General features: G+C 42.0%; 3 protein-coding genes across 3 annotated transcripts; 2 read left to right on the forward strand and 1 right to left on the reverse strand.

Moving 5' to 3' along the window:
* The first annotated feature begins 14,613 nt into the window (after positions 1-14,613).
* Positions 14,614-27,761, forward strand: smu1a (SMU1 DNA replication regulator and spliceosomal factor a). The gene is made up of 12 exons (XM_085366815.1): positions 14,614-14,712; positions 20,419-20,629; positions 21,048-21,200; positions 21,408-21,518; positions 22,644-22,772; positions 22,903-23,022; positions 23,123-23,239; positions 23,484-23,611; positions 25,304-25,430; positions 25,524-25,691; positions 25,780-25,932; positions 26,268-27,761. The coding sequence occupies exons 1-12, from the start codon at positions 14,687-14,689 to the stop codon at positions 26,364-26,366; spliced, it is 1,542 nt and encodes a 513-aa protein (XP_085222941.1). The 5' UTR covers positions 14,614-14,686; the 3' UTR covers positions 26,367-27,761.
* Positions 27,762-28,138: 377 nt separating this feature from the next.
* Positions 28,139-42,449, forward strand: cpxm1b (carboxypeptidase X (M14 family), member 1b). Its single transcript, XM_085366822.1, has 14 exons — positions 28,139-28,444; positions 32,462-32,571; positions 32,669-32,808; positions 33,098-33,182; positions 34,019-34,178; positions 34,269-34,360; positions 34,967-35,090; positions 38,170-38,366; positions 38,469-38,648; positions 39,571-39,768; positions 39,855-39,951; positions 41,523-41,662; positions 41,743-41,845; positions 42,126-42,449. Exons 1-14 carry the CDS (start codon positions 28,144-28,146, stop codon positions 42,431-42,433), a joined length of 2,235 nt encoding a protein of 744 aa, XP_085222948.1. The 5' UTR covers positions 28,139-28,143; the 3' UTR covers positions 42,434-42,449.
* Positions 42,450-42,682: 233 nt separating this feature from the next.
* Positions 42,683-59,822, reverse strand: elp1 (elongator acetyltransferase complex subunit 1). Its single transcript, XM_085360355.1, has 36 exons — positions 59,749-59,822; positions 58,512-58,698; positions 58,110-58,262; positions 57,886-57,967; positions 57,579-57,659; positions 57,390-57,475; positions 57,118-57,308; positions 56,910-57,033; positions 56,720-56,813; positions 56,322-56,552; positions 56,069-56,239; positions 55,668-55,746; positions 55,424-55,579; positions 55,218-55,324; positions 54,936-55,039; positions 54,782-54,835; positions 54,588-54,693; positions 50,204-50,328; positions 49,895-49,968; positions 49,273-49,351; positions 48,932-49,011; positions 48,159-48,296; positions 47,906-47,991; positions 47,668-47,816; positions 47,148-47,271; positions 46,943-47,040; positions 45,352-45,553; positions 45,178-45,239; positions 44,985-45,047; positions 44,828-44,888; positions 44,612-44,725; positions 44,431-44,530; positions 44,203-44,330; positions 43,759-43,910; positions 42,935-43,013; positions 42,683-42,806 (listed from the first exon to the last, which is right to left on the reverse strand). The coding sequence occupies exons 2-36, from the start codon at positions 58,659-58,661 to the stop codon at positions 42,739-42,741; spliced, it is 3,951 nt and encodes a 1,316-aa protein (XP_085216481.1). The 5' UTR covers positions 58,662-58,698; positions 59,749-59,822; the 3' UTR covers positions 42,683-42,738.
* Between the last annotated feature and the right edge of the window lie 1,126 nt (positions 59,823-60,948).

Here is a 60,948-nt window from a genome sequence, read left to right on the forward strand (position 1 = left end):
TTTCTGTGGTCGACCCGCCTTAAAGAACCGACAAGTGATTTTCAGCCCGATCCAATATTTGAAAAGGAACCGTGCACACCCTTCCCATTTCTAAAGATGACAGCTGACATGAGGCACAGTGCTATTCCTTGGCCCATTATTTCAGCTTGAAACCAGCTTCATGCTGAGATATGCTACAGTGAAGCAGCGAGAATAACTACAATCACTGAAAAATGAAATGTCGGAGACTTTCTTTCAGAACCAGTTGGGTGTCAAAAGTCAAGTGGACAGCTGACATGTATGCTAACATGTTGCAAAAAAAGTCTATGGCCTACTCTAAGAGCAGACCTAGGAAACTGAGGTACAATTTTAAGTGGAAAACACTAATTGCATATCTCAGTATTTCTGTACTTTGGACGTCTAAGATGGCCAGAATCCAAAATGATATTCTTTATACATTAGCTTGGGTGTTTCTATCTCATGAAATGCACTTGTGCCTTTTTTGAGTGTTTATATCCCATCAACTAGCTTTGTTCCACTCCAGCAGCACCCGTTAATTAAGCCACCACGGATGAATATATTCTATTATTGGATTCTTTCTGCCAGCGAGTATCCCAAATGTGTCCGAGTCCCCCTGCTCTTCATGAATTGGCAAGATGTAGGGGCTGTAAAGTACATAACAATATGATGGTAATCCTTAACAAAATACAAGAAAATTGGGCCTGAATGTGTTGCCTCCCTCCACTTAGGACTGCACTTCCTTCAGCAGGGACTCACAGGAGATGGATTTATTTATTATGGTGTCTCAATGTGAATAAGCAAGACGTGGAATCAATAGCTCTGTGGGAAAAGTGTGAGGGCCATAGAAATAAAGGGTCAGGCAAAGTTACAAGTAAGGCAATTCCTCCAGTAAAAGTAAGCACAAAAGAAAAGCAGCTCCTTCCATACTGCTGTATAAATTATTAGACAGTTACTAAGAAATTACCACATTAATTAACTGCAAATAGCCTCCTTTTGTCTTCTGTGTTTTGCATAATAAGCTCATTTCAACCTGCCTACTGTGAGCTCTGTTCACTGGGTTTCTGAACACAATTAGGCTTTAATTGTAGGCCTCAATTTTTTTTTTTTTTTTTTTTTTTTTTTTTTTTGGCCTGTCCCGTTTGGCTCTTTTGCCATCAGAATTGTTGTCTAAAGGCAAAGAAAGATGCCCAACGGATTTACTTTACCAAACTGACCATCCCAGCCTTGCCGTAATGGTCCATTTGATTCACCTTTTATTGTTTATTTTATTTTCACTTACTGAATACGGGACAGACTTGACTGGGGGAAAGAAGGGGAGAAAGAAAGAGGGAAAGAGAAACAGCTGAGAAGAGGGACGGGGGAGAAGGGCAAAAGACAAAAACCAACAGAACGGGCAGAGAAAAAAAAATGCATATATCAATCACCTGGATCACCTGCTGAGAAAGAAAAAAGAAAGCAAGCAGAAGAGAACAAGAGTAATAGAATAAACAACATCACAATGATATATGGGAATATGACAGTAAATACTAAATGTTAAACATTATTGTGCAGCACATAAGATCAACAGAACACAGTGTGCTTTGAGGTAGGAGCCAAAAAGGGTGTAGTTTGTGGGTGTGATCACCCGTGTGTACACCTGTGAGCATGGACGCGCTTGTTTTTTGTTTTTTTAAAAGGTTCCTTCATGTAATAATCTGCTAGAGGGTGTGGGGGGGCCACAGCCCCGTCCTCCAGGGCGTGAAGCAGGTGTGGAGGAGATCAAAACTCCAGACATCCAGAGGCCCCCAGAACACAAGAGACCAAGGAAGACCAACAGAGGGGCAGCTGCGCCACTGTCCCGGAAAGAGCTGAGGAGAGTCCCAGATGAGGGCTCACTCAGCAGCCGCGGAGCAGAAGCCAGGGGGAGTTGCAGTGACGCTCCCGTGAGCTCCGCCGGCAGCCAGCTGCGCCTGAGTGACCGAGCCCCAGGCCGAGAGGCCGGGGGCACCCCACCTCCGAAGTGGCCCGAGCGAGCCCCAGGCTCCAGGCCCCGATAAGCGGCCGCCAAGGAGTGAGCCGGTGTGTACCTGGACGCCCATCCCCGGACACAAAGAACCACCAACGCACCGATGTCTGAGGGGGTCCGCCACTGGCAGGGGAAGTGGTGGTAGGGGGAGATAGGCCTCCAAACCTTGGAGGGCCTGAGATGTCCCCAGAGAGGTGGCGCCTGACACCCAACCTGACATATAGACACAGACATACAGGCACACACAGATACAAACATCCATTCCCACCCTCATGCTCTCATATGCACTTACTCCACACTCAACCAACGTGGAGACAGACCTAAAGAGACGTTGTACACACGATCACACTCCCCAAGCGTACTCTACAAACCGGGTCTAGGTGCCCCCGCCCCTGGAGGGGGGAACTGCACCCAGACCCAGGTGGTGTTTCCCTTTTCCCTGCGGTGGGGGGAGGCAGACCGCCCCGACTCCGCAGCAGCAGGAAGGCTCCACACTCCAGACCGCAGTCGGACGGCCAACTCCTCCTCCTAGTCCTAGCCCCCCTGCTCCAGCAGGTCGCAGAGAACGGGGGTGAGAGAAGACTCCGAACCTCTCTCCACCCGCTCATTGTAATGTTGATGCATGTGTGTTCTAAGGTGCATTTAAAACCCAGGAGGGCTTGGAGCTACCTGCCAGAGAGCAGCAGGTAAGCGCATGGTCCCTCCTGCTAGCCCTCAATGTCTACGTGTATTTAAAATTGAGAGGTGGGCAACGATGCCAGGGGTGGGGTGTACACCCTGATGGTACTTTGGACTCCGTGTATCGTGCCCACCCCCAAGATCCTATATGTATGTGTAATGAGAGTGTGAGTAATGTGAATGTCTAAGTTGTGGGATAAAATTGAGGCAGAGGCAGCCAGAAGGGGACAGAGGGGGGGGGGTAGCCTCCTCTGCACCCTGGTGACATACCCCTACTCCAAGGCCCTGCATGTGTGGGTGGTTGTGGTGGAGCGGGAAGAGGGAGGCAGCTGGAGATGGGGAGGGAAGGAAGGGAGGGGCAAGTGACCCCTCCCTGGGGCCAGCTCCCCCGCTGACCCCAGTAGGCACCCCCATACTCCGCGACCCGCCAGGGAAAGGGGGCCCAGGCCCATCCAGACCGGGCCCAGTGCAGCAGCGCCGCCCGGCCCCACAGAGCCCGGGACAGTCCACCCAACCCCACCACAGAGAAAACTGCACCCACCCCACCATCCACTCATCTTCCAGACTACATAAGACAATAAACACCCAGGCTGAGATCTTCCTCCACCTCTCCTGTATCTCCCCCTCCTGCAGAGGCAGCTCCTGAGGAGAGGAAAGCTCCTGCAAGATGTGACAATCTCCCCCACCAGTTGAAGAGCCCCCCAGGTGGCTCGACGCACCGGCGGCACCCTGCTCCAGGGCTGGGCCCCCATGCACCCACCCGCCCACAACCCCGGCAACACACCAACCAGGACCCAAGCCCCCGAGGCCCGGTCCGGGTCCCAGCCCAGAGACGGAGCGCCCCCAGAACCTCACGCCCATCCCGGACCCACCCAGGGGCAGCCAGGCTACCAGGTCAGTAACCCACGTCCGTCAGCACAGACCCTCCCCTAGCCCCGCTGCACGCAGCCGCGAGGAAACAGTCACCGGAGAGCCAACAGAGCCCCTAACCGGACAGCACCCGTTAATTAAGCCACCACGGATGAATATATTCTATTATTGGATTCTTTCTGCCAGCGAGTATCCCAAATGTGTCCGAGTCCCCCTGCTCTTCATGAATTGGCAAGATGTAGGGGCTGTAAAGTACATAACAATATGATGGTAATCCTTAACAAAATACAAGAAAATTGGGCCTGAATGTGTTGCCTCCCTCCACTTAGGACTGCACTTCCTTCAGCAGGGACTCACAGGAGATGGATTTATTTATTATGGTGTCTCAATGTGAATAAGCAAGACGTGGAATCAATAGCTCTGTGGGAAAAGTGTGAGGGCCATAGAAATAAAGGGTCAGGCAAAGTTACAAGTAAGGCAATTCCTCCAGTAAAAGTAAGCACAAAAGAAAAGCAGCTCCTTCCATACTGCTGTATAAATTATTAGACAGTTACTAAGAAATTACCACATTAATTAACTGCAAATAGCCTCCTTTTGTCTTCTGTGTTTTGCATAATAAGCTCATTTCAACCTGCCTACTGTGAGCTCTGTTCACTGGGTTTCTGAACACAATTAGGCTTTAATTGTAGGCCTCAATTGAATGAACAGAGGCTTTTGTGGTTCTGCACCTTGGAGGATTTTATAGTATCATAGACAGAACATGATTCTTCAAGGGTTAGAGAGTGTCCTTAGTTTGAATCTTGAGACTAGGGTAAAAGAGGCAATTCCTCAGTTTCCACCACCAGCAACAGAAGAGATCAGGTGAAAAGTGAAATATTGTAGATTTATAAGGAGAGCTGGGAAGGTCTAATGTAAGCTTTCACTGTTCTGACTTGTTGTAAGAAAATCTCAATTGTTCTTATCTCAAACGCATCAGAACTAAAGTCCAAGTGGAAGAAAACAGATGCAGAAGTTTCTGCACCTGCAGCTCCAAAATCAAGTCAGTCCCCAGTGACTTCAGTGTAAAATGTTCAGTTTTACAGTATTACAAAGCTTGTCTATGGACTGCTACAAAGCATTGTTTTAGTGTCGATCCAATGTTTCCCCATTCATACCAACTCTACAGTCAGTGATTTTTATTTTTATGTAAATCGGTGATTTTAGAGATGAGACTTTTTCAGGCTTAAAGTTAGGGGCATGATTGCTTTGACTGACAGCTTTGTTGACACGGGAACTGGGTTGTGTTTAGTTAGATTTTTAATGGAATTATCAGATAAAATACGGCTGTTCAATAAGTCTGTGCTTCCAGTACTTCATTTGTTTTTTGCTCAGCACTAATTTACAGGTTTCTGTGCCTTTTGCATGGCTCCCATGAACTTTATTGATGCAGCTTGGTAGCCTTAGCTGATAAGTTGGTACTCCACCTCCTGATTCAAATATGCCTTTAAAGGAAAAAGTACATACTAGTGGTTAGCTAAGTGTCCTTGGGCAAGACACTTCACCCGTTGCCTACTGGTGGTGGTCAGAGGGCCCAGTGGCGCCAGTGTCCGGCAGCCTCGCCTCTGTCAGTGCGCCCAAGGGCAGCTGTGGCTACAATGTAGCTTGCCATCGCCTGTGTGTGTGTGAATGAGCGCTATACAAATACAGGCCATTTACCATTTGTTTTTGGGGCTCGACATCCTGAAGTGGCAATTTGACAATTTTTGGCTGCTGCGGAGATTGTGCTTCAGTAGACCAAAAATATAAAGACCATTTTGCTTGTTACATAGCAGCTAACTAGAAGTCTTCTAGTTTGATAATGAACAGTGTTGGGAAGGTTACTTTTAAAATGTATTCCACTACAGATTACAGAATACATACCCCAAAATGTATTTTGTAACATATACTCAATGAGAGTAACGTATTCTGAATACTTTGGATTACTTGATATATTATCATGCTATTTACAACTACATGAATGTACTATTGCTGTGTGATTTATTACTATTACTGAAGGTTACTCGCCATACCAATACCAACTAGATTTTTAAATCTTAATATAAAATGAGTAACAGTAGGGTGGACATTAGGTAAGGCTGCACCTCATGCGTATATAAAACGGGACCTCTGACTAATACGTCTGGTTCCGTTTTGGGCTCTTAGCCAAAAACTAGCTTTACTTTGTTGTCTGGGTCAACTTTGCTAACGAGAGACAGAAAGAAGCGTTGAAAGGCTGCTATAGTTTGCCTTCATATTAAATAATTTTTTGAATAATAATTTTTTAAAATATTTCTTAACGTCATTATGCGGGCCACTGCAAGTAGGGGTGACATGGGCCTCGAGGTTGAGACACAGGCATTAGAGGCTCTTGATGCATGTTTTGTTTTGGTCTCCACCAGTGTGGAATTACCAAAAATAGACATGGCATAGCCTGTCATGTCAAACAAAAGATGGCTGTGTAATCCATTTATTTTAACAAACTAACTGTATTCTGAATACTACCTTTTTAAATACAGTTACTCGTTTTTGTATTTTAAACCTATGTATTCCGTTACTCCCCAACACTGATAATGAAGTCATTATTTTCCCCTTTCTGACTCTTTTCCTCCCAAATATTTTTCCAGGTGGAAACAGAGGACCTAAACTAAAATAAAGACTAAAAACTGAAACAGTGCCTTGGTGGAATACCCTTATTTTGTATGTAGAGGTCACATTATTCCCAAAGCCACTCCTGACATCACAGTAATAGCTGACATATACGACCTGGTGGGAAGGGTGTTGCCAGGGTTTCTCTTTAACACACGCATTTACTTCACATTTTGTCTGTACATTCAAGCACATCACAGTAAATGTTTTCAAGGAGAGGCTTTCATGAAGTGCGCTATTATTCCCATTTGTATTATTTATCTAGAAGGACTAGAAGGACAGACTTCTTGTCATCACAGACAGGATGCTGTAGTAAGAGCTTTTCCCTCCACCACTGAGAGGAGTCCTTTGCAACAGATATAAAGACTTTTGCCTTCATGCATAAATACAGTCAAATAACACATGGCCTAGTTTGTTTGAAGCATGCCGAGGCCTTTAGAATATCATCAAAGTAGTGATGGGATTTTTTTTTTTTTTTTACAGCTTCCAAACTCAAAGCCTCAAAAGGCATCACGAACCTTTGAAGATTTTTCTTCTATCTTTTAAGTCCCGATGTTACTTTTTCTTCAAATTAACATTGTTTGCAATATACAAGCTTTTATTGTTCCCTCACCATTTTTTAAAAAACTTTAAATTCATCATACACATTGCAATCTTCCAAACAGAATCCATTATATCCTCATTTCAGCTGCTCCTGCTTTTGGTCAATGTCCACAAACGCCTCCAGTGAATTCCCAAAGAACCTAAAAAAGGAAAATCAGTTGCAGACAAACATGAGTTTAGACACTGGAACAAGCAGAACCAGTAAGTGAAAAGAGAACTCTTACCACACTCAAAACCATTCACTTGTGTCAGCACTTTGTGGGTCTTTTTCCATTTTTCTTTTCTTTTTTTTTAATACAACACAGCCCCTGAAGCCTTTCAGCTGAGGAGAGGCAGCGGCACTCACCCGGTAAGTGGATAGCCTCTATTTACATTGTCACGGGTAGAAGGGTACCCAGCAGCATATCTCTCTTGTACAGACTGCTCGGGGGCTAATGTATATCAGTTCACGTTTGTGCTGCCTGGTCCGCTGCCTTACAGGCACAATCCCATTTCCAGCTCAATGCTTTATCACCTTGATGACCTGTTATTTATCGCGTTCCATTGCAAGCTGCCACGGCATGAGCAAACCCGATTCTGAATCTTTGTGTTTCCCAATCTCCTCTCCAAAAATGTGAATGCTGTCCTGCAGCTGTGGCATTGGTTCTGAGTCCTGTTTGTGTGCATCAAGAAGACTGAAACCATCAAAGGTTTTTCACTTTGGCTCTTTCTAATGCATGCATTGAAAATAATGGCTATGCCAATATGACTGCAGCTCAGACCCATGTTACAGCACAGGAGGTGAATCAAGAATTACTGCCTGGACACCCCCACTCTGTCATCACTACCCTATCACCAATACCTCTCTTCACAAACACACTCCTTCCACCCACTACCACTGATGAAAGACATGAGAGAGTGGTGGAAAAATCAGCCATTAGCAAGGAGCTGTAAGTAGCTTCTCAGCAGCAAATTAATGGACTCTTGTTGACTGTGTTTGGCAGCCAGGTACACTCAAGGGTGAAGCTCTCAAAGAGACATAAACAAAATCAAACAGATCAATAAGGCTTTGTCATCTGATGTGATTGTTTTCTTCCAGAGTCAAACCATTCAGGTTTTTGTGAGGTTCTCCTCATCAGCTGTTTCCTGAAAATGTTGTGAAATGAGCATTGAAGGACCACTCAAATAACATTTGGATGATCTGAAGATGCAAATTCACATTAAAGAAACACTGAAAGGGACTATAAATACAATATGATGAAGAAGAGGGCATGTTTGCGTCCTGGTTCCACTAAATCTAGACCGGTGGTGTGTACAAGGTTCTAACCCCAAGTAGCTCAGATGCATCTATCTGAGTGTAAATGTGTGTTAGAAAGAAAACACTTATATAGAAAAATAATATTTATATTTTTAAATGTTATGCCAGAGCAAATACACTCTATGTTTAAGATGGGTTTGAGTGAGCTGAGTGTGTTATCATTCCAAGAGCATCATTGAGGGGATGCCTTGTGTTTTTAAGGCATCTTTAAAATACATGTAATCCATTACTGATGCTCTTTGTGCACTCCAGTGTATTATTTAGAATACTGTCATGCAAAGCGACACTTTGAGTTGCACTTTTTCAGAATCTTGGCAAGACGAGACAGTTTTGTCTGCGAGGATAGCTACTGACCTTTTGGGATGCTTAGTTAGGTAATATCAGGATGAAAAGGCCTGCCAAGAACATGTAATGATGAGCATATGATTTCTGGGAAATTCCTCATGGAACATTTGGTCAAAGCAACCAGACTGAGTCCCACCAGCTGTGGGGGTGTTTGCTTGATGTCTGTTGTCATTTATGTCTTCTTGATGCGTTGTTGCTTCTCTGTAATAAAAATCTTTTGCAAAAAAAGATCACAAAAAAGGCAGGGGGAGTAAGACAGGGCTAAATTGTTGAGGCACAAAAAGGGCCAAATGTTGGCACCAGAGGTTAGAATTTGAATCCCTTACCAGCAGTTTTCAATTGAAGATTCAATCCCAGTAAACCATCAGGTAAAAAGAAGATCTTGTGGATGCAGCATTTAATTATAATTGACTTGATTTGGGGCACCTTTTTTCAGCCGTTGGGTGATCCTTTCTTCACACGTTGGAAAGACTTGAAGGCATTTTCCATTTCATATTCATTTCACGTTAACCACCTGCTACCTGAAACCAGTAAGGAAAGTCGACTGCAGATTTAAATCCTCCACTCAATAGAAAAACACACAGTAGATGTAAAGTGAGGTTCCTAATGTGTTGGATAAAACATACGTTCTGATGTAGTTTTGCTGTACACATCATAGTAGATGTTAAATCAAGATGTGATTGGAGTGCACATTTTCAGCTTTAATTCAAGTGTTTGACAAAAACATTTCATTAAATTTTAAGGAATTACAAAAAATTTTATAAGTAGTTCCTCATCTTCAGAGCATCAAAATTAATTGGACAAATGACTGCAGTTTAATGGCTACAGGAGCCTTGTTCCCTTGACAAAATGAAGCTTTCAAAGCTTTTTACTGTAATTGCATATAAAAACAAAATAAACCTGCTGGAGAGACATCAGGAGTGGCCAAATCAAGAGTGTTGTCCATTCTTAAAAATGATGACTATTCTGACCTACTCAGGAACACCGAAATGCCTGAACGATGTCAGAAAACAAGGAAAGTGCATGATGACAGAATTATTTCCAAGGTTAAGAAACACAACAACATAGAGCCAAGTCAAGGTCACTCCCAAAGAGGTGGGTTAACTCTACAATCAACAGATGCCTTCATGAATGGAAATACAAAGGATTTGAAAATTAGATTTTGCCATAAAACACTGCTTTGTAAACTTCTGGAAACCTTTTGGACAGATGATACAAGATGAACCAAATAGGCAGATAAAAGTATGGAGAAGGGAAGGAACGGCTCATGATCTGAAGCATATACGACATCTGTCAAACATGGTGAAGGCAGTGTTATGATGGCAGGATGTATGGTTGCCAATGGACCTGGGGTCACTGGTGCAGGGCTATATTCGCTGCACAGAATCAGACAAATGCTCCAAAATTAGTTTAACAGGGACGCACGATGCAAAAAGGATCATAACTCAAAGCAAAATGCAAAACCAACATAAGAGTTTCTCAAAGATATAGCACAGATATGTGATATGGAAAATTCAATGGCCAAGGCAATAACCTGATGCCAACCCAACAGAACAGCATTTCATTTATTAAATACAAAACTGAATGTAAACAGAGCCACAAAAAAGAAACTGCTGAAGTTGGCTGCAGTAAAGGTCTAGCAGAGCAACTCGAGAGAGGAAACAGCATTTGGTGATGTCTGTGGATTCTAGGCTTCAGGCAGTCACCGACTGCAAGGAATTTCATGCAAGTATTAAAAACGTTCTTTATATTAAACATAATATTAGTTTATCCAATTAGTTTTGAGACTCTGAAATTGTGGAGTGATGTTTAAAAAAGGCTGTAATTGATAAATAATTACTGCAGGTGTTTTGTAAAATCCTTGGAATTGAAGTTGAATTAAAGTTTGTATTTCACTCACATCTTGACAGTGCTGTTGTGGTGTAGAGAGGCAAAAGTACAAAAATAGTGTCTTTGTCCAACAAATCACTGATCTATCTGTATTTGCTTACCCAAACTCCCTGCCTTTTTGAAGCCGTATTGAAGAAATAACCTGTCACTCTGTTCACAGTCTGATAATCCATCACATTGCATCAGCGTGATGTTCTTTATATTCTAGTGTCTAATCAGCATAAACAAAAAAAAAACCCAATCCCATTAGGTTGTTTTTTTTTCTTGTCTGATGTGAATGATGAATCTATTCCATAATGTCCAATTTCACACAGAAGATGAGATTGGATGTTTATTTTTCTTCTGTAGCTGCTTCTCGGTTTTGTGAATGTGCAGAGTTCAACTGAACAGCAGAAAGCATGCAAAGAGAGCCCGGTGCATCCTACTCCAACCACACATCTGTTCCCATCATTTGCTGACAATTCATTGCAAGGATTTACTGCTTCATGTAGCTTAATCGTATCTGGGTTTATTCCAACTAAAAGCAACATCACTGAGTCTCAGCTATTACATGCAGAGAAGTTTGTGTGGGTTTTCATAGTAATTGGCCGACTGCTGGTGCCCCTGTGTCTCAAAACACTGAACACAAATACATACAACCAAGATAGCATACAGAATACCTGACAATTATTATCATTTCTTCTTGCAGCACCTGCAGTGGCTTCATTTGTATATATTCTCGATCAAAGCAACACAAGCTGTTATGGAAGAACTGCCAATAGTTCCACACGACACGACGGGGTAAAAATATAGAAAGTAGGGCAGCTGTCTGATGTCTCGTTAACAGCACTCTGTAATATCGACACCATAGTGATACATGCAGACATGCATTGTTACCTGGGTGCTCTTCTTTCTCCACTCCTTCCTCAAACTAATCATTATGTCTTTTTCTGCTGTGCTGTTGTCACAGTCACAGGGTTTTGATTATCTCTGAGTTTGGGTTCAATTATCCCGGCATTTGAAATGTTGGGTTCCTGTTTTCATTTTGTTATTATTCTAAAGTGAATTTTCTTGTGAGGTGTCCTGTGTTACAGTTCATGCTTCAAATGTGTATTCTAGTATATTAAGCTTTCATGTTTTTGCAGAATGCAGACTAGATTCTGGTTTCTGTTCTAGGATTATTCCTAAGAAGTTCCTGCTTTGAGTTTGTTGTTTGTGTTTAGTTCCCTAAATATTAGTTTAGTTCCCTGTCTGTTCATTCCTGATTTGATTTCCTATGTGGATGCATCTGAGTGCTCAAAAGTTCATTTCTCTCTGTCTTCATGTATATTGAGACTTCTCGTCTCTGGGATCTGAATCGGGCTTCCTTCTTCCTTTGTGTTTGTTTTACATCCCACTTTGTTATTGTGCTGTTTGTTTTCACCTGTGACCTGTGTCTCATTCCTCTGCTGTTTCCTACTCACAATCAGCCCTCAGTGTATTTACAGTCCAGTCCTTTCTTAGTGTTTGTGAATGTTTCTGCTTTGGGTCCATTACTGTTCAGTTCTGAGCATTACACCCTTCATGATCATCTGCTCTCTATCTTTCACTGTTTTTTTTTCTTTGCACTTTGCTAAACACTGCTCAGAATAACGAGTAGTCCACTGTAGGTTAATTTTTAAGGCTCTGGCAGCACTCCTGCTGCCCCCCATGCAAAAAAAAAAAAAAGCAGATATGGGCCTGCTGCTGGGTTATTGCCCTTTCTACAGTCCTGCCCAGCTCACCTCATGTCTTCTCCACACTCTTAAGACTCTTAAGACTGTGTTGGGAAATGCAGCAAACCTTGCAATGTCTTGTACGGATGTGCCATCCTGGAGAAGCTTGACCTGCAGTGACAAAAAACAGAGGAAAATGAGTTAGGGGAGGCATAAGGAGAAGGCAGCAGTCTGCTTCCTTTTTTGAGAGTTGTCTTGTTGTTGCCTCTCGAGTTTACCTATTCTCACTTATATCTGCACTAAAGAATGGACTCAGCAATGGTTTCCATGAGAACAATAGACAGTGAAGATTTGTGAAGATTTTCCTAGATATGTAGAACTGTTTGTAGTGGCTGTGAACGGTAGATAAATGCTATTTGAATGAATGTCACCATTTGGTTGTTGTGTCCTTGTGTTCCTTTTTGGCATGACAAAAAAAGAAGAAGAAGATAAGTGTAGTTACACCAGCAGTGACATTCTTTCAAAACTCAGTTACAGATCAGGTAAAAACATGTTTTTTCACTCAGTTTTTCCTCCCCGACAGCACAAAAGACAGGTTATGTTTCTTTGTGGTGGTAATGCGTTCTAATTATGTTGGAAAGAGGTAACAATTTTTCACACCAAGAATGGCACCTCGCATAAATAGAAACGAAATTTCTTTTGTTTTTACCAGAGAAGACGGAGTGATTGCATTACAGCCTTTTGTGCTGCTGTCACTCTTCCAGTATGGTGGCGTCTATCTCATCGGCAAGCAGTCTCCAAACAGCAGCCTGTGCTTTGTCCTGCCAGAAGATGGCAAAATTGAATTGACATCTTTCTTGTGCTTTTATGGTAATATATTTGGGATGACTGAGGTCTTATGGTATTGTGTGGAAACACCACTCCTCCCCTCCCCATCACGTCTGCTTCCCCTCATCGTTTCCCAATATATTTCTCCATCTGCAAAGGCAAATGAAACCGACCAGGATCTGCCGTGTTCTCAATGCCAATTTCATTTGCCATGTGGATGGGGCTCACAGTGGGATTATGTCATGATTGGCCAAAACAATCAAACCCAGGCCTGCAGTCTGAAGTGCTGCTGCACTGTGCACTATTATCATTATAACCTTGAAAGACCTTCATGGGCAGAGAGAGGGAAGTCAAGAGGGCCTCGATGCCATTACTGTGCAAATAGCACCCCCTGTTGATCAGCAAAAAAGGGGAATTGGCTGTGCACACGCTACACGCTTATGAGGAAAAGATCCCTTAATGCTGGGAATGGTGCTTTGATGCCATGTAAGGACGCAAGAGGAAATCCACACTCAAACAACCTTAATTAATTAAATAGCCATCTTAATTTATTTGATCTTTTCTAGCAGAAAAATAATTCTGCTGTCCTTTGGGGCTACCCCAAGGATTTATGGCTTTCCTGTAGTTTAAAAATAACTGATCTCAGAATTAGAACATCTACAACAAATGTGAATATTGCAGCGGAATCATGAATCAGTGGGTGAATTTGAATTATGTTCTACTCAACCAAAGTAACATGGATATTTGGAGGGAACATTGAAAAAAATTACAGGTGCCTTAAATGAGACGAAATAAAAGACTAATTTAATAACTTTACCAGTTTTAAAGAAAAATAATTGTGAAAATTTCAAACTAAGGAAGTTTTAAGTGCACTGAACAACACTGGATTAGATACCTGTTTTTATTTTATCTGGGTCGTTCTATAACATATCAGTTGACCAAGTTCCCAGCCTGACCATATGTGTGAATGTGTGTGTGAATGGGTGGATGACTGAATGTAGTGTGAAGCGCTTTGGGGTCCTTAGGGACTAGAAAAGCGCTATACAAATGCAGGCCATTTACCATATGTGATTTCCCTGAAAAAAAAAATCCTGGCAGATGGAAAAGTTCTTAAAACTTTCCAATTTTAGTTTTGTAATGTTATTAATGAAATAAATAAAACACTCTAGAGTTTTGTGATGAGGTTAGGGGCATTTTAAGCTTGAGCAGTATTTTTTATACTTATCATCTGTGTTACAAATTTCAACACCCATCTTTGAAATTATTATTTCGATAAACCTTCAAATATGGTAGTTCAGGCCTTGTTGTCAATTTTTTAACCAAACTCAAGCTCTCAGAAATGTATGTTGAACTTCAGCTTCATCGCAAAAATACTTCTTACCTTTTTCTGACCAAACTAATAACAGCGGAGAGCTAAAATTAAGCATTTTTGTTTGTTTGTTTGTTTGTTTGTTTGTTTGTTTGTTTGTTTGTGTATGGTATAATATGAGGTGGCCTGCCAGGAAACAGGTGGTCAGTTGACATAGAACAGGTTTTTTTTGTAATACAGTAATGCGAACTAGTGCAGTTATTTGGTATCTTTATTTGTTTTTGTTTTAAGAGTTTGAATATTATGAAGACGTCGAAACGTGAACATTTTTGTCATCCAAAAACAAAAACGGCAGCAAAAAATAACTCCATGTTTTTTGAGCGTCAAATGAATCTTTTATTTTGGAGAAAAAAAAAACGCCTCCTGATCCTGTTTCTTCCGGTGCCGTAGCCGTGTGTTCCTGGCGTTTGTTTCTGCTGTGGACTCAGGAGTGCATCTTGGAGGCTGTTTTCACATAAATAATCATGTCTCTGGAGGTGGAATCTGCAGAGTAAGTACTCCGCTTAACTATTGTTAAAGGAGTGTTATTATTAAAGTAAACTGGGTTTTAAAAGCTCCATATTTGATCACATTTTTGGGCAGTGAGGCCTCCTTCATCCTGCAGTAAACTGCAGTAGCGGTAGTTAGCGTTTTTGTGCTAAGCTAACGAGCTAACTTCCAGCCATACGCTGAAGTGTATGTAGTGTATGACTGGAAAGTGGAGTTAGTGCCAGTTGAAAGAGTACCTATGTGATATGAAATATTTGTTTATTGATCATTTATATTTTAATCGCTTCTGTGTACTGCACAAAACTGAAAGAGGTGAGTAAATTAGCATTAGCTTAAGATGTGCGCTTCCCAGTCGCCGTAGATTCTGACATGAGCTGGAAATGTTACTGATTCAAACAAACCCAACCTGGACAACTCACTAAAGTAGCCAGATTGCTTGACATATTAAGTCTGCTTCATTTAGTGTCAGTAACTCCACTTTTTGTCAGAAACTCGCGGTCTATTCAAAACTAGATTCACACTAGATTCAAAACGGTGCTCATAATTTGCTAATATTCAAAATCTCGCAGGAATCCATAATTGAATTATCTAAACTGAGGCTTTTTGCAAGAAAAAATACTAGTGAAAACATTAGTAGTAAGCATAGTGTTTAGAAATGACCACACATCTGTCTGCAGATTCTTACTCCTTAAAATGAAAATTGATGGCAAACACAGTAACAATAAAAAAAATAGGGAAAGTTATTGATCACGACTGAAGGATTTGCTCCAAAGCAAGTTTAACATACAGGGATGCCTCAGGATTTTTTTTCATAGGGGTGGCCATTTGAGGGCAATAATAATATAGGTGGGGTGGCTGTAGCTCAGGTGGCAGAGCAGGTCAGCCACTAATCAGAAGGTCGGTGGTTCGATCCAGGGCTGCCTCCTGGCTGCATGCCAAATATCCTCGGGCAAGATACTAACCCCATGTTTGCCTACTGGTGGTGGTCAGAGGGCCCGGTGGCGCCAGTGTCCGGCAGCCTCGCCTCTGTCAGTGCGCCCCAGGGCAGCTGTGGCTACAATGTAGCTTGCAGAGCGCATGCAAGCAGGGAACATGTGTAGCAACTGTCACAGGTAGGATTCGAACCTCTGCCACCGGGTCTCACGGCAGCTGCCCTACCCTCTGAGCCAAATGAGTTCTGGTCAATGTAGCTTGCCATTGCCAGTGTGTGAATGTGTGTGTGAATGGGTGAATGACTGAATGTAGTGTAGGGCTGCCACGATTTGTCGACTAGTCACGATTACGTCGACTATCAAAATCGTCGACGACTGATTTAATAGTCGACGTGTCGTTTGAAGCTTTGTAAGATCGCAAAAGACGCAGGAATAATAGCAGGATTTAAGAGTGTAATAACGGACTGAAACAGAAGATGGCAGCACAGCATGTACAAGGATTCCAGCTGCCGTTAAACCCCGAAGAAGAAGAAGCAGCTGTGTCCCAGAATTCATAGCGCGGCCCAGCCTAGTTTCCAACAATGGCGGTAGCTAGTTAGTTTTAATATTACTCTTATTATTCTTTCCGGGTCACAAAATAAACGTTTAACATATTTTCAGGCGAGAATGTAGCTGTGTAAACCTCAAATATCTGCTCAGTTTATCAGGACACCACATATTTTCAAAAGCGCTCCGACGTTTTCGGAGACGTCTGTTACCCACTAGCTCGATAGCTAGCCGGGGGCTAGGTCACTAGCGCCGTGAGAACACCGGACTCCCGGCAAATTGTTTTCAAACCCACCGCCGTCTTTCGCGACTCAGGTTAAATATATATGAGTCACTTAGATAAATTAAAAATGTTATTGTTTGGCTTTTTTTAGTATTTTATTTGTTCCTGAGTAAATCGGTTTGGCTGAGATTAAAGTTATAGTTTTTACACAGCTGAATAAACGTCAAGCAGACAGCTGATTATCAGAAGTGTGAGATGCTGGAGAATATACTCCGGTGTCCTGTTATATTTTAGATAGCAAGGAGTTTATTAAACTTTACCGAAACAATCTGCAAATTTCATTAAAATTGAATAAACTATCATCTTGTCTTTATTTTTAGTTAGCACCTTAAAAGCTTAAAGCTGTAAGCTAATGATAGTTATATAAGAGCAGATGCTGCTGGTGCAATAAGCTGTAGTTTTACGTCCAGTGGATGATGATCTGATTAGTCGACTAATCGCATAAATAATCGGTGACTAGTCGACTATCAAAATAATCGTTTGTGGCAGCCCTAATGTAGTGTAAAGCGCTTTGGGGTCCTTAGGGACTGAGTAAAGCGCTATACAAATACCATATAGGGGTGGCACACCAAAAACAGAATTTCCAGTTTTATTATGTTGTTGTCATATATATATATATATATATATATATATATATATATATATATATATATATATATATATATGAGGGTGAAGGTAACGGTGGTCCCCCGTGGTAATCGGAGCACTAGGTGCGGTGACTCCCAAGCTAGGCGAGTGGCTCCAGCAGATCCCGGGAACAACATCGGAGATCTCTGTCCAGAAGAGCGCAGTCCTGGGAACAGCTAAGATACTGCGCAGGACCCTCAAGCTCCCAGGCCTCTGGTAGAGGACCCGAGCTTGAAGGATAAACCGCCCGCAGGGGCGTGCTGGGTGTATATATATATATATATCCAGGCCATCAACACGTACACCCTGCCCGTGATCAGGTACCCTGCTGGGGTAATAGGCTGGCCAAAGGAGGAGATAGAAGCCACTGACATAAAGACAAGAAAGCTCCTTACCATGCATGGAGGGTTTCACCCCAAGTCCAGCACCCTGAGGCTGTACTCTAAGCGGAAGGAAGGGGGCCGGGGACTGGTGAGTGTCAGCACCACAGTCCAGGATGAGACAACGAACATCCAAGAATACATTGGGAAGATGGCCCCAACTGACCGAGTGCTCAGTGAATACCTCAGGCAGCAGAAACCCAAGAAAGAGGAGGGAGACGAGGAACCATCATGGAAGGACAGGCCCCTGCACGGTATGTACCACCGGCAGATAGAGGAGGTGGCTGATATCCAGAAATCCTACCAGTGGCTGGACAAAGCTGGACTGAAAGACAGCACAGAGGCACTAATCATGGCAGCACAAGAACAAGCTCTGAGCACAAGATCCATAGAGGCTGGGGTCTATCACACCAGGCAAGACCCCAGGTGCAGACTGTGTAAAGATGCCCCAGAGACAATCCAGCACATAACAGCAGGGTGCAAGATGCTAGCAGGCAAGGCATACATGGAACGCTGTAACCAAGTGGCCGGCATAGTGTACAGGAACATCTGTGCCGAGTATAACCTGGAAGTCCCGAGGTCAAAATGGGAGATGCCCCCAAGGGTGGTGGAGAATGACCGAGCTAAGATCCTGTGGGACTTCCAGATACAGACGGACAAAATGGTGGTGGCTAACCAACCGGACATAGTGGTGGTAGACAAACAGAAGAAGATGGCCGTAGTGATCGATGTAGCGGTTCCGAATGACAGCAATATCAGGAAGAAGGAACACGAGAAGCTGGAGAAATACCAAGGGCTCAGAGAAGAGCTCGAGAGGATGTGGAGGGTGAAGGTAACGGCGGTCCCCGTGGTAATCGGAGCACTAGGTGCGGTGACTCCCAAGCTAGGCGAGTGGCTCCAGCAGATCCCGGGAACAACATCGGAGATCTCTGTCCAGAAGAGCGCAGTCCTGGGAACAGCTAAGATACTGCGCAGGACCCTCAAGCTCCCAGGCCTCTGGTAGAGGACCCGAGCTTGAAGGATAAACCGCCCGCAGGGACGTGCTGGGTGTTTTTATATATATATATATATATATATATATATATATATATATATATATATACACTTGAAAAATATGTTGAGAAAGAAAAGAATTACATGACTTTGAATTCCATAATAACCTGTTTTAATTGATTGATTGACTAACTGGAACGTCCCAACTCTTTAATGTTTCTCAGCAGAGCTGAGCAGGAGCAGCTTAAGATTCCTCTCCCAGAATGGAGTTCACTTTAAGAGAAAACTTGTTGAGGAAAGACAAATGAGTATTAGATCATGTATGAGTGTGAACTGTTTGCCTGTCTCTATGTTGGCCCTGAGATGAACTAGGTTTTCTGCAACCTGATATGGATCAAATACCTATAAATAAATAAGACTTTTGACATTTTAAACACCACACAGATATTTCCATGTGTTTCACAATCAACTATTTACTGGTGCAAAACAAAATAATCTCTTGGCAACACATTTATTCAAAACAGTTTTATCCAGCCATCAAAGTTTATTAAAATGTATTACCAACATAGGGCAGTCTTGCTAAAGGGGCCTCTGGGGAGGACAGCAGATTTTGCCCCCCTGGCACGCCCTTGGTGGTGCTGATGGTGATGATGATCTAGAACATAGTTTGAGTTTAGAAGTTATTAGTTCACTCAATTCTAAAATGTGTGCTGGACTTTCAGTGCATGCAGTACTGGCATTTCCCTACACTAATGAAAGAGAAATCACTTTAGTTTGTTCCCAGATTAAAGTGAATTATTTCAACAGATTTAATCTTCTCCATGATGAATAGCCAATAAATAGCCTACTCATGTTTTTCTTATCTATCTTCTTAGATTGGCTGCATTTGTGTCAGTATAATCAGACATTGCAGCAGATAAGAGTCAAGCATAAAAGCATTTATTTTCTGCATCAAAGTCTAAATGTATTTCAGTCCCAGTGATTATGTGCCACATTAATGCACCGTGGTGTTAGTAAGGCACAAACACTTATTCCAACACCAGAGAATCTATTTCACTCTTAGAGCGTACTGAAGACTTAGTGAATCTAAAATGCAGATAATGGTATATGTTAGAGGTGGGAATCACCATACATCCCACGATACGATATTATCACAATACTTAACGCACAATACGATATTATTGCAATTTTTTAAAATATTTTGCGATATTCAGATTCTGTACATAAAGGTAAACGTTATCAATATTCATTTTATCTAATATCAAAGTCTCACACTCAGTATTTCTCTCATTTCAGTCAGTTTTATTGTTGACAAACTGAACGGTTTGTATTACGGTCTAGTCCAACTTAACTGAATGCAACCATCTGGTACAATTATAGCTATTCTGAACTATGCAATTTATGAAAACTATGCAGCCCCTTCAGCAACTGAAGAATTTGAAAGTAAATTAAAACAAAATATAATTTTACATTAAATAAAAAAGTTTTAAACTTAATTAAAATAAAACATGTCTTAAATTAAAATAAGTAAACTGTCATGTTTATTGCTGCCAAAAAAAAGTTAAACACATTTGGACAGTGTCAGGATTCTTGCTGAGAAAAAGGATCAACATGCTCTGAAGTCAGAGCATGTTCCAGTCCACAAAAACTTTTTTTGTAACAAAATATCGATTTCTGCTGTCCCTGTGTCGATACATTATTAGCAAACAAAATATCACGATACTACACAGTATCGATTTTTTTTCCCCCACCCCTAGTATATGTTTGGTATGAGAACCTAACCAGGTAAAAAGAGTGCCACCTTGTGACATGAAAATTCTGAATTTGAACTCACTATACCTCAAAGTGTAGGGTATCATCAGGAACGTTTCTGACCACCAAATCCTGAGCTTGTTTTACCTGAGCTGAGCCGTCTTCTGTCTCACGTTGTTTGTCTATTTTCACAGTGTGGTCCGTCTGATTATGCAGTACTTAAAAGAGAACAATCTGCACCGGACACTAGCCACTCTGCAGGAGGAGACGACAGTGTCTCTGAACACAGTGGACAGTATAGAGAGCTTCGTGGCAGACATCAACAGCGGCCACTGGGATACTGTTCTACAAGCCATCCAGTCCCTCAAGCTGCCAGACAAGACCTTGATAGACCTTTACGAACAGGTATGGTCTGGATAAAGTTTTGATTGACAGGTCCAGAAGACGCTGGCATCTTATCATCATCTGGGATTATACGGGGGGTGAGGGCTTGTTTGTATACAATGAGAAGTGTTGACAGTAAAGTGTGAATATTAGATTTAGAGAGTTATAGATAGATGTTGATGATGATGATGATGATGATAGTACATTGAACTGGGCTTTCACACCATTTTGGATGGTGTCCAAAGCTTGGCTAAGTCCTCCAGCTTTATTTCTAATGGTTTCTGGTCAGAAAGGGTTTTTTTCAGGTGTTTCTTGTAATACTATCTTAATCCAGATGTTTTCTTTTCTAAGCATTTGTATCATAGCAAATCTCCCAGTGTAAGCATAGTAGATCTTTTTGTTTGTTTAAATTGGGCCTTTGTGTTGATTCCCTCACCAGGTCGTGTTAGAGCTGATTGAACTGAGAGAGCTGGGTGCAGCTCGTTCACTGCTCAGACAGACTGACCCCATGATCATGCTGAAACAGACCCAGCCAGAGAGATACATCCACTTGGAGAACCTGCTGGCTCGCTCCTACTTTGATCCCAGAGAGGTGAGATAAATTGCTTAAAGTGACTCTTATTTATTTTTTCCATTTTTTCCTGAGTTTATTATTTTTTTTCCCTCGTTTTTTTCCCTCGGCTTTTTAAATCTGGAAAAATAAGGTTTTAAATCAGAAAGAACATCAGATTAAAATGTGCTGTACGTTTTTAATAGATGTGCATGTTTCTTTCTTACGCATTGTTGAAATTCTATCCAGGCCTACCCAGATGGCAGCAGTAAGGAGAAGCGTCGGGCGGCCATCGCTCAGGCGCTGGCAGGAGAGGTCAGCGTGGTGCCTCCCTCTCGTCTCATGGCTCTGCTGGGACAGGTATGTGACCTGCAAATTTGCAGGTGTTGTACTAGTTTGTGAAACTCATTTGCCTCTTAATTTTACAAAAAAAAATAGGAATGTACAAGCAGAGTTGTCCTTGATTATAATTCTGCATGCATAATATCGACTCCTTGTTATTGTATTGTCTTAACTACACACTATTCGGTTGTTCAGTGATGACGCGATGAATCCTACTTCCGGGTCTAAAGTAGTCTGCGTTTAATATGGCTTTTGTGTTGTTAACATGTTTAATGTTATGTATTTTCTTATATTTGATCTCAAAAAGCTCCTAAAACAGTCAGTGATCACTGTTGACCTCCCTCGGCTTTTATTACCACTAATCATTTATTTAAGCTCAGTTTTTAAAACCTTAGGATGTAACTACAGCCCAGCCCATGCAGCAGTATATGAATGACTAACCTCGTATTGTGGCTGCATTATCTCAGTTATTCTCCTGGCTGAAGTTTGGTCCTTTTACAGCATCCTGCCATGCGATTACATTTGTTCCTGACCACCGAGAACACTCACGTTAACTTTTATCGAGTGGAAAAAAAGTTAGCTTGTTCATATTATGCTAACATAGCTGTGTCGCTAGCGGTCACATAGCACATCATTATATACCAGCTAGCCCAACTTCAGTAACCCTACAAACGTCACTGCTGTTTAGTTTTCTGTCTTCATTTATGCTGGAAGTGATAACAGAGCTGTACGTTTGAATTTGTTTCCAAAACCCCGCAGTCAGGACATGATATATTGTATTTAGATAGAAGCTAGCGAGCTAACTTCCTGCTAACTTCTAACTCCGTTAAATGTCATAAATTCCGTTTTCATGGATGCCTGGATGTTAAACTCAATTGTTACACCTGGTAGAGCAGAACGCTGATCATTTTATTAAAGATGAAAGACTTTAGACAGTTTTTCAACTCTCAGTAATGCCATAGTGATCGTTTGATATATGGACCTGCAGCGGAGTTTAGACCCAGACACGGCTAGTGACGTCAGACTTAACAACCGGATAAAGCACCTTGTTGTGATTTGGTGCTATATAAATAAAATTTGTTCCTCAGTTCAGATAAAATGCAAATGCTTATGTCGTCCCCCGTCATCTTTTTCCTTCTGTAGGCTCTGAAGTGGCAGCAGCATCAGGGTCTCCTGCCTCCTGGTATGACCATTGACTTGTTCAGAGGTAAAGCTGCCGTTAAAGATGTAGAAGAGGAACGCTTTCCCACGCAGCTCAGCAGACACATCAAGGTACCCACACTATCCCAAAATGGCAATTTGTATTAGTCAGCTTCTTCACTGTGACCAGGCCTTACTGCCATTTCTTCAAGTTCATGACTTAAACTTGTTCTGACGTGACTTGTTTTTCCTCCCTGTGCAGTTTGGACAGAAATCTCACGTGGAGTGTTCCCGATTCTCCCCTGATGGTCAGTATCTGGTCACTGGCTCTGTGGACGGTTTCATCGAAGTCTGGAACTTCACAACTGGCAAAATCAGGAAGGTGGGTTGAAAGGAAAAGAAAGGCAGATTTAGTTTCTGCTTAAATGTCACTCTGTTTATGCCAGTTATTTTTAATTATTATATATCTTTTGTGTTTGCAGGATCTGAAATACCAGGCTCAGGATAACTTCATGATGATGGATGACGCTGTGTTGTGTATGGGCTTCAGTCGGGACACAGAGATGTTGGCCACTGGAGCCCAGGATGGGAAGGTTAAGGTATAGAGGACCAGCTGTACTTCAGTTTCTGTCATTGTCCTTCTGTGTTTCATTCACCAATTCTGCACTTGCAGCCCATTTCTAGCTATATAACCACATCTATTGGTATAAAATTATAAAAACCAAGAAGACATTTTAATTATTACACATGAAAGCTCTCAGAAAACTGAAAACCTCAGTTTCTTTCACTCGTGTGTTTTCTGTTTTACTAAAACACGAGAACAAACTGTATGTGTCTGTGTAGGTTTGGAAGATCCAGAGCGGTCAGTGTTTGAGGAGGTTCGAGCGTGCCCACAGCAAAGGAGTAACATGTGTCAGCTTCTGCAAGGACAGCAGCCAGCTCCTCAGTGCCTCCTTTGATCAGACCATCAGGTAAACTACTATCTGACTGTTTGTCCTTACCAGCAGCAGAGGAGGCTGTGCAGCCATTAGGGTGGTGTTTTTCTAGTGGTGTTTTCCCCCATATGCACAATGTGTTTACCAAACTCAATCATGCACTCACTTCTAGTTTCTCACTGCGACTGTGGTGTGAAATAAAGATAATACAGTGGTTATGGCTGCCACTATTATTTCTCAAAATCTAAAGCTCATACTAAGGACGTGCAAGGTTGTTTAATTGTCACAAAGTGAATGATCTTAGTGCTGATGTCCATGATGACCAAACTTCAAAGCAGGCTATGGGATCATGAGTGTGGTCTGGTTGTGTTCAAGCATGTAGGAGGTGGATGGGAGCAGGTGAAAAGATCACTTTTTCCCAAAGTTCAGTTGGCTTTTTATCGTGATGATTTTGGTTGTTTAAGAAGAACCGTAGTTTTTAGCTCCACTCAGGCTCTCTCTTTGCTGTACACTCTGTGTGAGTGTACGAGTGGCTGCTACTGTTTGAAGTTCTCTTATCTAACAACAGCTGGTGCCTAGATGCTAACAATACTGTTACCATTGGCAACAAAAGACCATACTAATTGTGTCTTGAAGTATTAAATACACTTACATTAAAAAACAAAAACAGCTGCATTTTTGTGTCAGTAAATCAGCAGTGGTGGCTCCTCTGAACATGATTTACTAAAGCCCCTCCCCCGACTAGCAGCTGAACACATGAACAGTAGCAACAAACAACCAACCAGTAATAACAAGGAATTTCAAGAGCTCAATAAAGCTCCAAGTAGGGCTGGGCTATATCATACCGTTCACGGTAATACCGGTGTCATTTTGGGCAACGATAGGAAAATGACATATCGCGATAGAATATGGGTAAAACGCGCATGCGCAGTGCCTATGTTTACATACGCACATGGCGGCGACGCAGAATGAAAAGAGCGAAAGTGGATCGTTAAATGAAACAGATGAACCAGAATTGGTTTGTAAAAATCCCACTGGAAATGCCTTTTGGCAAACTGTCAGCAAGGAATTTGCGCTGTTACATTTTTATATAACTTTAATGCACATAAAAAAACAGCTGCTTGTTTAAGTGAAAATACATTGATGGGGGTTTTTGCACTAATAAAGTTGTGGAGTTGTAAAGTATTTTGTCTAGTGTCAATTATATTGTCAGTTACTGTATATCGTTATCGCAAATTTTCAAATGTATATCGTGATAAATATTTTTGGTCATATCGCCCTGCTCTAGCTCCAAGACAGTTAGAATGTTTACCTGACTGGCACACACGTTAACATTAGCCATGTAATTACGTACATTATGATTATGGTAGCACTGCCGGCTATGACTAATAAATGATAACATTAATGTTGGATCTGGGCAAGAAATAGTTCTGGTCCTCTGTAACATTAATGTAGTGTTGATTTAAAACAATAGCATAGGTACTTTTGTTTCTATTAATGTCCCAGATGTTTACCAGCAACACACAAACAGTGGCATCCAATCTTAGCGTCTGTATTTTATCAGCATCAGTAAATATAGTGCGAAGTCAGCAGAATCACAGGAATTTAACAAGGCGGAATAGACTACTGTTCTTTCATTCTTCATTAAAACTACTGTGCTCTTCAGTAAACCTTCTTAAATTATTATGTCGACGTCATCCCTATTTGTTTGTTGTTGTTTTTCATAAGAATCCATGGACTTAAGTCAGGTAAAACTCTAAAGGAGTTCCGCGGTCACTCCTCGTTTGTCAACGAGGTCACATTCACTCCGGACGGCCATCACATCATCAGCGCTTCATCTGATGGTACAGTAAAGGTAAGAGAAGCGGCTGATTTAAAAATAACCCCATTCATCCACTTCTTTCTCATAATGCTTCTTGCTTTCCCACTCATCTTCAACGTGCTTCAGGTCTGGAACGTGAAGACCACTGAGTGCACCAGCACCTTCAAGCCTCTGGGAACGTCAGCCGGCACTGATATCACAGTCAATAACGTCATCCTGCTGCCCAAGAACCCGGAGCACTTTGTCGTGTGCAACCGCTCCAACACAGTGGTCATCATGAACATGCAGGGACAGGTCAGTTAATGTCGCCACATCACTAACAGTTGTTTGGGATTTTCTTCTAAACCCGGAGTTTTAGGTAATAAGCTGTTTTCTTGTGCAGATCGTGAGGAGTTTCAGCTCCGGTAAGAGGGAAGGTGGTGACTTTGTGTGCTGCACTCTGTCGCCCCGCGGCGAGTGGATCTACTGCGTGGGTGAAGACTTTGTGCTCTACTGCTTCAGCACAGTCACCGGCAAGCTGGAGAGAACACTGACGGTACGTTACGGCACTCAGGATCAGAGTTTCCAAAAATACCACACCATATTCTGTCCTCTGTTCCTCCCCCAAGTTCTTATCGCTGAAGTTTTGAAGTCAGTGTTGAAGGGGGGGATGTGTAACTGCCTTGTCTTCCATATAAAACTATATACATGTAGGTGTTGTACTGGTCACTGCTGATGTTTCCATTTTACACACAGTAGCTGAAATTATTTTGCAAAATAATGGATAATTTTTGTGTGAATCCATCACTTCAGACTGGAAGAAGCTCTACTCTGTTTCACTCTTGATGTTTTTGGTGTATCTTGATCACATCTTACATCTCCCATCTCCAGGTCCACGAGAAGGATGTTATCGGCATCGCTCACCACCCCCACCAGAACCTCATCTCCACCTACAGTGAGGATGGCCTGCTGAAGCTCTGGAAACCTTAAAAAGAAAAAAAAAAACACCCTCAGGAGAAGAGACTGATGCTCTCCTCAGTCTGGACACGGCTCCGCCCACTTTGATTTATTTAACCTTCTGCAGCCCTAATAAATCCTTCTCAGATTCAGGTGGTTCAGAGGTTTAAATTAATGGGAACACAGTAGTGACTAACATGCAAAGACTGAGCAGGATTTTAAGAAGTTTTTGTATCATTAAAAAAATATACATGTGAATGTTGACAGCTACGGCAGTTTGGGGTGTTTGCACAGCAGAGTCTTATTTAACTCAGCTTCTTAGGTTTGTTGCATATTTTTTACAAATAAAGTTTTCATTTCATGTGTCTTAGAAAGCAATTTGATGAACAGCGATGGTATTTAATAATTTGTAGGCCACCCACTGTTGTTGTTTTCATTAACAGTTTTCCACAGAAATTATTACAAATGTGAAGGAAACGTGATTGTCACAAATTCTCGAACTGTACTCAGTGAAATCCTAAAGAAAAGAATTCTGCACATTTTCCACTGGCTGTTCAATAAATAAGATTCTGTTGTTCAACATGCAAGCATTTCCAACTTTTATATAAGAGTGCTTCAGCAGGAGGAGAGAGGTCCACAGTGAGAGTGCAGATACTTGAGCCGACTCATTTTAAAAGTTTGTTTTTGTAAATATATTTTTGTTTGCATTTTTCAGTAAGATCTGGTTAAATAGTTCATGGTTGCATGTTGGTTCCTCTCATTTAGAATAGAAAAAGTATAAGATGTAGAAAATGTTACCCAGTATTTTTGAATTCCTCAAACGTTGCTGATCTTGGACAGAAAACAGTTTTGTTCAGTGATCTATAAAATACCACCTATTTGGTTATCATTTGGAAATGGGGTGTAATATGTCAAGTGTTTTTTGTTTTTTCCTTCTGGTTTGTTTTTATATGAATTTGCTGTCTGGATGCACACGTCCTGTGTAACGCCGTCTGTCTGTGCCATTAAACTGTTTAACCAGAGCAGTGAAATGTGACATCTGTGCAAAAGAAATAATCCCTTCCAGTGCTTTTGAATCATTGCGACATACCGGTAATTCAAGAAATCTTCCACATTTTAAAGGCGAGAAAAAAAAAAAGCTTCACAAAACATCTGAAGTTTTTAAAGGCAGTTCGGTCTACATTTAATTTCCTGCCTCCCCGACTTCTGGAAGATGTTTTGGTAATTCTCTGCCTCTGCGTTTAATCCCTGAATAAACTGGTGCATGGCTGTTGGTACAGCAGCTCTGCAGAGGAGAGGAGCATCCAGTCAGTCAGCGAGGTAAGGAAGGTTTGTAAATCCTTCAAAATAAAAGCGCAAATGTGAAAAGTATAATGTACCTCTACTCTGATTGTTGTCACCAGAATTGTTTTGATTATTTTACCAAGTCAAGAGCATTTCAGAAAATTATTAAAGTGTCATTTATTCTAAAGATTCTGGAGCCTTTTATTATTTCCTGTAATGGCAGCATGTAAGAAGGATGTGGTGGTTTCTTACACCAATGAACAATTACTTATTTGTATCCTACTTTTTTCAACAAAAAAGAATTCCACACAGACTAAGGCTCAATTTATTTTCAGCTTTTTGAAGTCTTATTTAATTTAGCCAAAAACACATCATACTAAAGTTTATTTTTTTAACTTCTATATATATATATATATATATACAACAGGAAGTTGTTTGCATTGCTGTGAACTTGATGTTGCAGAGCAGCTGGTCACAGAGGTTGAATGAGAAGTTCGTGTTAGGTTTTCTGCAGGGGAGAGTTGCTATGGCAGGATTTCTGCTCATCACTGTGCTTTTTTATCTGAACTGTGGCTCATTTGTTGTTGTTATAAGCAGACCTGCAGATGGCACAACCTCAAGGAGAGCCACTGTGGCTTTAAACACAGCTCTAACTTCAACTGAGAGCCTTTTTTCTGCAGGGAAACCCAATACCACTGAGGTTCCCACCGCAGGATTCACAACTAGGTATCGTAAGTCAATAAGCAAACCCACCACAGCTCCAGAAAGTCTGAGTGAAGCTGCTGGTAAAACAACTGAAAGAGAAGAAGAAGGTCCTCCAGAGTTGGGTGAGTGGACACAAACTGATATTTATTTCTGTTTTTCATTTTCTTTAATGCTGTTTAATCTCAAATTGATGACAAATTGTTAAATTCAAAGGGTTCTCCTTCATGGAAAAGCTTACATGAGAGCAAATGAACTCCACTGATTGTCCTTTGGTTTTACTGGTCATTACTTTTCCCTTAAGCAAAAAGCCTATGTGGTAAAGCAGTTTCAGTGTAAATGCATCATGGTGACACTGAAAGAGAACAAAGCAGCCAAAACTTTAATTCAATGTAAATTCTGCTTTGAAAGTTAGATGCAACAAACTGTCTACCAACTCTAATCATGGTCGCATTAATCACTGATGAAGCGACAGACTTTCAACAACAACTTGAAGCCACAGTTTTGTAGATACTCGGAGTGTAAAAGGACTGTGTTAGTGTTTTCATATCTGCGGTCGGAGAGTCATTGTCCGAGGGCTGGGGGAGGATGTTCCACATTCTGCAGAGGGTGCAGTGAAACATTTTAGCCGTGTGTTTCCGCTGATGAAAACCAGATGTGCTGTGCAATGCCTGAGAGCAGAAAACAGAAGGCAACTCTTCTTAAAACCAGTCACATGTAATGTTGGTAATGCAGGAATATTCCACTGCACAGCGAGCAGATGCATATCCAGAACATCTACTGCAGGGGTTGTTAGTTTGTTTATTGAGCTCGTTATTTAATTCAAGAAGGACAGTGCATGTTAACTGTCTCACAGACTTGGGGCACAGGGAGTAACATCTTGTTTGCTTTCTTGGCAAGAGTCATCTCACCCTCAAAAATTAAACCGTACATTATTATTATAGCATGAAAAAATGATGGACAGCACCAAGAAACAGCTGGCCTTGTCTCCATAGTTAAATATTTTTGAATTTTTAAATTTGATTGTTTGTGCAGGGCTTTTTCCCGTTTCTGTGTTAAAATAAGCAGACCAATTCATTATTAATAGAAATATATGAGAGTCTCATCTAGTTCTCTGCAAGAGATTGAAATATAGCTATTCCAACCCCCTGAGCCACGGGGCAATCGCATCTGTAACCGGAAGGTCGCCGGTTCGATCCCTGGGCTCTCTGTCCTGGTCGTTGTGTCCTTGGGCAAGACACTTTACCCTACTTGCCTACTGGGACCGATGGCGCGATATGGCAGCCTCTCTTCTGTCAGTCTGCCCCAGGGCAGCTGTGGCTACAACTGTAGCTGCCTCCACCAGTGTGTGAATGTGAGAGTGAATGAATAGTGGTATTGTAAAGCGCTTTGGGTGCCTAGAAAATCGCTATATAAATCCAATCCATTATTATTATTATTTTCCTTGAAAGCAAAGTTCCATTGTAAAGTGTCCTGTCTAAAATATTGCATATTGATGTGGTATGAGGAATGCATGCCCTGTTGTGTATCAAATGGTTTGCTTTTTTATAGCAAAGAGGTCCACCAGAGGCATTAAGGTAGCAAAGAAGCCCAAAACGGTCCTGAAGAAACCCAAAGTCATCGGCAAGAAGCCAAATGCTGCTGAAAGAGCAAAACCCCAGGTCAAAAAAAGAGTGAGCCCATCAGTGGCCACAGAAACAGCCCCACGTATGTATCGGGGGTTAGCCCCAAAGTATACAGTATGCCCATCAGACAGGTTTGGTTGCTTTTTCCTGCTTGAAAGAGGTCAAGCTGTCAGGTCACACTCACACCAGGCAGCCACAAACCAAACTATTTCCTAAACTAGCTCAGATAAGAGCCATTTATGGGTTTAATATTGTGACAATCAAACTCAAGGCAGTGCTGAATGGAGGCATACTGTATATGTAAAGCCTGATGTATAACTGCTGTGTGTTACACTCATTCAGTGCAAGCTCAAACTAAAGCCTGGCAGCAGCTTCCATCCACCTGCAGCTACTTTTAAAAACACAGGTATTCATGATACAAACGCAAAATTGATTCATTGAAGCCCTTAAAAAGAAGAAAGTGCAGACTCAGACTTTTGCTGAACTGCTCACAGATTTCACCTTTCTGCTTCTGCCAGTCTTCTTTATTTACATTGGGAACACGATAAGCGATGATGTATTGTACCATATACAATGAGTTTCCTCCTCCTTCACTTCAATTTGAAGAGTTTTATTATCTTCCTCTAGCTTCCTTTTACTCTTAGCGTCTCTTGATTTTTGTCCCTCATGTATGATTGAGCCGAACTTAGTCCCTGTAGTTAACACACATCACAGAATAGAAGTGTTTTGTAGTTACTAGTGTGATTATGCACAGTCTGGTTTCTGCCGTGTGCATATTCCCTTGTATATACAGTACATATCTCATATTTGTGTACTAGACTGGAAATCGTGCCAGCTGAGTAAGCGTGTGTGTGTATAGTGCATCTGTCTGCATAATCTGTGTGTACAGAGGGAATGATCAAAGGTTAGCTCAGTGGAGGCTGGCTAGAAATAAATGCTTAGTAGGCAAGCTGTCATGTCATGTCAAATCAGAGCCGATGTTCGTTAAAATCCATGCAGGCCTGTCAGACAGTGCTGGGGTGAGATTAGCAGTGAGTGATATGACAGAAAATGTTGCATGTTGAGAATAAGTACGTGTCAAACTTATAATATTGCCTCTTCCTGGTTGTTAGCGGAGGTGTTTTCATGCCTTCATTCATCAGCAGCATGATGCATAAGTTAATATGAGTGTGACTTGACTTGAACTTTAGAACAACAGGAAGCAGCAAAGAGCGAGTCTGGGAAAAATGGGAAACCAGCACAGAGGTCAGATTCAGGGTCAGGAAAACATCTTCTATGGCTTCATTCATTTTAAATGAAAGATGAAATCTTTAGTGCTGGAGAACAATGAAAGACGCACAATAATGCTCTTCTACCTCTAGAAAAACTCCTGGTGGGATTTATTTACACAGTTAATCAGCTCAGTTGTGGATTCCTTTAATGTAGTCAAAGCTGAGTGTAATCCGGGCATCGTTATGAGTTTGCCAGCTGTCTTTGGCTCCGCTTCAGAAGTTTGAGAATAAATTTGTGGTTTGGCAGGATTCCCGTGGTCAGCAGCAACAAAGACACATTTTGACTCACAAGCAACTCGAAGGAGATCCTACAGGAGTGCAAGGCAAAAGGGGGAAAGGGTCTTTACAGGAAATGCCATCAACATTTAGCATTCATTTATGCTACTTCTATATTCTGGCCCAACGCTTTTTAGCAGCTAATAAAGCTTCCTAAGAGGAGGAGGCATTTTGAACCGAGCTGAACCCAGCAGACAATGAGAGTCTGTCCGAGGACTCACGGCTGCAGAGCCCGTGAACAGGTTTACAGAAACCTCAGTGCTTCAGCTTTCTCTGTTTTCTACCTGCTGCCTTTGACTTAATTTGTAAACCCATCAGGGTTGAAGACACTTGAACAAGTGAAAATCTTAAAAACATAAAAGAATAATAGTTATGTTTCCGCTCAGCGTTCGTACAGAGGGGTTCAGATTTGCCCACTAAAAAGGTCAACAATAATGATGAGCATTTCCAAATTCATCATACAAGCGATTTTTGTATGGAAGCATCTGCCTTTTTATCTAATCTGCTAAAAAAAACGTGAAAAATGCTTTTGAGGGGTCAACTCTCAGCTTTTTATTCACGAGAAACGTGTGTGCATGTGTTCAGTAAAATATGTACAAGGCACGGTTATGTTTGTTTAAATGCAATGCATCCATGCGGCTGAATATTTTATACAATCACATATTGATGCAGGGCGTCAAAGCGCACTGAGCCACAAGTTCCTGGAAGTTTGATTTGAACATCTGCATTTTAAAATAATCTAACGTGCTTCAGTGTAAATAAGAAAACCCTTTTTTCCAACAGTGTGTTCTGTCTGATGGCACTAAATTATCAGAAAATGACAGTTCACAGATATTCTGTCTTTTAATAACGTTCTAAAAAAATCTGACTTCTACCTTTCGAACTCACACTTCTTCGAATTCACCCCTTCTCCTGTAATTTCATTCATAATTAAGTGAAATGACTGATAAAGCCCTGCTGGTTGTCTCAGAATGTCCTCCACTGGGTCTCGAGTCACTGAAGGTCAAAGACACACAGCTGAGGGCTTCGTCCTACAAGCGCCGAGGCCTGGGTCCCCACAGGGGTCGACTCAACATCCAGGTGACTGCGCAGAATTTAAAAAAAGATCCACCGCTGCACTTCAGGCTATACTTGCAGAAGCATCATAAACACTGTGCATTCCACTTGTGTGTGGCAGTCTGGAATAGAGGATGGAGATATCTATGATGGGGCCTGGTGTGCTCAGTACAGAGATAAGAAGCAGTGGCTGGAGGTTGACGCTCGACGGCTGACTCGCTTTACTGGTGTCATCCTGCAGGGGCGCAACTCCATCTGGAGGTCAGTGCTGGTGGGTTAGAAATCAGTAAGCCTGCTGGGAAACTGGTTTCAGGACAGAATGGAAGTATTGTTTCATTTTGAAGTCCAAGATAGTGTTCCCAAAGTCTGCCTACTGTGAGATGTTACTCAATGTTACTTAATTTAAGACACATAAAAGCAGGCTTTGCTCCGTCTTCAGTTTGTGCTCTTTTTCAGAAACCTGGTAATGTCTTGATTAAGTTAAAAAGTGTGTGTCATATCACATGTGCCATATTTACAACCCAGATGTGTGTTTTCTGTTCACAAACAGCTGGGACATTGTGCATACCTACAAGGTGCAGTTCAGCAATGACACACTGGTCTGGAAGCCATGTATGAACGGGACTGAAGAGGCTGTGAGTGAACACCCGAGCTCTGATCTTCCCTCTACTCTGTGTATACGTTTCACTTTCTAAGCTGGTTATAAAAGGAGTCACGAGGCCGTTCTTTGTCTCGGGTTTATCTGTTAAAGGTAACGGGTTAGCCTTTTGCATGTTTATGAAAGAATACAGGCCAAAATAATATAAGCAAACTGATCTATCACTTGACTTTTAGGGATTTTTTTTTTTTTTGGGGGGGGGGGGGTGTTTTTCTTGTATTTGTGGAATAACTTTGCGTTATTCTTACTCCCACCACAGAAGCTTGAACCCACTTCATGGACAAAAAAAGGAAAAGCCATTAGAGTTTAATTTACCCGCAAGCTGTTACCATCATTCCAACAAAGTCCTGTAAAGGAAAGTTTGGTCCATAGTGTTGACGCAGCACATTTAAAGATTATATGCTATTTCATTTTTACAGTGTGAGGGCAAAGTTTGTGACGTTCGGTTATTGAAAACTCAAAAACTGGTTTAACTGTGCAGATTTGTTGGGGTTTGTTCTTTCCCCTGCTCTGTCTGGCATGTGTGACTCAGCCACAGCTGGCACGATGTGCCAGATGTGCTTTGTCCAACCTTTTTCTTTCTTTCTTTTTTTCCCCACGGGGCTTTTGAATTCAGGTGGTGAAAATCAGAGGAGATCAAAATATGACAAGCGTGCACAAACTGACGTTAAAATTCACGGTTTGCAGTGATAGAGCAATGTGCTCATATTCAGTTATGAAAATAGTTTTTACAGTACAATTTTATATTTTTATTACTAAAAAAATCGTATTTGTATTATAGGTCGTTAACCTAAATGTGTCCTTGTGTCGCAGATATTTGAAGGAAACCAAGATGCAGAGACACCCGTCCTCGCCCTCTTCAACACTTCCACAGTGGCACGCTATATTCGGATCAACCCACAGTCCTGGTACCAGAATGGGACGAAGGGGCACATCTGCCTGAGAGCTGAGGTGTTGGGCTGTGCACTCTCAGGTATAAGAGGCCACTAGCTGGAAATAGTTTTTTTACATTCATATAGATATAAGTATTTAATTAAAGTGACACACGTTTCCCATTTTACAGATCCAAACAGTATCTATCCATGGCAGACAGAGCCCACAGAGTCCAAAGACAAGCTGGACTTCAGACACCACAACTATAAGGAGATGAGAAAGGTGTTTGTTTTATATCCTGAACATTTTAATGCGTGTGTGGTCTGCTTGGTCTGACCAAAAGCAAATATACAGAGGTTTCATTCTGTTGAATGAACTGTGCTGCCACTACGAGCTGTCTGAATCTGACGGTCAGAAAACAAACAACCAAAGCAAACACAGGTCCACCTTCCCCAAACATAGCCAGAGGTCTGACATGGCTGATTTATGGGATGTAGACGTATGAAATGTTTATACTCCACTTCAGTGACAAGAAGTTTCTCTGTGCCATCTAACTTACTTTGTATGTGTATTTTATGCGTTCTTTGGCAGTTTTTTAACTTCAATTTCCTAAAAGAAGTGTTGGATAAATACTTCAGATGGTTCAAAGACACTCAGACTAAATGAGGAACCTTCAGATAATTAATTTCTAATAATCCGTTTGTAAAATAATTTACCCCACATTTTTATACATATCATTTGTTTCCCGCTGAGATGGGTTGAAATGATGCACTTGAATTTTATCTGGGCATCATCTAAGCTTAACACACTTCCAATGAGGCTACAAAACAGTTGCCCTTTGAAATACTGTGTCAGTGAAACACGTTTTTTTGTTTTTTGTTTTAACAGCTGATGAAGTCAGTACAAGAGGAGTGCCCTGACATCACGCGCATCTACAGCATCGGGAAGAGCTATATGGGGCTGAAGCTCTATGTCATGGAGATCTCCGACAATCCAGGAAAACACGAGCTGGGTGAGACTTACAGAGAAATGTGAAAGCGGCAGGAGAGGGAAGCTTAACTCTAGGAAGAAAAGCTCATCAGTGAAATCATTTGGTTTTTTTTAACACAAATCAAAGCTTAATCTAGTCTTACTAGTTAGAAGGTTTCCGGTTTTAATCCCTGACTCCTCTAGTCTGGATGTCAGAGTATCCTTGTGCAACGCAAAAAAGCAGAAGACCCTAAATTCCCTGAGGATGGCAGTGGTGCTCTGTGCGTGTTCATGACGTCCACCTCCTCCTCACAGGTGTTTTTTAATTTACTTCTCAGAAGCTGAACTTCTTATTTCTAATTAGAAACATGGCACAAAGCTGCAATCATTATTTACTTATTGAGAGCTTGGAACACTGTGAAGAGTCAGGGCTTTGGCTCTTTACTGGTTTAAATCTTATCTTAAACTCAGGATTTTCTCAGCTATCACTAGAAAATACTCCTGCAGATCAGCTGTTATGACATCTGGAGTTCCACAGGCGTTAATCATGGAGCCTGTTCTTTTTTCTCTTTGTACATGCTCCATCTAGGTCAAAGTATTCCTCAACATAATTTGCCTTTTCATTGATGTCTATAATATTTACAGTTTTATTTACCGTTTAATCTGGGCAGACACTGTTTCATAAGAAAGCTCCAATCTAAAGCTTCAACTAAACCTTGAATCTTCCACATGGTGCTGTGCTGCCATGCCGCTTCTCCCCTAATGAGACAGTAAACTAAGAGGTCAGCAGGTCAGTATACTGGTTCTGACCGTGTCTTTCAGCCCTTCTTCAGATACAGTGCACTACTGTGTGAGACATAAACAGTCCAGAGTTCTCCCTCGTTTGCTTTAAGGTGTACAAATGTTTTCTTTGGCCTCATCGACTCAGCCCGCGTGGCAGCAGAGTGGTAGGTAGGGTATTTCCCGCCAAAAAATCACTTCAGGTTGTTATGTTGAAGTCAGTCGGGGGGAGGTTGGGGTCTGTTTGGGTTTAAATCTGTGCTCTTGTTTGGTTAACCACATCTTCTTCATTGTTCTTTTCTCTGATTTATTTTACGGTGCTGTTGATAAGGGTGGCTGTAGCTCAGGTGGCAGAGCAGGTCAGCCACTAATCTGAAGGTTGGTGGTTCGATCCCAGGCTGCCTCCTGGCGGCATGCCAAATATCCTTGGGCAAGATACTAACCCCGTGTTTGCCTACTGGTGGTGGTCAGAGGGCCCGGTGGCGCCAGTGTCCAGCAGCCTAGCCTCTGTCAGTGCGCCCCAGGGCAGCTGTGGCTACAATGTAGCTTGCCATCGCCAGTGTGTGAATGGGTGAATGACTGAATGTAGTGTGAAGCGCTTTGGGGTCCTTAGGGACTAGAAAAGCGCTATACAAATGCAGGCCGTTTGCCATTTACCATGATGGCTTTGTTGAAGCTGAGGTCATATTTATAGCATTTAAGCATTCTCCACTGCAACGACTGAACATACAAGGTATGGACATTGAGGCTGTGGACAGCTACAGGTACCTTGGTGTTCATCTGAACAATAGACTGGACTGGACTCATAACTCAGACGCCCTCTACAGGAAAGGGCAGAGCAGGCTGTACCTGCTGCGGAGACTCAGGTCGTTTGGGGTGGAGGGCCCACTCCTGAAGACCTTCTATGACTCTGTTGTGGCTTCTGCTATCTTTTATGGTGTGGTCTGCTGGGGCGGCAGCATCTCTGCTGGGGACAGGAAGAGACTGAACAGGGTGATCCGAAGGGCCAGCTCTGTTCTAGGATGCCCTCTGGACCCAGTGGAGGTGGTGAGTGACAGGAGAACGGCGGCTAAGCTGTCATCCCTGATGGACAACATCTCCCACCCCATGCAGCGGACTGTGACAGCACTGAGCAGCTCCTTCAGTGGGAGACTGCGGCACCCACGGTGTGGGACGGAGAGATTTCGCAGGTCTTTCCTCCCCACTGCTGTCAGACTCCATAATAAAGACTTTAACTGATCAAGCACACACATCCATACATATGCAATAATACTAAGTGCAATAATCCTTTCTGTCATCGTTGTATTTTTACTCAGTTGTATATAGTATTTGTATTTGTATTCTATTTTTATCTTATTGTATATTTATTTTATTTTATTCTACTGTATATAGTATTTTATTTTATTCTATTCTGTACAGTTGTGTACTGTATTTATTCTTATTGTATCCTAATTTTTGCGTCATAACTTTTGCACTGTCCACTTCCTGCTGTGACAAAACAAATTTCCCACGTGTGGGACTAATAAAGGTTATCTTATCTTATCTTATCTTATCTTATCTTATCTTATAGAATATGACCTTTAAACATAGTGTGAACAAGAAATTGAATGCAAATCTGCCCCCATACTCATCTTATACTTGGTCCCCTGGTATAATCCCAGAACACCACACTGGGAGGGGTGATGATATCTCCCCCCCGACCTGTCATCCTGGCTCCCCCTTGCCATAGCATGTGTGCTGCACCTCATCAATCTCTAGCTGTGAGAGCAACATGAGGGGTCTAGCCTAGTACCCTTGCTGAATACAGATGCCCCAGGTGAGAGTCTAACTTGAAAGTCCCACTCCAGAGGCGTGTAGTCTTACCAATACGCTATCCAGCTGCTATTATACTATATATATCTCTCTATAGGTTGGATGGATGGGTGAGCTTTAAATCTGTGCTTTAAAGTGTTTTAAATAGCCTCGGAGCCATTTTCATATTTAAAATATATTTGCTTACAGCACAGCTCGCTGTTTGAAAACTTTCTGAGTGTTATGTGCCGTATTTGTTGTTAGCAGTGAAGTGAGCTCAGAGTCCTCCTCATGAGCATTTCTCAGAATAACATGTGACATTTCAGAGATACCTGCCATTGAATGTGCAGTATGTGGCCCACTGATCTGTGCAACTCTGCATGTAAAACATCAAACTGCACGTGTATTAAAAGCTGTTGCATATGATATCCACTGCACATAAAGGATTTTGATGTGATTTGTGTTTAAATCTTTAAAGGCATTAACCAAATGACAAGTAAAAGTCTGGTATGAGCCAGCCTTCCCATCTCTGTGTTTGGCGCCCCCTGCAGGAGAACCAGAGTTCCGATATGTTGCAGGGATGCATGGAAACGAGGTGCTGGGACGAGAGCTCCTGCTAAATCTCATGCAGTACATCTGCCAGGAGTATAAACGGGGAGACCAGCGCATAGTGCACCTGGTCAAAGAGACCCGCATCCACCTTCTGCCCTCCATGAACCCCGATGGATATGAGATGGCTTTTAAAAAGGTGCAGGAAACTCCCCTGTCAGCTCTGAATGTCAGCACTAGACATGAGAGTAATAAATTACCAGAACTGAAAGGAGTTAATCCTGTTTTCTTTGACGTTCAGGGCTCAGAGCTGGCAGGCTGGTCGCTGGGACGTTACAGCTATGAAGGCATCGATATGAACCACAACTTTGCTGACCTCAACTCAGTGATGTGGACCGCCATCGAGCTGGAGACAGACCGGTCCAAACTCATCAACCACTATTTCCCCATCCCTGAACAGTACACCACCGAAGAAGCTTTTGTGAGACACACGAGTGACAAACACACATTTCACACACACGAAAAACATCTCCATCACCTGTTTTCCTGCCTCTCAATTTCATATTTTATTGTAGAATGATTTAAAACTTTGATACTTTAATGGCGTTTTAATCCTAACGGTTTAAACACGACGGTGACGGGTCATAGTATTTTTACATCGATTCAGTCCTGAGAAAAGGCATCAGTAAAAACAACCTGTACACGTGGACCAGGGTCATGTGGAGGCTTTCAGAAGCAGGGATAGTTCAAACCAAACATGTCTAAATTTAACATTTTATTTTTAACTTTAAAATTCTCTGACTGTCTGGGTGATAAATAACGATTTTCAGTATGAATTAATTAATTAAAAAACCATTAAACAAATAAAAACATTTTAAAAAATGTAATTTAAAAAATTAAACTGGAAAATAGAAAGAAAAAGGAATTTTTTAAAATAAAAACAGATATTTTAAACTTAGTTTTTCTAACAATAGGACAAAGTCCTTTTAATAAGCTTCCAGTTTTTCTTCCTGTAATTTTGTAGGTTTCACTCTTAGATTGTGATGAGTCATACCTAAATATTTCTTATGGCTAATTTGTGCCTCCTTGTCTCCTCTTTCCTCCTGCCTGCGATCCCAAAGTTAATCTCAATACAACACATTGAAGGATGTCTTAATTCAAATGCATCTAGTGGGTAGAGGAAGAAAGGAGCTGCAGGAGGGTTATAATTGATGCTTCTTTGTTTCTTGTGGAACAAACAACAGCTAGAGCTTGTAAAACAGCTAAAAAGGTGGACAGATATCCACAGCATCATGTTTTCTGGGGATACCGTCCACTATTTACTGGCATTAAAATGTCACCTAAAACAGAGTCGAGTTTACCCTGATTGCAAGTTTTAACAAACTCGCCACCTTTAACATCAGGTGGCGTCAGAGACCCGAGCTGTCATCAGCTGGATGCAGAACATCCCATTTGTTCTGGGTGCCAACCTCCACGGTGGAGAGCTGGTGGTCACCTACCCATACGACATGACACGGGACTGGGCGCCTCGTGAGCACACGCCCACCGCTGATGAGAGCTTCTTCCGCTGGTTGGCGGTAGTGTACGCCAGCACCAATCAGGTGACTGCTCCTTCCACGCTCTTAAACTACAAAACGCCTTAAAGAAAGTGAGTGAACAGTGTACTTTTACACGTAATATAAAACAGGTGATGTCCAACCATGACCGCCGGCCGTGCCACAACAAGGACTTCCTGAGATACAACAACATCATCAATGGAGCCGACTGGCACAATGTGCCTGGAAGTAAGAACGAGTGTTTTTAAAGTCAGATTTAAAGCTTAAATCTCTGTTCTGTTTCTTAAATTAACATTTAATTTTTATTCTGTTTATCTCCTTTATCAGCTTACAAGACAAAATTAATACCACCAGAATCTGCAGACAGATGTGACCTTAACTCTAACTTTTTCACTACCTAAAATTACTTATGCATTACTAGGTTACTTTCAGTCTGCTTAAATTTAATAATAGTATAATCATTTCTTTGTTACCTGTGAAAAACTGATTTGTTACCCTGTTAATCTGGTGCGCCTACCTTTAAGTCAGGGCTCTCGAGCTCCAGGCTTCGAGGGCTGGTGTCCTGCAGGTTTTAGATGTGTCCTTGATCCAACACAGCTGATTTAAATGGCTAAACAACCTCTGCAACATGTCTTGTTGAGGTAATGAATCAAATGAACTAATCATTTGATTCAGGTGATTTGATTCATTTGATTTAGTGTGTGTTGACCCAGGGTGGTATCTAAAACCTGCAGGACACTGGCCCTCGAGGTCTGGAGTTCGAGACCCCGACTTTCAGTATATGTAGGTAAATATAACTGCACTTAAATTTCATTTATTTACAGAGGAATTAAGGCCTTTGTCATGGGCTGTATTACAAAGTGCTGCTGTCAAAATATTAAAAGTGTTTTTCAGCTTGCTAACAAACCTGGTTGCTCTGAAACTGATGGTATACATATGCACACCTATTTAAAAGTAAATAAGATGCTTTGGGTGAAATAGGGGAGACTAAATGGATAAAGACGATATTATACAACCTCTGTACCCTTAATGACAGGTTTTGACACCTATGTATTAGTAAAGACGTAGTTTGACAAACATTAGAATAGGTCACAGTTTTTTCCAAGGTCCCTAGTAAGTAGGGATGGGTATCGTTTAGGTTTTATCCGATACCGGTGCCAAACCGGTACTTTTGAAAGGGTGCCGGTGCTTAAACGGTGCTCAAACCGGTGTTTAAAGAATGGAGAACACAAAATTGGTCCAAAAACCTCTCATGTTCAGCTGTTTTTTTGTAAAAAGATAACAATGTTAGCCTTTTCTGCAGCTATGGGGCATATATGGTATCACTCTTGGCTGGAAGCAGTGCTTAAACAATGGAAAAAACACAAACTTTGTCCAAAAACCTCTCATGTTTAACTGTTTTCCACTTTTTCTTTGGTCATTTTAGCCTTTTTGGCCAGGGTGAAGGGAGTATCTGTCATCAAACAAGAAGACAGCAGCATGTAACTACGACGGTGTTTGCTAGTTGCCATCATGGCACTGGATACCGGTACCCATCCCTACTAGTAAGATTCACAGGCGCAGATCAGCCTCACTAGCTTCATTTTGTTCTGAAAGCAGAGCTGAAATATGACTGAAACCTCTCGGGTCAGAACAGATAAACTAGGGTTTCTCCTAGCAGGTGACCAAAGATGTGTTTGATTTAGCTGAACATGACTATGTCTTTAAAAACATAAACTCAACACCAGAAAAACCTCAGCACAAAACATAACTTGGATTGAATAAATAAAGTTCGTCATATTTTTCTTTTTTACTTTCAGGTATGAATGACTTCAGCTATCTGCACACCAACTGCTTCGAGGTGACTGTGGAGTTGTCCTGTGATAAATTTCCTCACGCCAGCGAACTTCCCATCGAGTGGGAAAACAACAGGGAGTCTCTGCTGACTTACATGGAGCAGGTATATTACTTATAGGTTTAGTTTATGAACGGCTTGATTATCATTTTATTTAATTTTTTTAAAGGCTGTGTTTATTTTAGGTGCATCGTGGTATTAAGGGTGTGGTTCGCGACAAGGATACGGGGGCTGGAATAGCAGACGCCGTTATCAAAGTCGATGACATTAATCATCACATTAGATCAGGTACATTTTTATTTCACGTCAGATATTGAATCAGTTTTGGTGGTAAGAATAACAGAAGCAACTAAACATCAATAGCCTGTCAATAGATTCTGGACATTTTTAATTATTTCTTTATCATGATGTTAAGTGGAAATCTGATAACGTGATAAAATGTTGGCCCTTTTTGCATGTTTTATAATAAAGGAAAAAAATAAGGTTTTCTGGATGTTTGTGTATACTGTGATAGTCCACTGCACTGATACTTTTCCTCATGCCACCTTCTGTTATTTCCTTTCTGCAGTGGCCGATGGCGATTACTGGCGGTTGCTGAACCCCGGCGAGTATCGGGTGACGGCCACCGCAGAGGGCTACTTCCCCTCCTCCCGCACCTGCCAGGTCATGTATGACCACTACCCCACAATCTGTGATTTCCGCCTCACTAAGATGCCCAAAGAGAGGCTGAAGGAGCTTTTGATGAAGGGAGGGAAACTTCCCAAAGACCTGCAGCTCAGGCTGCGGCAGCTACGCATGCGGAAGCTGCGTGTCACCACCAAGGCAATCAACCGGAGACGCGCTGCTGCTGCTGCAAAACGGGCAAAGAGGGTGTGATAATGATCGTGATCAAAGCGAGAACAAAGCAGGACTTGGTTCAAAGACCCACCTTCGCAGGATTCACACATTAGAAATGTTTTTATCTTCTGCTGTGGAGCAGCAGAGCAACTTAGGAAAAAGTCTGCAGCGAAAGCCACATTAATTATTCTGATTTCTGGGGAAAAAAATGTATGTGATGTCATATTGTTTTCTTTGAGCTCAAGAGAATGAACACATTTTATAAGAGAAGTCAATAATTGAGTCCTTCTTTATTACATGATTAGTATTTGACCTTACAGTTAAAAATTAAAAACAAAACTAATTCACTTCAGAACACTGAGCTTCCACTTGACACCGTTTCTCATCTTTGGAGCGGTCGGGACCTCGGCGTCTACGGAGGGGAAAAGATGGGAAACAATAAGAGAAAATTTTAAATGGTGGCATTTAATATTTATCTGACTAAAAAGGTGAAACTAAGGAGAAGAGAAGTGACTGGCTAAAGAAACAAATTGTGCTGACCTTGCTGTGAAGCTGCTGGTCTCTGCTGCTGTTGGAAAGAAGCCATGATGCTGTTTGCCGTGGAGTTTGGCCCAGTGAGCTGCAGAGCAGGAAAAGTTTAAGATTTATTTTTGGCCTTTGTCATTTTTATGACAGGTCAGTGGAGTGGGCAGGAAAGGAGGGAATGACGTTAAGGAAAAGGCCCACACTCATGCCGGTAGGACATGTCCACAATACCTTGCCTAGGTGACATCACAGTCAGATGCCAAACCAACTCATCTGGCTCCTTCGATGTGGAGGAGTAACGACTCGACTCTGTGTCCCTCCCAAATGATTTAAACCCTCACTCTAAAGGAGAGGCCAGCTCATAGCAATAAGTCAGATATGTCATACTTCTGAAGAACCTCCTGAAGAAACTACCACAGATTCCTCCGAGAAACATGTTTGAATTCTTTCTCAGTGACTGCAAAACACATGTCGACTGGTTGGGCAACTCCTACACACCCCAAATATCCTCAGGAGGATAAAGAGCTGGTCCAGCGGTCCACAATCAGGACGAAAACCCGAATCTGATGTTCGACTAATGGAGAGACCTCTCCAGTACCCTGCCATACATCTTCCCAGGAAGGCTGAATAGTGCAAACCCCCCAAATAGTGTACCCTTATCCCAGGCAGGGTGACCAGCTCCCTTTATTTGTTCTCTTTCATAAAAGGTCCTTTTAGTGTATTTAGGATTCATGTAAGTTCATGTAAATTCATGTAAGATAGATCTTTAGATCCATACTAATGCACAAAGCCAAATGTGCAGAAAGACTGTTAAAGACAATGATAAGAACTATATTTACCGGGGCTTGGCTGGTCTGCAGGCCTTCAGGCCACACCTCAGGAACTGCTGCCTCCATCATCTGCAGAGCTTCATCGTAGGTCAGCTGCAGCTTTTCTGCCTGTTTGTCAAACTGGAACAGCACCAACACCTTCAGCAGGTTGTGGACTTCCTCTGTCAGGGGGAATTAACAAATAAGGTTTCACCTAGATGGATGTAACATCACTGAAGGGTACAGTGACTTATACAAGTCTTGAATTCTGTATTAAAACAAGACGTGTGCATGTGAGCAGTAAAACTTTTCTACTTACTATGTTTAAATTGCACACCAAGTCAGACCAGGAATTAATCTTTTGATGTCGAGTTCAAACAAGAGGAATGATTATAAAGAAAAACCTTGTGAAGGGGAGCAGCACTAAATGTGGACCAACAACTGTTTGCTGATGTTTTTGTTCCATAGTCGTACCTCTCATTTTGTCCACAGTAGTGATGATCTCAGCCAGGGCGAACATCAGTGCTCTGTCCTCCATTGGGCTTCCTTCCTTCAAGCTGAGCTTCTTTCTCTCTGCTTTCCGCCGGTTCTTCGATGATCTCCTGCGAGCACGTTGACAAACATTCCATCAGTAACAAAGCTGAAGTATTTTCCAGCTGGGCTACGCTTGACAAACTCTTAAGGTGGAAGCGGCTGGCTTACGAGGAGATGCGGGAGTTACTGTGAGAGTATTTGGAATTGGTCATCACACTGCTGGCTTCAGAGTAAAGCTCAGCGTCAGCACAGTCTGGACCGTCTTCGTCTGGTGAGGCGGACAAAAGGTCGGGTCACAACACGTTCACGTTAGATAACACAAAAACCGCTAATTCAGTCCGATTCTCACCGAGCATGTCCAGTCTGGCTTTCTCTTTCTGCTCTCGAACCACAGCCAGGCGGGTCTTGTGTCGGGTGAAAGTCCCAACCTGAGCCTCCAGGAAGGAGGTTTGGGTGTTTACAGCTGATGGAAAACATCAACATGCTAAGACTATGCCCTCTTTGTATGGCTGCCCTCTTTCTTAGTAGCATGGTTCAATAAAATAAGAGACTGAACTTCTCTTACCTTCTAATATGGCGGGTTTCAGGTTGGTTTCAGTGATGTCCTGTCTGTTGTGCATGTAAATCTGAGGCAGGCAGAGGAAATATTTGTGTTCTATTGTGTAAAAAGAAAGGTGAAGGCAAAGTGAAAAGGCCCAAGAGATGGCGGTTTATTTACTGACCAATCGGAGCGCCTCCTCCCAGGATGCCCCAGTGATTAGAGCTAAGATGGCTTCCTCACAGTCCTGTGGGAATAAAGGAAAATCAGGCATTCAGACCTTGGCTAGCAACTGCAGGCAGGAAGTGCTACACTGCTGGATGACCTTTAGCTGTATCAGAATTTCTCAGGTTGGTCATGGCTGCAGAAGAGCTTACTTTAGCATACTGGTCCAACAGCAGAGCAGCTTCTGAGTAGCGCCTCTGTTCATTCAGCTTCTCTACAAAGGAACAAAGCAGAAACATTCACTGGAAATATAATCCAGCAGCGATGTGGCTTCTTGACTTTCCACTTAATCTCCAGGTCACATGACCACCTGTTCTTATGATTACCTGCCAGGTCTCTGGCCAGCAGAGCTAACTGGTCGGGTGGTAGCGGTATCTGCTGCGCCACGCAGATGGCGTTCCTCCAGCTGGAGCTGGTGGCAAAAGCTTGCAGGGCCCGTGCTGGCTCTCCACATCGCCAAAGGAGCAGGCCGGCCTGCTCCGCCTGCTGCTGCTCCACCAGGTGCTCGGCGTAGGCACAGCTCAGTGTCTTGAGGTCAAAGAGCAAAGTGTCAAAATTAACTAGCATATAAACACAAGACCGGGTGAACAGGTGAGCGCTTTCTACGGGTGAATTTATGTGTGTGACCTTATTCACAGCGTAAAGTGCCACAGTGAGATTTGAAATGAGGTTTGATTATCGAAGAATGTAAAATAAATTCTCTATTTATATTTGTGTTAATTTCATCCATTAGACTTTGCTCGGTGCCTTTTTATTCTTAAAAATGTTTTTAAGACATTTGTAGTCTGATTTCTCTTCTTTAAATTACCTCTAATAATAAAATAAAAACTTTTTAAAATTGTTCTCCTTTTCTTTAAATTAAGAAAAAACTTTTATATTTAATGTCTTAAGATCTGTCCAGCTTTCATCCAAAAGGCTTCGGTGTCTTTAACTCAAACTGAACCTCACGTAACCCAAGACGTGGCTCACTGCAGTCACAGAGGCCACGGTGTGATGCGAGTGTGGGCCAAATCGCCTGGTAAAGCATCTCAAGTCTGTGTTATACTTCAACACCATCAGCTGGTGTTGAAGACCACCACCTCTGTTTGATGATGGTCAATCACAGTGGATCTACATGGCCTCTTTTGCTTAAACCACGTGTCGTGTCTACTCAGTCCAAAATGTAAACATCTGCACTTAAAGGAAAGAGGAGAGTACAGCTGAGTCCTGGGCCTCATGTTGTGCCGTGGCTGTTCAGTCTCTCCTATGTAAAAGGTCCAAACGCTCCTCCCTGCACTGCACAGCATACAAGGAGACAACCCTGCAAGGGGTTAAATACCTGAGAGTCAGTGTTTACAGCTGTATGAGGTGAAATGTTTCAAATGTTTCACTCCATCCAGATCTGTGGATGACTGAGAACACAACACTGACAAATTTCACATTTAACAAATTATCTTTTATAAAACTTGAGTCTGGGAAAAACAAGCACAATCTCAACAAAATGCCTCAGTTTTCCCACATCCATCCAGTCATTACAAAGAAATTCCACTAGTAAATCAAAGAGCCCCATCAGCACGGCTCTTTTGGGTTTAACCACCTGACTTTTGTGTGGCATGGCAGACAATGTGGGATGTCTTTGTCAGAAAAAAGGCTGTAAAACTGACAAAGAATCAGACCTCTGGCCTGGAAATAATAAACAGCTCAGAAAGCCTCTTTCATCGTGATTTAGCCTTGATGATTTTTATGCCATTTTATTTTCCATTTTTTCTGCAAAACTATCCTCGGGGCCAGATTAAACCCTTCTGTGGGTGTATGTTTGTCATTCCTGGTATTAGTGATTTGAAAAACTATGATCAGTGTCATGAATGCATGTGTCATGTTGCAGTGTTTGGGTTCAGCTCGACACGGACCTGAAACAGTCCTGAGCTGTGTGCGTACCTTGTAGTGAGCGCTGTCTGCTGAGTACAGTCTCAGAGCTTCACTGTAGAGCTTCTGTTCCTTCACGAGCTGCAGAGCTTCAGGAAAATGTTCCTCTCCTGTACAAAAACACTCATCATGTAACTTAAAAAGATTCTGGCAGAGTTTCCAAAAACAGCAACTCTCAGTAAGATAAGACCAAGCTGACAGGCACAAGCGGACTGACCACACTTGCTGAGATGGTGCAGGGCCTTTCTGTAGCGCTTCAGGTGTTTGTCGATGGTGTAGCGCTGGTAGTTTGGCTCCAGGCTCTTCAGCATGTTCAAGAAAGGCAGGTACTCTTTGGGGTCCTGCAGGGATTGAGGAGATAGCAACATGAATCAGCTGTATCCTTACTCTATACACAATGTGAAAGATTAACCTTTCTGTTGCTGCACAAAAAATAAAGATCTCAAAACTTTGGACATGGAAAAGTCTTTAATTCACACCAAATTTACTGATACTCTTTCCCCTGATTACACCACAGGCTCTCAGAGCATTAAAGTCTCCTGTTTAATGTTTGAAAAAAAAAAAATCAAATGGTCTATCATTATTAGAAATAATGTAAAACGTATTTTAAATAACACATCCTGATGATCCACTAACTTATTTACTGATCTCACTATCAACGATTCTGTATAAAGTATATAGTATATCATGGCACTGAGGTAAAGTCTGGTGGTTCCTCTTCCCCTGCAGTCTCCTACCTTCTGGGATTTCTCCGCCACCATGAGTACGAGGTCAAAGTCGTATGTTCCCAGCGAGTAGTCATAAAGGTCGTTGACATTGACGAGGAAGAGGAGGTACTTTAACGCCTCCTCAGCACTCACAGCACCAGGAGCTTTAGGAGGGTTCTCTAAATAGGAATGCACACACAGAGCACTGAGTGAAGGATCAGAGCAAGTACAGACAGAAAGGTCATCGATGGGTCTAAGGTGTGCTCACCTCGAAGCTCGTGGACCTTCTGCAGAGCAATTTCCAGCTCAGGAACAGTCTTCTTCACATATGCAGTAAGGATGGACAGACAGAACCTGAAAGGAGAATTGTTTTATGTCCCACTGCTCCCATCAAATGATCCAATTACTGAACATTTCTAATCCTTCCTAGTTTTACTTTCAGCTATTTTAAGATCGCAAATAGTACAGTTTGTTACATTAATATGTTTACTATCATTTAAGAAAAAAAAGATTTCACTGACTTGTTTGGATCCATTGAATCCATGACACTCCGTAAAGCATCACACACCACGTCCACTTTCTTCTGCTTCGAGGCAGGCTGAGGCTGGACCGGGCTGCTTTCAGAACGGGGGTACATACTACCGGTCGTATCCTCCTCTCTGAGTAAAAAACGGAAGAAATTATTTTTTTGTTTAAATAAAAAAAAAAAAACAAACTGCAACCTTCAGGGATTAAAGATCGAAACAAATGCACAAATAATAAGAAACTGCAGTTCCTAAAATGTCCACTTGAGGCTCCAGCAGTGAGTCAGTCCCCGTAGACGCCCATGTTAAAATCTCTTTACAGCAGAAATAAACATGTTTACAGCCTGATACAAAACTGTTTTGATCCAGGCATCCATCTTTTCACGTATGGCCAATTTACAGTCACCAGTTAAACCAATATGCAAGTCTATGGGCTGTGGGAGGGAACTGGAGTGCCCGGAGAAAACCCACAAACAAAGGATCTAACAAATAATATGACTCAATGTCAACATCCAATATTTTCAGCTTTATTAAATTCTAGTATTTTAATTAATCAGTTAGTACTAATTAGCAGGCATCTGTTTCTATGCACTGCACCAATACTAAACATTCTTTTCCAATAGGATAACTTGTGGCTGAAATGTTGATGCCAAGTCTTTAAAATGCAGTAAAAACAGCAGTTTTTAAAAACAGCAGGTGATGTCACACCATACAGTCATTTTTCTTTTAAGGTGAGAATGTATTCCTTTGACCTCTTTGAAAAGTCTTACTTTAGTTCAGTGAGGAAGAGGTTGATGTGGTTGATGGAGCTGAGCTGTTTGATGAAGGTCTCTATGTTCTCCAGGAAAGCCTTTGAAGAAAAATAACATTGTTTTTACTCATTCACAGCCTTGTTATAGCTTAGAAACATCCACCCATCCATCCGTCTTTCAGTGTCTATGCACAGAAACCTCCTGCAGCTTCTCTGGCTTTGCAATATATTCACATCACTTTTGGTGACTAATAGTAGATATTACTATATACTTTAGCTTCATTTTAAATAAACTGCCTGCCCTGAACATTAAAGGAAAATAAAAAGTTATAAAACTACACATAAAGACGCAGAACAAACCTTTGGGTTGTGATCATAAATGAAGTTCAGGTTGATCCTCAGCTTCCTCATGCATTCAAAGGCGTCTCTGAATTTCAAACTGGTTATAAAAAAAACAAGTTGAATGTTTTCAGTCTTAACACATTATTTATAAGATTTAATTAATTAATTTAAAGGGTTTAAAAAAAAGGTAATGGAACAGATCATCACAGCCTGGGAGCAGAAGGTTGTTGCTGAGATTTCGGCTACAGTATTTAGAGGTGTGATGTCTGGTTCTCAAACTTTTTGGAAGTGTAGAAAGGGAGACATTTTTAAAAGCTCTTCTTCAGAAATGTCAGGTGCACATATGTTTACAGTCATTTGTACTCTCAGATCCCGCATGAACTGTGTACTAAAACTTTCTAAATTCTTCCAACTGTTTCATAGCAACAAACAGAAATAACTTTGAATTTTAGCCATAAACAGAATATATTTTAAAGATAAACTCCATGAATAAAAAGGATCAAAAATTTTAAAAAGAAGGCCATCACCTACGCAAACACGTCTCATTTTTATGATTTAGTGTAAAATGTTTAGTCTTGGCTCTGGATATCAGAACCTTAATGTTCTCTGAAAGAACATAACAAGACGATCTCAAACGCACCTATCCAGCCACTTCCTGAGCTGAGCCAGCACCAGCGCTCTGTGATGTATGGTCTCCAAATTCCCACGAGGCATCTGGATGGACACAATTTAAATCAAAATCCCCACACGTTTGAAGGCATTTTTGAGAGTCAAAATATGGTTTTAGTGGCAGGGTTACAATTAGATTATGGTTAGGTTTAGGGTAAGAGTAAGGGTTAGGCATTCATTTTTGATGGTTAGGGTTAGGGTAAGGGGCTAGGGAAACCATTATGTCAATGAAGGTCCTCACTAAGATAGCTGAACGGGCTTGTGTGTGTGTGTGTGTGACCTGCAGAATCACTCTGGTGTCTTGTGGCACCACAGTGACGATCCTGGATCCTCTCTCCACTCGTCTAAGTGTCTCATCATTCTGATCATTCTGACCGCCATCGGAGGCTAGAGCCGCCTGCAACCCTGTGGGGTCAAAGTTCACTCAGCTCACCATCACTATTACACACAAAGAAAGAAGACCTTGCTCAGTAAATGAAAAACATTTATGTCCAAGCTACAGTGAGCTGTAAATGACCAAGCTACTCACTTCTTCTTTATGGAAGAGCCCAGAAACCCATTTGAGTGTATTGGTGATTCATTCTTACAGTCAATAGCCAGAGCTCATGGCTGTAGGTGAACATTTATGTGTGATCCATGTAGAAACATGGATCACACATAACATGGATCATAGATCAAACAGATGGAGTAAATTTCTAGCTCAGCTCCCTCTTCACAACAACAGACCAGTATAGCATCTGTACTACAGACTGATCGCCGACTCTGCTTTTCCCTCAGTTAAGAAAATAAGACCTCAAAGATACTTAAACTCCTCCACCTGTGGAAACAAATCATACTTGACCCACAGTGGGCTCTTTCCCAACTAAAAACCATGACGATTACGATGCACAGTTAGCAGGGATTTATGCTTCAGCGGGAAATCTACGCTGTAACCTGACGTGCACCTCTTGAGAAATATTACTACACTCTGGGTCAGCGCAGCCCACAACTACAGTGATGAGCCTGTTCAGTGCAATTCATCCTGATCCTGCACATTTCCCGCTACTTTTTCACTGCAGTTTTTGAATTTTTCAATAAGAGATTAACGATCATCACAACAGAATAAGAAAAGAAAATTATAGCATCAATATAAAGACTCACAAATGTCAGCAGATTCCTGCTAAAAAGATCAGAATTGATGTGAGGGAATGTACAAAGAAGGGGAAAAACCTGAGGGACAAATATGTCTGCCTTAAAAAAGAAAAACTGCACAAAGCAAATGGAGTGGACCCAGGAAGGGAAAAAACAAAATTAAAGGAAAAAAACAAACAAACAGCATTTTATTTGTTTTTAATTGGCTGGTACTGTATATAAAACACTAGAAAAAGACCACATGATAATTAGGCCTTAGCTTCCCTGGGACAAGGTTGCGACTGGAGCCTAAAGGGCAAGTGTCTGGAGTCTAATACCCAAAAGGTTTCTGAGCGCATAGAAGTGTTCAGTCCCCTCACTTCCAACCGTCCCCCAGCCTCAGTAAACATTTACTGACAGGTTTATGAGCTCAAAGCACTATTTTCAAGTTCATTTAGTAAATATGGTCCTTGTTACATAAACCATGGTATGATCACACAGCCAGTGTGCAATGTTAAAACACCAAGATGATGACACTGAAAACACTCAGAGGCTTCTATCCACCAGGGCCCTATTTCAGGAAGCCGGTTTAGTGCAATCTCTGAGTAAGTATACCCTGAGTTAACGAAAACTCTGGGTTTTCGGTTTCACAAAGCGAGTTTAGATTAATTCTGAGTGAGTTACTATGACGACACACTCCGTGAAGCTAACCTGCCCCCTAGCAGGTTTACTTCAACTAACCCTGACCTTCTCCGCCTCTTTGTCAGAAACCTGACAGTAGGAAGTGTCAGACATGGCGTGCTCCTTCCTTGAAGAGCCAGTAGATGTTGAAGCCCAAATTCTCCGCAGAGCTCTCCGCCGGGAGAGAGTGATCAGAGCGCGTTTGGACATTTTATCATTTCCTGATGATTTCCTGTGTGAACGTCACCGTTTCTCAGCACAATCTATAATTTATTTGGATAACATCCTCAGGCCTAATATTGCTCATGTGACACATCGCGGACATCCTCTCAGTTCTGTACATATTATTTGTATTGCACTTCGGTTTTTTGCAAACGGGAGCTTTCTGTATAATATTGGTTACGCTGAGCACGTTTCCAAGGCTACCGTCTGTCGGGCAGTCAGGAATGTTACAGTTGCACTGAAACGTCTCCTGTACTCGTTTGTGGTGTTCCCCGGTCACAGACCCACAAGATTTATCAAAGAGGGATTCCACAAAATTGCAGGTAGCAGGATGAACGAAACTTAATTCATGATGTGGTGATACTTGAACTACTACTTAAATTTTACATTTATTTTCAGGGTTCCCAGGCGTGATTGGCTGTATAGATGGCACTCACATTCCAATCATTGCTCCTTCAGTAAATGAAGGAGACTATGTGAACAGGAAGTCTTTCCACAGCATTAATGTGCAGGTACATAGTTCCCTGTAGCATTTCAAACTAACAAATTATTTCATTATAGTAATGGATGCTAATTTGTGTTCTCTGCACTGTGAAGATCATATGTGATGCTGCCAACATTATCACAAATGTGGAAGCCAACTGCTCAGGCTCTGTGAGTGGTGGTGGTGGAGGACCCCCACCTGTTTTTCGGGCCTCCGCTTTTTTTCTGTTGGCTATAACGGGTCACATTTGAGCTTACAGAGTAAGCAAATATGTAATTGTAATGTGCTCAGATAATTTCAATAAGTGCTTACAGAAAGAAAACTAATGTAGCCTCTAACTGCAATTGATTTACATGGGACAAACAGACCAAGCACTATGGCTCATAATACAATTACACCTCACCTGTTTGGACTATATTTTTATATTTCATTTTTACTTGCTGCCAGGAACGTTTGGGGCCTGTTGGGTTGCACCTGCGCTCACGTCACATCACAAAATAAAATGTATAAAATATAAAATAAAATAAAATATAATAAAATAACGTGTTGAATGAGTGGAAATCCCTAGATCAATGTTTATATTAACACTCACGCATTGACTCTGTCGGCTATGTTTTGCCATGCATGCTCCCTTTCTTTTGCAGCTGAGGCTGTGTTACTTTTTTTCCGCAAAACTTGCATGTTATCGGCATATGCTGCCATCAGAATTTCAGCCTCAAGTGCTGTAAAATACATTGACCGCGCCTTCTTTCCCTCCGTCTCCATGGTGACTCGCTTAATCTGTGCTCCACTAATCAGGGCTTTATGTATCCTCGTGCGCGCGTTTAACTTGGGGTTAAAGCAACTCCGCGTTGATTGAACTAATTGTTATCAGCCTTTCTGAAACCGAATATTCCGAGTTGGACAGGTCGGGGTTACTCAACCCTGAGTATCGTTTTTCACTCTGAGTTTTCTAAACCGGCTTCCTGAAATAGGGCCCAGGTCATGAACCATCATGATTGTTACTTTCACACCTGGGCCCGTATCCCTAAAGAATCTTTGTGCAAAAAGTGGCTCCTAGCGGCCAAATTCTAAGAAAATTCTCAGAGTCATGACGTTTTCTTAGAATTTCTCCTAAAAGTGACACGACAATCCCAGTTAATATAAAAGCTATTCCTCAAGATTCCTAGCGCTTAAAAGGGCTCCTAAGGCGAGATCTGCTAAGAGCAGGGAAGAGGACTTTTAGTGGCTTAGGAGTTCCCCTAAGCAGCTGCACAAAATGGCCAACAGAAGAGGCAGGAGAGATGTCCTGCAAACACTGGATGACAGGGAATTATTGAGATGCTACAGATTGGATCGTGCAGGAATCATGTTTGTGGTGGATCTCCTTAGAGATGCAATTACTTCACCAACTCGACGCCACAACGCTATTACACCGGAGACGAAAGTAATCACAACCCTGAGGTATTTGGCAACCGGGAAAATGCAACAATGCAGCAGTGATGACTTGGGTCTGCAATCACAGACATTGCTAAAAGCTGAGCCGTGTTACCCTCGTTAAGACCACACTGGACTTGTAACGTTGTGATTTCTACTTCATTAAGGACAGCCTCTTGAGATAGGCCATCTTGTTTTCAACGGGGTCCATATGGGAGTGAAAGTACAAAATATGCCAGCTAGGATATTAATATGAGCAAATAAGACACGAATCATTATTTGAACAGGGTGTAATGAGTTTAAGTTTTCACATATTTTAGATTCTAATGGCTATAACCCCTACAGCTTACTATTCATTTTCCAGATATTTTCTTGAATGTGAAATATTATTTACAATTACAGTCAGCATAAGATTAGAGTATATAATATGTTTATTGATTTGAGGGTACATCCTTTGCTCATTATCACCAAAAGCTCATTTCCATCAAACTTGTAGGATCAACCAATCACGGCTTTTGAAATGATGACTCATACCTAGCAACGGGGTCAACCACACCTCCTCACTAAGATAGGATTTTCCATCCATTCCTTGCTCAGAGTTCACTGAAAATGTTCTGGAATCACTTCTAAGCTAAAACTCCTGGCAAGGAATTTTTAGGTTAAGTTAGGAGCTCTCTGAGAGGATTCTCAGAATCTTTAGGGATACGGGCCCTGGTCTCTAAGGCCTATTAAGAGGAGGAAAAACTCCCACCTTTCACTGTGAGCGTGATCAGCTGGAGGCAGCGGCAGGTGTGTGAGTGCGTGGTGACGAGGAGGAAGTCGTTGCAAATCGCAAAGGAAGAAACACTAGAGGCGAGCTGAAAGTAAGCAGAGACAAATGCACATATTTCTAATAAGCTCTGCTGCTTCTTCACTGCCAATGAAACAAGAAAGAAAAATGCAGACCTCTGAGTCTCCAGCATATAGGTGAGATCTCTCCGTCAAGCCGAGCAGATATTCCTGAGGATGAAAAGCAAAAGCATACATGAGCATCAGGCTTGCAGACTAGAACTTAGAGACAATTACTCATGTAATTAATTACATGCTGGTGAGTTTCTACCTCTCCGCCGATGCTGCAGAGGGCCATCTGGACACAGGGAACAGGAAAGTTGATGCTGCAGCTGCTGGAGTCTTGCCAGTCCTCCACTGATGGCTCTTGACAATCTACACAGAAATATACAGAAATAAAACATTTATTCCTGTAAACTGATACAGCTTCCTTACATGTACAACAAGCTTCAAAGGAAAGTATCAACATGTCAGAAAAATGAAAAAAGGAAAATTAACCCCCCAACCCATGGATCAGTTGCTAAAACGCATGAATAAAGGTACGTTTGCTGACCCCAGATCAGTTTCCTGATCCGTCCATCCTCCAGCTGCAGGGCCACAGTTCCTGTCTGAGAGGAATGAACCACACTGACCACAACACCGTCCACTTCCACCTCAGACCTGAGGCAGAAAATCACTATTAGAAAGATTAATTGTTAATGACATCTGTGACACGCTACAAGCTTTACGGGGCTGCAGGAGGTTTCTTAGTTTGCAGACCTGACAGTGAGGGTATCACCACCATCCTGACTGGGGCGGAGCATCAGCAGGGTGGAGGAGGTTGGCAGCAGACCAGGACTGACACCCAAAAACAGCTCATCCTGCAGCCACAGCAGCTGCCGCAGAGCCAGAGGAACATCCTGAAGAACTGCCGGTCTACAGGAGGGAGAAAAATCTGGGGAAACTCTAGAAACAGCCTAATCAGGTGAAGAAAATGAGAATGTGTGTCTGAAGACTGTGTTACCTGAAGGACTTCTGCAGGATGAGAGGATGAGACACAACCCTGAACCCATCTGCCAATTTGTTTGATTTTTCTCCTGAATCTGGAATCATGCAGGAAGATAAAGTCATGTTTATGAGACAAAAAAAATTTAAGACACAGTCACATAGGTCTTCTTCTAGCCACAAAACTTTAAGTATTATGATTTTTTCTTTTAAGTAGGTTGTATTTTCACTTAAATTTAGAAGTTTCATTTTTATTTCAGAAGTAAACGCTCTCTGGTTTTAACATCCGGTAAACATCGCTTTTATGCATTTGATGAATAGATTTTAAAAGGTGTTACATTCTAAAACTACATGAATCCTTAAACTTCAACTTTTTTTCTGAAGGAAAATTAACAGATTAATTTGTTTTTATTAAGCCACCTTGGGTGTAGATTGAAATCTGTCCATCTGCGGTGAATGCTGCCAGTTGATTGGTTCCCTCAGGCTGGCACAGAAAGGTCACCTGGTTAACCGGTGATTTTAACTGGAGCTCGAAGGAACACATGGGAGGAGGAACCACACACTGCCGGAAGGTCGTCACCAAGATTTTTTCTGAGGGGATTTTGGTAAATCTTAACACCATGCTGGAATAAATCTACAACTGAGCACCCTCTCATCTTTCATTGACCCTTACCTCCATCAATCACAGCCACGCTGGCGTTGTCAGTGGCGTCCAGTCCGGTGCTCCGTTCTGTTGTCCAGCCCCAGTCGTAGGTGATACTGGTCCAGCTCCGGGTCACCACATGGAGCCGTAGGGGGCGCTCCGGGTCCCAGCAGACACAAACTGGCACCTTCTGAGGGTCTGGTCCAAACTCCAGGCTCTGCTTCAGATACCAGTGGTAGTTTGCCACTGTCCACAGCTGGACTGCAGAGCGAAGACACTTTTTTTGTTTCCTGATTTTCTGACTGACTACAACATGCAACACTCTCCACATTAACGGTATTTTTCCTGTTCCTGCTTCTTAACAAAAATGAGTTTGCAGCTGGTGGCATCTGTGGCAGACAGTTCACTAAATCTGATGGTGAACTTACTGTAAGCGTTGGCCTGTCCGTCCTCTCCAGCACTCATGTCCTCCAACCAGACGACTAAAACAGCGGAGTCACTGTTCCACAGGAGCTCCTTCACCTAAAAACACAAACACAGTGCAATGATCTGATTAAACTCTCCACTGGATCAGAAGCTGCAGTGTTCGTGCAGAAAGAGTGATTTCGATGAGCATGCCTTGGCTTGGGCTTTACTGAGCGGCAAAGCGAAGTCTCCATGCAGCAGCCCATTCTTCTCCATGAACACCACGCTGTGCTTGTTGGGATGGCGCTGAGTGCTTGCTATCAGGCTGCCTGAAGGTCTGAAGCAGACAACAATAAGTGTGCTTCAGATTTATAAAAGTTCTCCAGAGAGAGAAAGGGGGAAAACTAATGAACTAACTTACTTCCAGCAGAGCGCCTGCTCCAGGCCGTTGATGGGCTCGCTGGTGGCTTGCAGGACACCCTCCCTGTTCCAGACTCTGACCTTCCTGGCTCCAGTTTGGGGACAGATGGCACTGACGGCAAAAAGTTGCCCGTCCCCTCGCCACGTCACCCGCGGCCTGTGGTCGTCCCATGATACAGCAGGTTGCACCTCCTGCAGGCACATGATCAAATCATCAACTTGACTTTACAGTTTCTTTTTATAAACTCAAATATTTGAGTAATTAAAAGGGACCTGGATCTTCCTCTGTGCTGCCTGTTTGCCCTCTGAGCCATGAAACTGAGTCTCCTTCTTCCCCCAGCCCACGGTGATGAACTTCCCTGCAAAACAAACTTATGTGGGTGAGCACATCACCGTCTGGTGAACCTGAGTAGCTCCTGATACTCAGCTGGGAGACCACTAATTTTTTTAGAGTCACCGTACCTTCACCAAAATCGTCCTGGTGGATTCCAACCTCTGTGATCGGCTCAAAGTCTTTAGTCATCATGATGATCGTTTCCTGGCCTGTGAACACAAAACACTAGTGACTCAACCACAACACCTATAAACTGTGTGTGATCAATAATTACCTAAGCTATGATGTGTCACAAAATTTAAAAAAAAAAAAACTCCAAATATTGAACATTCCATCACAGATGAACTTTTCTTCATCTGTGATGGTTTCTAATCTAAGAAATATTGCTCAATATGGAAATCATCAGCATTTCTGATGATTATATAACATACTGACCAGTAGTGAGAATCACAAGCTCTTCATCAGGACTCCAGCTCATCGAGGTGAGGCCCCTATCAACACTGCCGACGCACTCCAGCTGTGGATCAGAGCACACTTACTGAGGACCCCGATTGTCCTAACTTCTTTCCCCCTGATCATAACCAGAGCTTGAACCTAACTTCAGATTTTTTTGGGGGACACAAGTTTTAAAAATCTGTCTGACTTTGAGCATTACTAACCTGGCAGGTGTTGAGGTTAAAGAGGACGACATCACCACCTGCTGTGGCCAAACATGCAGACTCCAGTTCAGCCAGGTCCTGAAGTCCGACCACAACCCCGCTGCCGTCCTCTGGAAGGAAACCGTCTGCTGTCAAAGAGGCTTCACTGATAACCTGCCGAAGAAAAACGGGGAAGAGCTGAAAGCTTATAAGAAAGACGCCCTGTTCAAGTCCCAAACAGAACAGGTATGAAGAAATTCCAGGTGCACCTTGAGGCAAACATATGTTACACTTAAATATTCAAATTTGGACACTTGAAACACATCCGTCTCCTCACTGAATCACGCTAAACTACACCCTGTTGAGTATTAACAGCACTTCATAGTATTTCCAGTGTGTTAGTGTTACATCATCGCTTCTCACCTGGCCTGTCCGGGGGTCGTACTCTGTGATGCAGTACTGAGAGGCGATAAGCAGCGAGCCGGTGTCCGCCCGCACAGAGAAACACTGGGGCGAGCCTGGACCCTGCAGCTCCGAGCTCTGAAGGCTCTTCAGAAGTTTCAGATTCCTCATTTCACCTCAGGACCTGCCTCCAAGTGCCAAAGGAGACCTGACACAGTATATTTGGTACAAATTAGGCAAAAAATAAATGTTTGGTTGAAAGAGTTTTTACCTAAATTACCACAGATTAAAACCACAAGATCTGTGTTTCAGTTTTAAAACTCAACACTTAATAATATTGGAGGGAAATATAGAATAACTATGCTGAATGTGGAGAAAATGACGTTTGCATTTGTTTTGTTTTACTGGAAAAGTCTCATATCCATTCAACCTCATCTTTTAAACCAGCGTTATTAATTTGAAAGTCTAAAGTGTACAACAAAGAAAGAAATGGATGTTATCAGCTGAAAATTTCATCTAAAGAAGTCACATACTTAGTTTGTTTTTCCCTTTAGTTATATTCTCCATACACATTTTTTAGTTTGCTCTCAAATGAGATGGTACACTCAAAAAAACTAACAATAGAATCAGAAAATATCACATATGAAAAAAATAATGCAGGAACAATTCTACATTTCATAGAAAATAAAAAGTTATTTTTAGTTTTGCCTTATGATGGGAAACAAATCTTAAAAGTGCCCAAACAAATTATAAAATAAAATAATAAAAATAATGTATCCTCATCAATACTGGGTTATTTACGAACGACTGCAACTGTATTTATCAAGGCTATTTTAACTGTTTACATTTCTCCAGATTCATAAACATTAAATATATAAATACACATTCTTGTTTCACATGAGTTTAATTACTATTCAAAGGCGTGAAAATAACTTCGAGCCTCCTTACAGGAATATTTATGTATGTAAGGAATCGTATTAAGCTGTTAGCAAGGTTTCTGAGTCAGGACTGAACGTTTTTTACACATAAACAGTAAAATAAATAAATAAAAGTGATGATGGCAAAAGTTTTTTAAAGACATTTAACATTTTAAACAGCTGGTTTGTTGTCCAGTACTTGCTCAGTGTGAGAGGGATGAAGACGCCGAGGCTACAGGGTGTCCGAAAATGGAACAAGACGTGCTAGCTTGCTTTAAGCTAAAGAAACTTTAATACGCGACGAGAACAAAATAAAACGATAACAAAAATAATAAACCCACCGTGAAAAAACAAGCCGAGGTAAGGAAAATCTCTCCAGTCTCCAACATCAACAACATGCATGTGGCGGTGTCAGACTCACAACCTTTAACCTCTGACGCAGAAACATGAATTGGTGGCTATGTCGCCCCCTAGCGGCGCGGAGGGAATCTAAACGGCTACTGAATATGGAGACGTTAAAACGATATTGATCTTTTATCACATATTTATTACAATCGTGTGTGTTTTTCTGTGTTTTATGGGAAAAATATTTTGCACTCAAATGGAAATTTCAGGGTTTTATCTAGAAATTTCAACTTCCTAATATTCACTTGTGATTAAAAAATTAATAAATAATTAAAAACTCAGAATTTTGCGTTTTTACAATTAAAATCTGAGATAATACATCAAAGTTTTGCCTTGTGTATGCCAGAAATACTGTTTTGTTTTTATTTGAATTACATTTTATAACTTCTAGTAAGTATAAGTCTAGTGTATCTTCCTCTTGCTGTTGTAGCTCCTGTTAAACCTTCGGCTGTTGTTTGGTCTGGTAATAACCAACCTTCTTCCACAGATCAGAATCTGTTTGTGACCCACATGTTTCAAGGGATCATGCCCACAAAAAGTGAGATATTCTACTTCTCATGTGTAGACAATTTAAATTTAAACCCATGCAACGTCCAGAAGCTGTCACCTCTGCAAGACCAACAGTGCTGCAGATGGGCATAATACTAGAGGCATTACAGAAGCGGATAAGTCCACTACTACATGAGTAGGTTAAAAATCTGGTGGAAGTCAGTTTTATAAACTGCATCGACTGTGGTGCGTCTGACTGTAGTTTGCTTGGACCACGCCCGCCACTGAAAGAGATCACCCACACTCACAATGACAGGTACCCCACCTGAAGAACAGGAGGGATCATGACACCGAGTTGTTATTGAGAGTGTAACTATAAATGAAAGCAAACCTGCACCTTTGCCCCTACTGCCCTGACAGGATCTCTACAGGTTTCTGAAACAGCTCCACGATCTAATACTGCCAAAACATCAAGGCCAAGCATCACCCTCTGGGGCAGAGAAATGAAGTCACCACTAAAGAGGCTGGCTCCAAAAGCGAATCACTTCCCACAGACTCCCATGCTAAAATGGCTCCTCATTAACTGTAACTGTAGGCACTTCAGAAAGAAGTCTGGAAGAAATCTTTGTTGTGATGCTTCACTGAGG

The sequence above is a fragment of the Diplotaxodon limnothrissa genome, linkage group LG2 (assembly GCF_057381915.1).
Source record: "Diplotaxodon limnothrissa isolate DT_005_m linkage group LG2, D_limnothrissa_male_GT1.1, whole genome shotgun sequence".
Taxonomy (NCBI): Eukaryota; Metazoa; Chordata; class Actinopteri; order Cichliformes; family Cichlidae; genus Diplotaxodon; species Diplotaxodon limnothrissa.

Bases quoted from the DNA above. Each gene is read 5' to 3' on its own strand.
- smu1a (XM_085366815.1), top strand. From the start codon at position 14,687: ATGTCTCTGGAGGTGGAATCTGCAGA. The intron at 23,240-23,483 runs GTATAGAGGACC...GTGTCTGTGTAG, and splicing joins CCCAGGATGGGAAGGTTAAG to GTTTGGAAGATCCAGAGCGG. The intron at 25,933-26,267 runs GTACGTTACGGC...TCCCATCTCCAG, and splicing joins AGCTGGAGAGAACACTGACG to GTCCACGAGAAGGATGTTAT.
- cpxm1b (XM_085366822.1), top strand. From the start codon at position 28,144: ATGGCAGGATTTCTGCTCATCACTGTGCTTTTTTATCTGAACTGTGGC. The intron at 33,183-34,018 runs GTGAGTGAACAC...CTTGTGTCGCAG, and splicing joins TGAACGGGACTGAAGAGGCT to ATATTTGAAGGAAACCAAGA. The intron at 34,361-34,966 runs GTGTTTGTTTTA...TTGTTTTAACAG, and splicing joins ACTATAAGGAGATGAGAAAG to CTGATGAAGTCAGTACAAGA.
- elp1 (XM_085360355.1), bottom strand. From the start codon at position 58,661: ATGAGGAATCTGAAACTTCTGAAGAGCCTTCAGAGCTCGGAGCTGCAG. The intron at 57,476-57,578 runs GTACGGTGACTC...TTTGTTTTGCAG, and splicing joins CCAGGACGATTTTGGTGAAG to GGAAGTTCATCACCGTGGGC. The intron at 50,329-54,587 runs GTGGGAGTTTTT...TTGACCCCACAG, and splicing joins GATCACGCTCACAGTGAAAG to GGTTGCAGGCGGCTCTAGCC.